The 72,089-nt window shown below is 38.0% G+C and overlaps 2 protein-coding genes across 2 annotated transcripts; one reads left to right on the forward strand and one right to left on the reverse strand.

Moving 5' to 3' along the window:
• Positions 1-4,192: 4,192 nt before the first annotated feature.
• On the forward strand, positions 4,193-34,782 carry LOC130908942 (phospholipid phosphatase-related protein type 5-like). The gene is made up of 6 exons (XM_057824903.1): positions 4,193-4,683; positions 11,601-11,733; positions 21,177-21,427; positions 24,975-25,151; positions 25,361-25,495; positions 33,881-34,782. Exons 1-6 carry the CDS (start codon positions 4,480-4,482, stop codon positions 33,908-33,910), a joined length of 930 nt encoding a protein of 309 aa, XP_057680886.1. The 5' UTR covers positions 4,193-4,479; the 3' UTR covers positions 33,911-34,782.
• A 2,358-nt stretch (positions 34,783-37,140) lies between these two features.
• snx7 (sorting nexin 7) lies at positions 37,141-46,899 on the reverse strand. The gene is made up of 9 exons (XM_057823788.1): positions 46,683-46,899; positions 42,747-42,932; positions 42,506-42,616; positions 42,231-42,389; positions 41,942-42,140; positions 40,081-40,280; positions 39,885-39,971; positions 37,978-38,136; positions 37,141-37,905 (listed from the first exon to the last, which is right to left on the reverse strand). Exons 1-9 carry the CDS (start codon positions 46,764-46,766, stop codon positions 37,828-37,830), a joined length of 1,263 nt encoding a protein of 420 aa, XP_057679771.1. The 5' UTR covers positions 46,767-46,899; the 3' UTR covers positions 37,141-37,827.
• Between the last annotated feature and the right edge of the window lie 25,190 nt (positions 46,900-72,089).

Here is a 72,089-nt window from a genome sequence, read left to right on the forward strand (position 1 = left end):
TTACACCAAACGTTTTACCTATTGCAGATTCAGTCTTCCCAGCCTGTTGCAGGTCTACAATTTTTTTCTCTGGTGTCCTTCGACAGCTCTTTGGTCTTGGCCATAGTGGAGTTTGGAGTGTGACTGACAGATTGTGGACAGGTGTCTTTTATACCGATAATGAGTTAAAACAGGTGTCATTAATATAGGTAACGAGTGGAGCCTCGTTAGACTTCGTTAGAAGAAGTTAGACTTTGACAGCCAGAAATCTCGCTTGTTTGTGGGTGACCAAATACTTATTTTTCCACTCGAATTTGGAAATAAATTCTTTAAAAATCAAACATTGTGATTTTATTTTTATTTTTCTTCCCCATTCTGTTTCTCATGGTTGAGGTTTACCCATGTTGACAATAACAGGCCGCTCTAAGCTTTTCAAGTCGGAGAACTTGCACAATAGTTGGTTGACTAAATACTTATTTGCCCCACTGTATGTGCTTTTCATTATCACATAATTGAAGTTTGTCCAAAATATTCAATGTGGTCTTGAATCCATGTCTGTTCTTGATTGTTACAGCATATTGAACTTAACATCCGTAACATAACACAGTTACTGTACTTCAGAGTAAGGGGTAGGATTCCCCTGCTTCCTTTGTGCGCATCTCAGCCTAAAATTTCCCCTATGCCTGTCAACAGTTATTATTCAAGAACCACCACTACTTTTATTCAAGATCACTGCGGGAAGTGCTTTCACATCAGCGGGTCATGAGAATAAATATTTCACCTACAGTAGTATCATGTGCCAGATAAGTAAGAAAGAACTACTAAAAAAACATGCAATTTACAAGCCCAGTCCTTTTTAGCTGGCAGGTTTTATTATCGTTCACACTTGATGATTACAGTACATCGATTTATCGGCTTAATACTTGACTGACCAGAAATATTTCTGTCGGTTTGTGCTTAGAGCAAAAAAAATTCTAATCATTTTCCCCTTGGATCTTATTTTGGTGGAAGAAAATGTTGATGTAGTTTGTGTGGATTGAGAAATTATTGATATGCTTTTCAATGTGATGTGAGCCTGTTAGCTTGGGTGATTTTGCATGCCTTGTTGTGTGATGAATTCCTTGTATCTGGGTCATACTGCTGCCTTTGGCATAGTAATGGTCCAAAACACAGTGTAGGCATTTATCTTTCAACCATTGCCTCTACCCTTCACTTTATCCTTTGAGTTATTTTATGGACACTCTTTTTTTTTTTTTTGTAATCTATGATTGATAATAAAAATAAAAAGATCATCAGGTTTATTATGCTAAAATTATTCATGGCACAGGGAGTATTTTGGTCACTCATCTTTTAAAACCTAAAATGGTCAGATCGTGTTCAAGTCAAAGTTTTTCCAATTTTGCATAATGAGTCCTGTTGAATGATACAACTGTTTTGTCATTAATAATCATTTTCATCAATTATATATATGGCAGAAAAAACTCCGGTGACTTGAAGTTCCGCTCTGAGACCCCCAATTTGGCCAACTTTCAAAATTGTCCGATATGCTTGTGTGATGCATCATTGGAAAGCTTAAAATCTCAATTTTCTGGGGGAAGAAAAATTTTGAACAGAATGGCATTTAAAAAAAACAAAACAAATTTAAACAGCGAAACCCAATCTGGAGGTGAGAGCACGCGAGAGCAGAATTAAAGACGGCATTTCTTTAACGAGATATTATCGCATATTTACCTTGTTTCGATCCAAAAACTTCATGTAGCATGTATCACTTAGTGTCAAGACACCGCTGTGAATGGCCACAGCTGGATTTTTGGGGGATTTTATGAGTGAAACATGGTAATATAACAAGGGTCGCGGTTGCAAAAATCGCAGACATCAAGGAGTGGTCGAGATGTTCTTTTTCATATATTTACCCTTTTAAATGTTGTTTTTTTTTTTCTCCATTTTTTCTTTGTTTGGATCGATTATTTATCATCCAGCATATCAGAGAAAATGGAACAGTAACAAAAAAATAAAATAAAAAATACAATTAAGGGATAGTTATGTGGTAGATATCCGTGACCTTTTTTCAGACACAATTTTTTTTATTGTGACGTAATTTGTTTAAAAGGTTAAAATATGCGAGTGAAAATTTTTTCAAAGTCTTTTTTTAAAAACTAAATATTAGACATCAGTTAATGATTCTAAGCTAAAAATGACGGACATTTCGAAAAATAAATATAATGACTTACCGTCTTTTTATGGCTGGGTTGAAACAAAAGCGGTTGCGCGAAGTCTGTAAACGGGAGTTTTCAGGGTAAAACGGACATTAAAAATAGTTTGGGGGGCTTAATGCGCCATGAATCTGCTACAGAACCATATAGACGTATTGTTCTATCAAACACAACAGTTATTTTGGCTTAAAATACAGCAGTTTCTTTTAAAGAGGAGTGTAAGAGCAAAAACTGCTTTTTCAGTCTTGTCTGTGTTTATATATATATACTATATATATATATTTATATTATATTAGGGCTGTCAAAATTATCGCGTTAACGGGCGGTAATTATTATTTTTTAATTAATCACATTAAAATATTTAACGCATTTAATGCATGCGCGGAATGATCCACCCACGCATTGCGGAGCACGGACTACAATAGCGCCACATTATTTATATAGAGAGCTAAGAGGCAGGGAAACGCGCGAGAGGAGTGGTCACAGGCGTTAATTGGAGCTGCGCTATTTAAGGTATAAGTTTCGACATCCCTTCCACAACAATCATTACTATTGTGACAAGCGACGTGGGGAAGAGCTTTGTCTTAACACAATGAATTATACACAACGCAGAGAAGATATAGCATTTACTGCCACCACTGACAGTCATGGTTGCATGGTCAACTTCCCATCATGCATTTGGGCAGTTAAGAACAGTTTAGTCGCAACAGTATCATTTGGTGAAAGCACAACAAAAATAATATTCCTATCTCTCCAAAAAAAAAAAAAAAAAAGTTTACAAAAAGAAAAGCGCTCTATGCAAGGAGAACTGGCATTCCCAATTAAAATAGCTATGCAAAATAATACTCAGTTTGGTCAAACTCTATTTAAACATTTCGTTAGCTTAACAAATACACTAGAGGCTAGGCAATATTTAGTCACAATATATAAACTATCAAAATTACTATAACTTGTAATCCTTAAAAGATACATTTGAGTACAAGTCTGTCTATCCGTGGATACCTTTCACAGAAAGAATGTTCATAATATTAATACCGTATTGTGGATTTATTGTTATAATAAACAAATACAGAACTTATGTGCAGTATGTTGAATGTATACATCAGTCTTATCTTACCATTCCAACAATAATTTACGGAAAAATATGGCATATTCTCGAGATGGTTTGAATTGTGATTACTATTAATTAATTTTTAAGCTGTGATTAACTCGATTAAAAATTTTAATCGTTTGACAGCCCTAATATAGTCCACATATTTCTTCAAATGTCACAGATGTTCATAAGCAAATGTGATTGAATGGCCATGTGTTCTTTTTTGTCAGTTGTGGTTTCACAAGGGAACTCTCCAGTCGATGCATTTTCCTATAGTGTCTTTCTGCTGGTTGCATGACAAGAACTCCAGTTCTCTGGGTGCTTTCTTTTGGTCTTTCGTGTCCTCTGGGATGGATCATCATGAATAATCATCTTGGAATAATTTTGGTAGGCAGGCCACTCCTGGGAAGGTTTACTAGTCTTCAACCTTCAGAAATGGCTTTAACCTTTCACAAACTGCTATAGACTTCAATCACTATGTTTCACATATTGTTGACTTTGGAAAGCTTTTTTAACAGCTCCTCTGTTTCTGACATACTGTATACAATTTCAGGTAGTTCTTTATTTTAGCTTTCCATAAGCACTGGCTAATCACAGTTTAATAACTATTTAACAATGGTGGCTACTTTATCACATAGAATCAGATGGGTTAAAATTTCTGTAACCTTAGCGATTGTATGATGCTGAAAAAAAAAAAAAAAAAATGTTGCATTCATGCCCGCTCAAGGGAATAAATCCTTGTTCTGGAACTGGAAAATAGATGATCTGTCTTTCATTGATAACCCATACCTCAGACCCCACTATATGCTCTCTCTCTCTTTCCGTATCTCTCCCACTCTCCAGCTCACATGTAAAGCAGGTGGGCGGTGGCCATTATGGGGAAGCATCCTCCTTTGGACATGCATTACACACTTTCAAAATGCTTAACACGCTCATACACACCCATTCGCGCTCCCTCCCTTCGTCTACAAGCCAGTATCCCCCTCTCTTTTTCTTCCACCCCCACACGCGTTCGCTGGTTGTAGAGAGGCAGAGCAAATTAGGGTTGGGGAGCCATCACCACAAGAGGGGCTCGTCACGTGAAGCTGAGCCGCCATGTACCGATGCCACAATGGAGGAGGGGGATGCTGGATAGAAGAGAGAGGCAAATAGAATTATTTTCAAATTAAATGTCTGAAATTGCACATTTGCATCATGTTGTATTTTCAGTTGGTGATCATGGCTGGGACTGTAATGCTAGCCTATTATTTTGAGTACACTGATACCTTCAGTGTGCATGTGCAGGGATTTTTTTGTTACGATACTACCTATACTAAACCCTACCTTGGACCGGAGGACCACAGCGCCATCCCACCTATCCTGTTGTATGCTGTAGTAGCGGTTTTGCCCACACTGCTGGTAAGTCTGTGCTTCATTAGTAAAATAAGGTTAGCTGAATAAATTGCCTCAACTCAGATGAAATATCCTGGATGTCTGTTTTAAAATAATTCTATAAAATGCCATAAATAGAAAGAGCAATTCCCATGAATTTTACTGAAGGATTGATGATGAGCAAGGTGATTGAGGCATTAGTGTGTTTCTGGTGATGTCATTAGTTTTGTATCAAAGCCCGACTAATGTTTTCAGCTTTTGAGCTTCAGTTCAGATTGACATTAATAGCATGAATTTCCAGGGATACCATTATGATAGCTCTAAATTTTTAAAGTACACTTGAATTATGGAAAACAAAATTGGTGGTAAAACATGATTTAAAAAAAAAAAAAAAAAAAATCAAATGAATGAAACCTTTAGGGCAGTGGTCTCAAACCGGTCCTCAAAGGGCCGCAGGGGGTACTGGATTTCATTCCAACCAAACGAGACAAATACCTTTTCACCAATCTGGTTTCTTACAAGTGTAATCAGTTGATTGCAATCAGGTGCTGCTTATGTTAGTAGAAACCTCATTGGTTGAACTGTTTGTGCTGGATCTGTTGGAACAAAAACCAGGACCCACTGCGGCCCTTTGTGGAGTCGGTTTGAGACCGCTGCTTTAGGGTCAAACACACATTAAGTAAAATCGACTACTCATGTATAATCTACAATGATTATCATATTGGACTCTTACTGATATGACTTTGTCCTTTTAGTGTAACTTTAGATGAAAAATCTTTTCACCTTTTTGACCTTTTGGTTTTTATTTTGGACTAATCAGATATTTTTTTTAACATGATTTGGTGTTTTTTTTGCATCCGTGCTTTGATAACGCTGTAATAATCAGTTAAATGGAAAAGGCAAATCTAAAAATATTAGTGTCTGATTTTCCATTCACTGGCATTTTTGTAACTGGACAAAAATTGTGCTGTCACTATTACAAGAATTCCCCCTTCAAGTCGACCATCTTTTTAAATTTCTTCAGTCCACTTATTTTCAACCTTTTTCTGATAACACTCGTAAAAAAATGATTACAGTACATTGATGCAAACACTTGTTCTTATGTAATTTTTTGGGTAATGAATTCAAACCAGATCCATTCTGAAAGCATAGTTTTTTTTTTGTGCAACTCAAGGTTAAAGATTGTTTGTGCAATGAAATATTATTGCCAAGTGTTAGTTTTAAGAAAGTGGGTATATAGCTGGAACTTGCCACATTTTAGACAAGTAAAGAAACAGCAGACCAACAATAGGGAAAATGTAGCATGCGCTGTACCGCACTGCGTGCCAAAGTGCTCCAAAATGTGAAAATCAGTCCGCTATGACAAGCGAATGTTGATGATTCAGAAAAGTGGATATAACTACACAAAAGACGCACATTTACTCTGGTATTGGATGAAAACATATAAATAATATGTATAAAATACTACTAGTAAAATTCCAAAAATGTCAATTGCATGAAAACTAAAGCATACAGAAAAGAACTAATACCAGATTTGAAATCAGTGACCAAAGATTTATAGATTTGGTTGAAATAAAAATAAAATAAAATAAAAAGAATGCCAGAGTAATTGCATTCACACGAAATGCGCTCGGAGCATTTTCCAGGAGACTTCTTTTAAAGTGAACCAAAAGTGGCAGGTGTGAATACACCCTAACAGCCAAGTTTTATGCATCTGACACAATGTTTTGACACATACATTGAACCCTTGTCTCTGAAAGTTCAAAAGCTATCTGCCGCACTATTTGCTTTTTCACTTGAAAATGAAAAAATGAAGCAGAAGACAACAGAAATACTCCTTTCTTACAAAAACCTTCTCCAGTGATGACCAGCAGCACATACCGTGATTTTCGGACTTTGAGCCATTACTTTTCCCCCTCATTTGAATCCTGCGGCATATAGTACAGTGCGGCTTATTTGTTGATTTACTTGGGTGAATAGGTAATACTTTATTTGAGAGTGTCATAATTATGACACTATCATGGGCATTAAGGAATGCTTATGACAGATGTCATTAAGTGTCATCTGACAAATTACGTCACCAACTCTATTTATGTCCAGCTCGGATCTTTTACATCCATTCAAAAGTGAGATCATTTGCTGGATGACACAAAATGACATCTGTCATAAGCATTCATTAAAGTGCGTACCACAGGAGAAAAAAAGTCTTAAATAGGATTATTATGTGATTTAGAATCATATTTTGAGACGATTCAACTATATACAACAATTTAGCAAAGCGCAGTTGATGAGAAATTAGTGTTTTAATCTGCCGGTTAGCCAAGCCTACCATTATAGGGCTCTAGCGTCCCCAACAGGTGAATGACGTCCGCGGAGTCTGATTTACTGATTTACTATGCAGCCCATTGAGGGGGAATTGTTCACAATGAGGAAAACATGACGAAGAGAGCAGCAAAATGTCATTGTTTCAGTCTCTCTACTCCAATATTTTTACAGGATATTCTTTTTATCCAAGTATTTTTCCCCAATAGCTAAATAAATGGCTTGAGAAGGACCAGTCAGCCCGTTGAGGGGGAATTATTCAGAACGAGCAAAACGTGACGAAGAGAGCCGCAAAATGTCATTGTTTCAGTCTCTCTACTCCAATATTTTTACAGGATATTCTTTTTATCCAAGTATTTTTCCCCAATAGCTAAATAAATGGCATGATCATGACAAATAACAGTCTTGTGCTAAATTGAATATGAAATAATAAAAATGCATTTATTCAAGACGACATGGCAAAAATACTCCATAATGGTAAAAACTGTCGACTTCACCTTTACGGTCACACCTCCCGAACGATATTTTATGCCACTTAAATCGGGCTTATGTCATTTCCCTTCCACGGCTTTGGAGAATGTAAACAAACCAAGAGGCGTGACAGCTAGCCGACATGCTAACCCGAACCGAGTGATGTTTCAAAGTCTTCGAAGCGGAAAAGCACACATAACTAGCCCAGATCATTTCACATGACGACTGGGTTGTCGATTGTCTTTGCCGATCGGCAAACCGCCCGGCGGAGAGCAATTTACAGCTCGTTCCCTTACTACGGACAGCAGAGCTCGCCGGGGAAGCAGCTGGACAATGTTGCTAATGTGTATGAGGAGAGCTTTTTACATGCCCATTCATAATCAAACGCAAGTGGTCCTTTATTTACAGAAAGTTTGTAGTATTTACTTTGTAATCGCTGTATTCGCGGCTATTTTTAACACAAAGTTGCAATTTCTGATCTGGTGTAAAATTTGACAGAACACCGGGACCACCAAGAGGGCAAAAGCCGAGTATAGTGCTCGCCCGGCGGGGGGATGTGCGACAAGCCGCCGGTCGTCGGCGGAGTTGACAAGGAACATGTCAGCCACAAAATACAAGCCACCTCCGTATTAAAATGATCCCAGTATTTGACATAATACAAAACACGATGTTTACTCACTTCTCGTAAGTCCCATGGTCCCACAGTAGTAGGGCTTGTTTTGGCCAATAGCCACCGGTGAATGGGAACCTTTTGAAACCCCAAAAAGGAGCACACGCCTCTCCCTCCTACAGCAAGATTTTTCTGCAGCCGTTTGGCTGGCGTGATGTGAAAAATAAACGTATTAATCCGCAAAATCAGCTGAATCCTTAGTCCTTCTCATGCAACAGTACAGCTGTATAGTGAAGAGGACTCCTTCCTCCGTACATGTCACAGCGCCCTCTTTCTCAGCCTGAGACTGTTGCCGGAAGTCACTCATTTTCATGGTGCGGGATTAAACAAACTAAATAAATATAGCGATCGCTTCCACACACATCCAAGCAGTCCATTTAATTCAGGAGCATAAATTATGTAAGAAATGTATTATGAAATAAACATGCTTTTTCGTGTCACAGGCACTTTAATGCTCATGGCAGAGTCATTTCATAATTATGATGGTGTTCTGACAGTTTTATGACGCTACTGTCATATAAAGCTTTACCGAATCCCGTAACCACCAATTAATGAAACAACTGGAACAGTAACTGTAAAAATAATTAGTACAGAACATGCAATTTGAGTGTTATTTACAGTGGGGAGAACAAGTATTTGATACACTGCCAATGGGTTTTCTCATTGACAGTGTATCAAATACTTGTTCTCCCCACTGTACATATGTAGCGCTGCAATGCATGCTAGGAGGCATGTTGAATGACTTGACAGCAGGTGGCTGCAGAGATTGACTGTCTTCCCCAAGGGCGCAGTGTTCGTCAAATGAAGCTTCTTAAGCAATGTTTCATTGTGGTTCATTTGGTCTTATGACAGTATTATGATGCCGCTGTCAAATAAAGTGTTACCGGTGTATCTTTTGGCGTAAATACCCCATAATACAGTGAGGACAGCTGTGGCTTATAGTCAGAGCAGCTTATCCCTGAACAAATGCAGTTTTTGTGACAAATTTGGTGGGTGGCGGCTTACAGTGAGGTGCGCCTTATAGTCCAAAAATTACAGCACTCTCCCATTTGAGACATACTGAAGTTACAGCTGATGCTGGAGAATCTGTGATGAGCTGACTCACATATCGTCGCTTTGATGTCACCAATTCCTGCATAAATCGTAATTCTTCATGCCTAAAAACCTATAAATCCTTTTATTTCATAAAGTATTTCTCATCATTTCAGTCCTTTGTAATGAAGTAAGCCAGCCAAAAATCACAACACGACCAACAATCACAAATTAATAATGCTACATTAAATTTTTGAATGCTCTTTCATTAGTTCCGCCAATTACAAGAATGTGAAAGCATTGTAGCTTGAAGACAAGCTTAGTGATGATTAAACTCTGTATACGAAGGTAACGGAACCTGGTACAGGCATTGTCAGACGGAGCGTAGAGACCATAAATATACAGCACATAAACTCAGTACATTTCCAAGGCCTTTATTGTATTTGTTTATACCGTGAAAAGAGCTTTTCATGACGTTTGATTAGCTCAACCCGCTGACAACATAGATGTCGCATATTAAACCAAATGTGTAGCTCAGCAAAAACATGTAGCAGAGCGTCTTGAGAGCAGTTTATCCACACAGTTCATAAGCAGCCCAAATGTGCACACTCCTTCACGTCAGCACCCACTTTGCCTCTAAGCATCTCTCTTTCCAGTTTGCAAACATCCCTGTGCTGATGTTTTAAGGAGAACTTTGATGACTGATGATAAATGTATGTAATTTAAACACTTGACCTTCATCTCATTTGCCGTTTCCCTCGCCCTTCACTCACAACAGCTGCTCAAAAACACCCTGTGGCAAACGCATACATGAGCTAGAAACTATAAAAATCGTGATTGCAAGATTCTCAGCCTTAGGCTGAATTATTCTATTTGTGTGTGATTTCTTCTCTTCATTTTAAGAATATTTGAAAGAGAAATTAAAAAATACATAAACCTTTTAGGGTGACTCGAAACACAAATTTTAGTCATTTTTTCAATGCAGGTCAACGGTGGTCACACGTGTTCTGACAAGATACAGTGCCCTCCATAATTATTGGCACCCCTGAAAAAGATTTTTTTTTTAGCTTCTAATAATTTTTTTTAATTCAAATAATATGGGACCTTAATGGAAAAAAAAGAGAAAAATCCAACCTTCAATACAAAGTGCATTCATTCAGTGGGGAAAAAAATCCCACATAAAGAAAAAAATATTTGACATCAAATAATGTGTGTCACAATTATTAGCACCCCTGGTGTTAATACTTTGTACAATTCCTTTTTGCCAACAAAACAAGGTCTGGGGATTGAGATGGCCATGGGAGGAGCTTGATTTTGTGTCTGGTGAACCATTTCTGTATAGATTTGGCCATATGTTTAGGGTCATTGTCTTGCTGAAAGACCCAGTGATGACTCATCTTCAGCTTTCGGGCAGAGGGCAACAGATTTTGATTTAAAATGTCCTGGTATTTCAAAGCATTCATGATGCTATGCACCCTAACAAGGTTCCCAGAGCCTTTGGAAGCGAAACAGCCCAACAGCATCACTGACCCACCCCCATATTTCACAGTGGGTATGAAGTGCTTTTCAGCATGCGCATCTTTAGTGGCACGCCAGACCCACTTAGAGTGTTTGTTGCAAAAAAGCTCAATCTTGGTCTCATCTGACCAAAGCACACGGTCCCAGTTGAAGCCTGGGTATACCGTGTGTATTTGTGTATTTTTATGTGAGACCAAGATTGAGCTTCACAGTGGATAATATAAGTCATTTGAACTTATTTTTGCTAATGTGTGTTATATCTTTATTATTAAAAATGTCGATGTTTACATTATCTTCCATTTTATTGCACAGCCTATGATCGTAAATAGTTGAAATTGAGGTTTTGCATTTAGAACTGAGGAAAAATAATAATTAAGAGTTTTACAGGGAATTTTGCATATCAATAGAAAAATAAATACAGTTTTGAGTGAAAATCAATTTCTCATTTATGCCTTGTTTCAGTGTAATGCAGCAGTGTAATGTATGCATAAAAACTTTTGTGTTCTATTTGTATAAGTGCGCCAAAAGCAGTTTTTGCATTTTGGTTGTAGGAGTTTTGACACCCTGCCCCTCCAGAGGAAAAAAAAAAAAAAAAAAACAGGCTCGTGCCAACCTTTAAGTCAGGGGGTTCCGGCAAAAAATTCTAGCTATGTTCACCCCTCTATAACACGGTGAGAAAGATTTTACTCCAGAAAAATGCGACAATAATACCGTGTTGTGGGTTCCAAATTGACCTAACATCGATGTTACCTGCTTTTGTCTGAAGATTGCTGGAAAACCTAACTTCGACTTACAGCACAGTGTTTTGACCCTGGCGTAAATTAGACTGTTTTGAAATTTTGGTAGTCCTGTTCAATGCAAATAACCCACCTTTCACCCTTTAGAAGTGTCTCAATGTAAATTCCATCTTTTGTCTGACTTTCATGACCAGATCACAATAACAGAGACGGTGCTATTCTTGGTCCAGTATACATCAAAAGAGTTTGATAATTCAGAGAAGACGGTGGCCACGGGAGACTGCTGTTATCTGAACCCACTGGTGCGCAGGACCTTTCGTTTCCTTGGTATGTGACATGCTTTACATTTCTAGACAACAACTAAAGCCTTGTTCAGACTGGCAGACAAAATCTAGTTTTAACCCATCCAGATTGAAATTGTTCAGACTACAAAAGAGCAATCCAATCACAAAGCACAGAAGTCTGTTTGCAAGACAGATTGAAACCACATACGAGAGGTAGTTTAATACCTAGTGATGGAACGTAAAGAAGTAAAAGTACTTCTTTACTGTACTATCTGTACTTTTCACTCCACTACATTTGATATTGTTGCCTGCATTACACGTTACTTCTGTTGTTGATTTTTTCTCATTGTGATTGGATAGTTTCGTTTTCATTCCTCTGGCGCAATCAATAATCCCTGTGCAACCACCATAACTGAGAACTGGAGCCAGCAACACGCGTACAAGCAAGATTAGGCAGGTGAACAAGATATTGACCAATAAAAACCGTCAGCTTGAGCTTGTTAAGCTTCTTTTCACAGTGCAGACAGTTTTATTACTTGTTATTTTCCCATTCTGGACAGTTTTAAACATAAGTGAGCTGTCAATGAATTTTCTGGTTCATTCCAGAGTGGGCATAGCTCCCTCCTAGTTACCTAAAAATGTCATTGCATGTAATTGACTTTCCTATATATGAATTCAAAATTAAGACTTAGACTGGTAAAATGTGTCCATAAAAGCTGTAAAGCACTAAAATAACAAAAATGAATGAAATGTTAAAAAAAAAAAAAAAAAAAAAAAATTATAATGGGTTAAAATTCAAACTGATTATGTGACTAGCACCTTAGAGACGGTCATTTACTTTGCTTAGCCAAAACCACCTGAGGACAGAAGAAACAAGATGGTTGTACGTACATTTTTTCAAACATAAGCTTTCAAAAGTGACAGCAACTACTGAGTGAGAACCAAGGATTGAAGTTGTGGACCATGAAATGCCAGAGAGGACCGCCAAAATGGTGAACACAACGGTTAGTTTCAGTTTGTCCCACTAAAGACGCTAATTGTACAATAGAGTCACAACCGGGCCTATTACAGTGCCTTGCAAAAGTATTCGACCCCCTTGAACCTTGCAACCTTTCGCCACATTTCAGGCTTCAAACATAAAAATATAAAATTTTGATTTTTTGTCAAGAATCAACAACAAGTGGGACACAATCGTGAAGTGGAACAAAATTTATTGGATAATTTAAACTTTTTTAACAAATAAAAAACTGAAAAGTGGGGCGTGCAATATTATTCGGCCCCCTTGCGTTAATACTTTGTAGCGCCACCTTTTGCTCCAATTACAGCTGCAAGTCGCTTGGGGTATGTTTCTATCAGTTTTGCACATCGAGAGACTGACATTCTTGCCCATTCTTCCTTGCAAAACAGCTCGAGCTCAGTGAGGTTGGATGGAGAGTGTTTGTGAACAGCAGTCTTCAGCTCTTTCCACAGATTCTCGACTGGATTCAGGTCTGGACTTTGACTTGGCCATTCTAACACCTGGATACGTTTATTTTTGAACCATTCCATTGTAGATTTGGCTTTATGTTTTGGATCATTGTCCTGTTGGAAGATAAATCTCCGTCCCAGTCTCAGGTATTGTGCAGATACCAACAGGTTTTCTTCCAGAATGTTCCTGTATTTGGCTGCATCCATCTTCCCGTCAATTTTAACCATCTTCCCTGTCCCTGCTGAAGAAAAGCAGGCCCAAACCATGATGCTGCCACCACCATGTTTGACAGTGGGGATGGTGTGTTCAGGGTGATGAGCTGTGTTGCTTTTACGCCAAACATATCGTTTTGCATTGTGGCCAAAAAGTTCAATTTTGGTTTCATCTGACCAGAGCACCTTCTTCCACATGTTTGGTGTGTCTCCCAGGTGGCTTGTGGCAAACTTTAAACGAGACTTTTTATGGATATCTTTGTGAAATGGCTTTCTTCTTGCCACTCTTCCATAAAGGCCAGATTTGTGCAGTGTACGACTCATTGTTGTCTTATGGACAAACTCTCCCACCTCAGCTGTAGATCTCTGCAGTTCATCCAGAGTGATCATGGGCCTTTTGGCTGCATCTCTGATCAGTTTTCTCCTTGTTTGAGAAGAAAGTTTGGAAGGACGGCCGGGTCTTTGTAGATTTGCAGTGGTCTGATGCTCCTTCCATTTCAATATGATGGCTTGCACAGTGCTCCTTGAGATGTTTAAAGCTTGGGAAATCTTTTTGTATCCAAATCCGGCATTAAACTTCTCCACAACAGTATCTCAGACCTGCCTGGTGTGTTCCTTGGTTTTCATAATGCTCTCTGCACTTTAAACAGAACCCTGAGACTATCACAGAGCAGGTGCATTTATACGGAGACTTGATTACACACAGGTGGATTCTATTTATCATCATCGGTCATTTAGGACAACATTGGATAATTCAGAGATCCTCACTGAACTTCTGGAGTGAATTTGCTGCACTGAAAGTAAAGGGGCCGAATAATATTGCACGCCCCACTTTTCAGTTTTTTATTTGTTAAAAAAGTTTAAATTATCCAATAAATGTTGTTCCACTTCACGATTGTGTCCCACTTGTTGTTGATTCTTGACAAAAAAATTAAATTTCATATCTTTATGTTTGAAGCCTGAAATGTGGCGAAAGGTTGGAAAATTCAAGGGGGCCGAATACTTTTGCTAGGCACTGTATATTCAATGGATGACATTCTTGGCCTAAGCTGCCTAATCTAAAATTCCCCTAAAAATGATGGGAAACAAAAAGAAAATGCTAATTTTGAATGTATGATTATAAATATTCCTGGCTGGAATATTCAGTCAAAAAGGATGTCATCTCCTGTTTTGCCTGTCACCATTTTCAAACTCACCACAGTGACGATTCGTTTCGCAAGGGTGCTAGTGACTGGAAAAACTTAGCATTATATTATATTATATATATATCCGAGGAACGCAAAAATCGGCGTCTACTTCTCCACAGAAAACCGTGTGCGCTCACACACGCACGCACACCCACACACATATAGCTGAGATACCTGTATTTATGAGAATGGGCTAAGCTACTAACCAAGCGTATGTCTTGTAAATTAATTTTATTGCTCACACCCCATTTCGGGGTCATCATGTTTTGCCCCCCTGCCACAAAAGTCAAACTCCGCCTACACTTGTATTTCTACTTAATTTTTTCACCCGTATCTGTACTTTTAAGCTTAAAAAAAAACGAGTACTGCAACCACCATTGTTCATATCAGATTTAGACAAGATGCTTCTCAGTCTGAACAGCCCAAATGGTATTTACCATATGACGCTTTCATTGCCACAGGAACTTGTCAGGTGTGTCAATAATGTGGCCCGGTCTGAACAGGCCCATATCTGATTTGGACACTTGCTAAAAGTAGTGTGAACAGTCAACCCTTTAAAATGCCTGTGACAGGATAAAAAAAGTCTTAAATAGCATTATTATGTGATTAAAATCATATTTTGAGACGATTTGACTATATACAACAATTTGGCAAAGCGCAGATGGCGAGAACTTCTTTTGAACTGCCATTTTGCCACGCCTGTCTTTATAGCGCTCTAGCGTCCCCAGCTGGATGATGTCGGCAGGGTCACTATTTCAGCTGATTTAGAATTCAGCCCATTGAGGGGGAAGATTCAGAACGAGGAAAATTGTGAAAAAGAGCAGCAAAATGTCATTGTTTCAGTCTCTCTACTCCAATATTTTTACAAGATATTCTTTTTATCAAAGTATTTTTCCCCAATTTCTAAATAAGTGGCATGGTCATGACGAATAACAGTCTTGTGCTAAATGGAATATGATATATCAAAAAATGCATTTATTCAGTACAACAGGGCAAAATTACTGCATTAAGGTCAAAACTGTCGACTTCTTGCACCTCGTTTTCAAGTCTTTTTCTGGCATTTCGAAAACGAAAAATCACTCAAAACTACCCCAACTCATGTCACACACGCCGGTGAGGTTGATTGTCTTCACCGATCAGCCAGCCCACGGCGACGAGCAAGTTGCTGCACCCCGGCGGGCAGGCACAGGCAGTGCTCGTCGCTGGGGAGAGAAGAGGAAATGCCGAAAATGAAAAATCACACAATACCCCAACTCATGTCCCACATGGCGGCAGTTGATCTTCTTCGCCGATCGGCCAGCCCACATCGGCGAGCAAGTTACGGCTCGTTGTTCTGCTGCCCTGATGGGCAGGCAGCGCTCGTCGCTGGGGAGAGATGGGGAAACACCGAAAATGTAAACAAAACAGGAATAGTATTATCACCCACCTCTTTATTAAAACGTTTGCCATGATCCCAATATTTGACATCATATAAAACACGAAGCTTACTCACTTCCTTGTCCGTCCAATAGTTCCTCAGTTGTCGGACTAGTTTTGACCATTGCAGTGAATAAGGATCTTTTGGAAATCCAAAAAGCCTCACACTACTCTCCCTGGTGTAACAACAAAAACCTGCAGCACATTGGGCTGGCGTGAAGCAAAAATAAACCGATTAATTCGCAATCAGATGAATCTGCAGTCGTTCTGCATGCTATATGGTAATGGCTGCCTTGTGAACATAATCTCTACCGCTGACGTCACATCTGCCTTCTTCCTCAACCCGAGACTGGAGCCGGAAGTCGCTCATTCTCATGGCGCAGGATTAAAAAAATTGAATAAATACTGTATATCGACTGCTTCCACACACATCCAAGTCCATTTCATTCAGGAATATAAAATACCACGTGTAATATGAAATAAACATGCTTTTTTGTGTCACAGGCACTTCAATATCAGATTTGAGGAGGATCCGACGAGAATCAGATATGCCTAGTCTGAAAGCAGCCTAATTGTCTAAAGTGAAATTATATGACTGACTAAAAATGTATTTTTACAGACTTTAGTTGAATTTGCAACATCCAGCTGTTCAATGTTTATGTCTTTCGTCCACAACTTGTGTTTATAGAATTTCCACTCTTTGTGGAAATTTCAAAATCATTACTTGTGTAACCTATTCATGTTTATTTAAAACTAGTGTAGACATATTTAAAAATCATTGCAAATGTAAAAAGGATTCAAATGAATACTTAATATGTCACACTTAAGTGTGCATATGTGATCACATTAGGGTGCCCTCCTACGGTTTTTTCCTTTTCTTAGTGCAGGAATTTGCATTAACTGCATATTTGATGGTGACTCTCAGCACAGTGTGTTTTATAATTAATCTAAAAAACTTTTGTTATGCCGGAAATTTCCTTTGATCCTCTGCCACTGTTTGAACATTGTGTACAGGTAGACAGATAAAAATTGCAGTCACACAGCGGGGAAAAAAAAACAAAAAGTTAAGAAAAACAGCCTCTCTAAACAACTATATAGTCTGCTATTTTTATGATTCAAAACCACATAGAATACGTTCTTTCATAAATAAATACTGGATCTCCAGTATTTGGAAAGGAAACACAGTGCTCCTGCAGCTTTATTCAATCAGACGAGCTGAATTATGTTTATGCCCTAATAAGCAATTTCCTAGGTGAAGGATGGCCAGCTAGAAAGCAGCAGTCATCCGTAAAACACAAAGCGCCCACATCACCACATTCGTAGCGGGGGGGAAGAGTAGGACAGAATTAGAACGATGAGCCTCTGCAGCAAGTGAGTCACACGAGGGTTGACAAAATCCATTTAATGCTTGTTAAAATGGACCTGTCAACATCTGGAGCCTCACATTGCTGCTCTGACAAATAATAAAGAGAATGTGCACACGTTGACATCTGAAACAATATGCGGAGGATGAAGGGCCTGTCTTGACAATAAAATGATAGAATGAATTATGTTCTACCCCTGAAGGCAGATCACTTTTATGGTTTCAATTCGAGGGACTTTCAAATTAAATCATTTCACTGTCAGTACATACAAAATACACAGTTGGCCTGTTTTGTAACAAAACAAACAATAATACTCACTTATTAATTCTAAACAGGTCAAATAAATTGAAATTCTTATTATCCAAATATATATTACATTAGAGATGTACCGAAAGTAAAATTATTGGCTGAAAAACCGAAAGCTGAAAAATACACATGCATATACCTTAATTTTCGGAACATAAGCCACTACTTTTTTCCTTTATTTTGTAAATTGCGGCTCAGAGTCCATTGTGGGTTATTTGTTGATTTATTTGGGTAAATGCAGTGTATCAAAAGTGTAAGTACACCCCTCGCATTTCTGCAGATATTTAAGTATATCATTTCTCAGGACAACACTGACAAAATGACATCTCAACACAATGAAAAGTAGTCTGTGTGCAGCTTACAGTTGGGCAAATAAGTATTTAGTCAACCACCAATTATGCAAGTTCTCCTACTTGAAAAGATTAGAGAGGCCTGTAATTGTCAACATGGGTAAACCTCAACCATGAGAGACAGAATGTGGAAAAAATAAACAGAAAATCACATTGTTTAATTTTTAAAGATTTCCAAATTAGAATTGAAAATAAATATTTGTTCACCTACAAACAAGCAAGATTTCTGGCTGTCAAAGAGGTCTAACTTCTAACGAGGTCGAACGAGATCTAACGAGGGTCCACTCGTTACCTGTATTAATGGCACCTGTTTTAACTCATTATCAGTAAAAAAGACACCTGTCCACAAACTCAGTCAGTCACACTCCAAACTCCACTATGGCCAAGACCAAAGAGCTGTCGAAGGACACCAGAGGCAAAATTGTAGACCTGCACTAGGCTGGGAAGACTGAATCTGCAATAGGTAAAACGCTTGGTGTAAAGAAATCAACTGTGGGGGCAATTACTAGAAAATAGAAGACATACAAAACCACTGATAATCTCCCTCGATCTGGGGCTCCATGCAAGATCTCACCCCGTGGCTTCAAAATGATAACAAGAACGGTGAGCAAAAATCCCAGAACCACACGGGGGGGACATAGTGAATGACCTACAGAGAGCTGGGACCACAGTAACAAAGACTACTATCAGTAACACAATGCCCCGCCAAGGACTCAAATCCTGCACTGCCAGACGTGTCCCCCTGCTGAAGCCAGTACACGTCCAGGCCCGTCTGCGGTTCACTAGAGAGCATTTTGGATGATCCAGAAGAGGACTGGGAGAATGTGTTATGGCCAGATGAAACCAAAACAGAACTTTTCGGTAGAAACACTGGTTCTCGTGTTTGGAGGAGAAAGAATACTGAATTGCATCCAAAGAACACAATACCCACTGTGAAGCATGGGGGTGGAAACATCATGCTTTGGGGCTGTTTTTCTGCAAAGCAACCAAGACGACTGATCTGTGTAAAGGAAAGAATGAATGGGGCCATGTATCGAGAGATTTTGAGTGAAAATCTCCTTCCATCAGCAAGGGCATTGAAGATGAGACATGGCCGGGTCTTTCAGCATGACAATGATCCCAAACACACAGCCAGGGCAACAAAGGAGTGGCTTCGTAAGAAGCATTTCAAGGTCCTGGAGTGGCCTAGCCAGTCTCCAGATCTCAACCCCATAGAAAATCTGTGGGGGGAGTTGAAAGTTTGTGTTGCCCAACGACAGTCCCCAAAACATCACCGCTCTAGAGGAGATTTGCATGGAGGAATGGGCCAAAATACCAGCAACAGTGTGTGAAAAGCTTGGGAAGAGTTACAGAAAACGTCTGGCCTCTGTTATTGCCAACAAAGGGTACATAACAAAGTATTGATGAACTTTTGGTATTGACCAAATACTTATTTTCCACCATGATTTGCAAATAAATTCTTTAAAAATCAAAGAATGTGATTTTCAGTTTTTTTTTTCCACATTCTGTCTATCATGGTTGAGGTTTACCCATGTTGACAATTACAGGCCTCTCTATTATTTTCAAGTGGGAGAACTTGCACAATTAGTGGTTGACTACTCATTTGCCCCACTGTATATAAATTAGGGATGTACCGAAAGTAAAATTATTGGCCGAAAAACCGAAAGCTGAAAAATTCATGCATATATCTTAATTTTAGGACCATAAGCCACTACATTTTCTTTTATTTTGTAAATTGCGGCTCAGAGTCCATTGCGGGTTATTTGTTGATTTATTTGGGTAAATGCAGTGTATCACAAAAGTGAGTACAGCCCCTCGCATTTCTGCAGATATTTAAGTATATCTTTTCATGGAACAACCCTGACAAAATGACACTTTGACACAATGAAAAGTAGTCTGTGTGCAGCTTATGTAATAGAGTTAATTTATTTTTCCCTCAAAATAACTCAAAATATAGCCATTACTATCCAACCCCCTGGCAACAAAAGTGAGTACACCCCCTGAGAAACTACTTACATCCCTAAATGTCCAAATTGAGTACTGCTTGTCATTTTCCCTCCAAAATGTCATGTGACTCGTTACAGGAGTGCTGTCAGCATTGCTGCAGAGATTGAAGAGGTGGGGGGTCAGCTTGTTAGTGCTCAGACCATACGCCGCACTCTATATCAAATTGGTGCGAATGGCTGTCACCCCGGCAGGAAGACGCTTCAGAAGACTGTACACAAGAAAGCCTGTCCGTCTCATCAGACCATAGGACATGGTTCCAGTAATCCATGTGCTTTGTTGACATGTCATCAGCAAATTGTTAGCGGGCTTTCTTATGAAAAAAATGACAAGCAGTACTCAATTTGGACATTTAGGGATGCAAGTAGTTTCTAAGGGGTGTACTCACTTTTGTTGCCAGGGGTTTAGATATTAATGGCTTTATTTTGAGTTATTTTGAGCAAATTTGACACATTCCTAGAAAGCGACACCAATAATGTATCTCAGAAGTTCCACGGTTGCAGAGCTTTCAATAGTGTAGGAAAATCGACAAAATACCAAAACCGGTATATTGTGATTGTTCCCAAACAGTATGTCGGATTTGAACGAAAATGGACAGATTCGTTGTTGGGGTCACTGACAGTCACCATGGAAATTTTCAAACCGGAGTGCCCCCAAATACAGCAACAAGTTGACAATTGATACACCATTGACAGGACTAAGGCCGCATGTAACCAATAAACTCTGCTTTCGATTTTTCTTTCTGAAGAAAACTGTTGCACACAATGACACCGAATCTAAACTGGTAAAACAGAAAATGGGGTTAAAAAATACTGAAATTAAGTTGGGGGGGTTAACAAATTGAATTTGAAAAAAAACAAATGTATTTCAGGCCTTAGAAGTCTTCATTTTGGCCTTCAATCTGGCAGTGAGAATTTTTAAAAACATTTTTCAGGGGAGCAAAATTAAACAACTTGCGGCCCAAGGTGGTAAGTGTGGAACCACTGAGTTGGTGGCCAAAACTCATTGGGAAGCCCGGATTTTGAAGTTGCTTATGTGTCGATTTAACAAACCTTGGCCCCAATAAGCAGTATGCTCGGCAACGCGGGGCTATATTGCTTGTCCAGCATAATTATTTGCAGATGATAGCTTTCTTTCTATGCATGTTTATGCCTTTAAAACTAATATTTTCATTACCAGGAGTTTACACCTTTGGCCTCTTCACTGTCGACATCTTTGTCAACGCGGGCCAGGTAGTGACGGGAAACCTGGCACCCTATTTTATGACCATCTGCAAACCAAACTACACGGCACTGGGGTGCCATAAGTCCCTTCGCTATATCAACCACCAGGAAGCCTGCACGGGAAACCAGAACGAAATCCTGCACGCCCGCAAAACCTTCCCATCCAAGGAGGCTGCTCTCAGCATATATGCTGCACTCTACCTGGCTGTGAGTTTCTTGATTCTGCTTGCCAATTTGCTGCTTTTCTCGTAGAGCCAACCAACATTTGCGGTTTACTTTAGTTGAAAACACTCACACAAGCTCAGTTTCATAAGTATATCCTCAGGGCATGCTAGGAAAAGCACTTCTCACAAATGACACACTATCAAATCGCAGATTTGCGTGAAAAGTTGTTAGAAAAATGGCAAGATCTATAAACAAAGTCACGAAATTGGCATTTTAAGCAATCAACTTGGTGTTTCCCCAACTTACCAAGACTTAAAAGCAAGCCAGAATTGCTCCACTTTTGGCTCACCTCCAATTCCGTGACAAAGTGTGACACTGGTTTGCAACACTAAAGTCTGACAAAGAAAACCAGGATGAGACTGATTAAAGGTGACAGTCGTGTGCAACACAAAAGCCTGAAAAAGTAGAAAAAGTGTCATTGCACAGTATTATAGCAGAATGGCGTCACTTCGAATTACCGGCTTACGTTGTTTTCTGCCTTTTGAGAGAGTGTGGATTCAGTAAATGTAAACACAGTCACGGATATCAGATCAGGGGCACATGAAAGTAGACGACGATGTCACGAAAGCAACAAACCAGAGTTAGAATAGCGTGTATAACTCTGCTAGAGTGAGAAGCTGTATGTAATTGGCGCCTACCTAAAAGGGGTTTGTAGGCGCTAAAATGCCACAAGCAATATTATGCATTTGTAGTATTAAATCGCGTAATATTTGATATTTTTAAGTCTCAGTACTGGTTGAAACATTTATTTCCTGCCACTTTTTCATTTACCTTTGTAGTTTTTTTCAAAAAAGTTGCCTGTTTCTCTGTGTTCACAAAGGTGGACAAAATAGTCCATCGACTTGTTTTGAAGCGAGGGTTTTTTCGTTTGGGGATGACATTTAAGCTTGCTGGGCACCATGGCGCTGTTGGATAGCTGCTCGTGTTGCATTCAAGAACTGCTCTGATCTCTAGCCATCAGCCACCTTCCTGTCTTCGACAATGTGTTAGAATAAAACACAGGGGGAGGATTGACAGTCGTCACGTATGGATAAAATAGAACACTTTCGTGTATATCGACACTTGACGAGTCTAATCCAATGACGTACAGTAGATGTGCTGGGGTCCACATTGTTGCGGACAGTAAGGTGGCTAGAAATCCGTGCAGTTCTTGAACGCGACACGAGCAATACCTCCCTCATTTGCACACAACCGAAACCGTCTACCTACCGGTAGTCCTTCCTTCCTTCCTTCTTTATGCAACTAATTCCGACAACGTATAAAAAAAAACTTTAAAAAAAATAATTGGATAATTTCTCGCAACACACCCGACAATCTCTCATGGCACACCGGTTGAAAAACACTGCACTGAAACATGATCTAGAAATCGCTTTTGATAGCAAATTAATGTATACAAAAGGATCCCTCGTTTTTCGCGGCCATGCCCCTCACACACATAAAAAAAAAATTGTGGGTTCAATGTATTTATTCAGATTTACCATTGGAGAGACATACTTTGGGGGAAAAAGTGAAAAAACATAATAATTATTTATTTTTTTATGTGTACTTTATCATACCTGTCAACCCAGTGGTCGTTGGCAATCTTACAAATAGTGGCATATGCCCTTACAAATTGGTGAATAATCTTACAACGTTTCATATAGCGTGCAATATGAAACAAAAATAAAACTCAATTTCTAAAATAATAGGAATTTATTGGTAATATTGTCACATATAACCTGGTGCAATCAAAGAACAATATCTTCAGCTACATCATGATTACTAAAATTTAACAGTGACTTTTGTTATAATTGTATGTAGCACTTTTGATTGCTGCACTTCAGCTCGCATTCAGTTTGACTTGAAGGTAGTTCGTTAATGTGTCCAATCATAAATTGAAAAGGCAAATTGAATTAATTAACTGCAATCTTTGAGTCAGGGAACATTTCTTTTGCCAATTCTGAGAAGTGATCAGCAATAGTTACAGGCAAATTGTGTTCGGCAACAAATTGGCAGAATAAAATCTCCGCTGTTGTCACAGCATAGCCTTTCATTCTGCAGACTGTTGTTAATCTTACTTTAAAAAAGTAATTAATTACAGTTACAAATTGCTTCTCCCAAAAAGTAATTGAGTTAGTAACTCAGTTTACCTGAATGTAAACAAAACAACATAGCACCCTTTGCTATGTTTGGAAGTCATTAAATGTTGTGAATCAACAGTTGTTTTCCAAGTTGCTAAAATTGCTCCCGTTTTTGCATTAGTTCCCTTCCGTCTACTTTTGACATGTGAAAGTTTTAAAACTGTTTCATCATTTAGAGATAAATTTAAGTCAAGATTTTGCCGATTTAGGAGTATTTTAGATAAAAAGTTACTTAGGTTCCATAGGAAGGTTTACTACATCAGAGCCTTTCTAAGAGGTCCACTGCTTTAAGATGGCAGCTGCTTACCAACGCCACCGAGTCTGTCATTTTGCATCTAGTTCTATATGCAGGTGATCTCTAGCGTAGCATCAAGTGGGCATAGATTGTAGGCTGTCGGCTACAGTCAGGAAATATTGAAGCCACCTAGCCTAGCATCACGTTTGCAACAGCGTCACAACACTCTTCCCTCCTTCCCACTCCCGCTCTTCTCTCTCCGTGTCTCTGACTTTTCTCGCGTCATTCAACCTACGTAGTAATTAATTTTAACAGATTTTGAACATACGGCGTACACATTTAAAAATGAGTGCTCTCTTGTACAAATTACAACTTGACAGGTATGCTGTACATATTTTAATAAATGTTTTTTAAGCACTTTAAAATGTATTTATGGTGTTTTAAACATGTTACTGTCCCACTGAATTATTTTTAAACAAGAATAAAGTAGAAAAATGCTCGTCTTGAAGTGAGTTCACTCAAATTTGCTCAAGCTGCTCACTTACACACAATGAGTTGCCAAGCATCTGTTTAACAAGTTAAAAGGATGACTGATGCATGCGGCGCTTTGAAGTTTCGGCTTCCATGCATCCCTGGCAAAGATCAAACCTAACGTCTGTCAATCATTGTTAACTATAATGGTAAATGGTGTTATACTTATATAGCGCTAATAAGCAACTCCAGTGCACTACCTGACCAAGAAAAGCGGCAGGAGCGAGAGTGAGAGACTACGTGATCGGATCAGTACGGCTCTATTAAATACTGCATTTTTTTTTTTTTTTTTTAATTGAAAAATAATCTGCGATGGACTGAGGGCGCCACGTTTAAAGCGCGAAGTAGCGAGGGATCACGGTACACAATTTGCCAAGAGCGACACTTAATCACTTGAACGTCAACGTGTCAAACACTGATATTTTCTTTATTATTAGCTAGGATGCATAAGAACAAAAATGTCTTTGGTATTCAACATTTGGATTCTAATTGAAGAAATTACTTGTCATTGACGAGTTAAGACAGGCAAAACGAGTCTCTACTTTAAGCTATATGGAACATGATTGGATCGAAGGAACATAAAGAGTACGCCATGTTCCCAACTGGATTTTGACATATGGATATGTTTCTCTGTTTCTTTCAGATGTATGTGACATGCACAGTCCAGGTCAAAGGCACTCGCCTGGCTAAGCCAGTGCTGTCCCTCGCCCTTGTGTTTCTGGCCTTCCTCACAGGACTGAATCGCATTGCGGAATACCGCAACCACTGGTCGGATGTCATTGCTGGCTTCATGATTGGCACTGCCATCGCCACATTCTTGGTGAGTTGATTAAAAACTAAAGTTGAATGAATAAGACCATTTTTCGGAGAATGAGTTCTTATTAAAAAAAAAAAAAAATCATGATACGGTTTGTCCTGCCTACGATATTATCAACTTTAAAACTACAGTTCTTTACAAAAGGATTTCATTGATAATATGTTGTAGACTTCAGCCATACAATCAGGACTCATACTTTATTCTCTGCTTAGGTCGTTTGCGTGGTCCATTATTTCAAAGGGAAGTTGCTGCTGAATGACGACACGCCAACAGAAGTGCAGGCGAATACAACAATTCTGGGGATGGGTCATGTAGAGAGTCCTCTGGAGAAGTACATTGCCTCACAGGTCAGTACACACATTTCAAGCCACTTGTATTTGTTGACAATAGTCATTAAATTGTATATTGTAAACCAATCCAATGCATTGCCTTTTCCAAACGAATCAACTTGGTTGTTCATATTGAATTGTAGGTATTTACAGTACTCTATTTGAAGAAGCAGCACGGATTTCCAGACCAAACTGTTAAAACATGAATGAATAAATTCTAAAGCATTACATTTATATAGCAGTTACTGTGCAGTATTATGGACTGATGAGAAATAATGATGATAATCAGTGGCGGATGCTGATCTTTCAATGAGGGGAAGCTCAAACTATGTCCGCCTGTGAATGCTTTGTGATAGTGAAAGGGCTCAGTGACACCTGCTGCTTGGTAGGGAAAAAAAATAGCGTGCTAGAAGTCAATTCTCCAAACAGAAGCAGCTACAATACAAAAAAAAACAAAACCCCAAAAAACCACCAGATATGGAAGCTTAATTTTTTGCTTGTCGTATTTCACAAAGCAAGTTTTGCTAGGATGATTATAAAAGTCTTCGGTTCAAATCAGAGCAACGGAATGAAAATTGAAAGATGCCTCCTGTGGATGTTAATATGCCAAGATTCGCTCATTTCGCTGTCAATCAAAAAGGGGATTCGGCCTCAGACAGATCATCCAATCATCATGCGGAAAAGCAAGCGTCCAGGCGAGCCGAGCCAGCCTTCAGCTAATGACTCGTTTCGTTTCACTGTAGTGCAGTGGTTCCTAACCTGGGTTCGATCGAACCCCCGGTGGTTCAGTAAGTGAGTCTAAGGGGTTCTGCAAAGGTTAAGGTTTCCCCCACAATTTATAGGCTTTATCCCATTTCTTTCATCTGCTAGCCCTCAATTTATGAAAGGAGAAACTGATTTGCTCTGTGGAAGTTTGACTCACGTTTGGTGTGAAGAAGTATAACAGACCTACAGGCACCATGGACAGCACCATGAATATAGTATGACACCTGGATGTGACAATAAATTGAGAATGTAGACATAATAATAAATAAGGAATGCAAATATATTTGTAGTAAACTTGAAATCATTTGACACAGTACACCACTCATCACTGTGGAGTATCCTACAAGCCCTTGACGCACCTCCGAAAATGACCACCCTCTTCAGGCTGCTCTACAGCAACGCACGGAGTGCGGAGTTGTGTCCGCGTCAACGGCCGTGGCTCAGACTGGTTTCCCATCTCCAGTGGTGTCCGCCAAGGCTGCGTAGCTACTTCAGACCTGTTTAATTGTGTAATCGACCACCTGATGTGCAGGGTCTGTGAGAGAGTACCCGGAGTGTTCCTCGGCAACTACCAACTGGCCGACCTGGAGTACGCTGATGACACCATCTTGCTCAGCACTTCTTACAACCAGCTGAGGGACACTCTGAGTATATACAGCGAAGAGGCAGAAATGCTTGATCTCCTCGTGAGCTGGACCAAATTCATGCATGTCGGTGAGGGACCTGATCCACCCCCCCATTCTGCTTGGTGATGACACTGTAGAGCCTGTGAAGAGCTTCGTTTATCTGGGGTCCACGGTGACCGATAACGGTGATCTTAGATCAGAGCTTCTCCGCCCCCCAGTCTCTCTGGTAGCCACACTGGCGGCACCAAGCCATCTCACGGAAGACAAAGCTCTGAATTTACAACACTGCCATACTCTATTCTCCTCTACGGCTCCGAAACATGGCCCTTAAACAAGACACTGGCCGCAAGAATAGATGGCTTTGACAGCAGGGCTCTCAGAACCATCGAGAACATCAGGTGGTCCCAGAAAATCTCCAAAGAAACCCTGCGAGCCCGGACAAATCAGCCCAGAGATTACCGTCTGGCTGCACAGCACCGCATCTGCTGGCTTGGCCATGTTCTCAGTCTTCCTCCTGACCACCCGACAAGAGCCATCCTGAAGTTTGACCCAAAGGCTGCTGGCTGGAGACAACCACGAGGATAGCCCCGCTCCCGATGGCTTGACACCATCGCGGACGACCTCCAACAACACGGAGTTACCTTGAAGGATGAAAATCCATACCTGTCAAGTTGCACGGTTTCGGTGTAATTTGTACAAGTGAGCACTGATTTTTAAATGTGTATGCCGTACGTTCAAAATCTGTGCGTTTTTCGTGCATTACGTTTCTTTTCTCCGTTCGGATTTTGTCATCGTTTCGGCAATGAGACAATGTGCGTTACTACATTGGTTGAATGACATGAGAAAAGTCAGAGACAAGGAGAAAGAGCGGGAGTGGGAAAGGGGGAGTTGTGATGCCGTTGCAAACGCAATGCTAGGCGGCTCCCATGATACCTGACTGTAGCCGACAGCCTACAAACTACGCCCACATGATGCTACGCTAGGTATCGCGTGTATATGAACTAAATGCGAAATGATACCCTAGCCGGCGTTGGTAAAGAGCCGCCATCTTAAAGCAGTAGACTTCTTATAAAGGCTCTGTTGTAGTGAACCTACCTAGCGAACCTTTTATCTAAAATACTCCTAAATCGGCTAATCTTGACTTGAATCTATCTTTAAATGATGAAACAGTTTTAAAACTTTCACATGTTGAAAGTAGACAGAAGGCAACTAATGCAAAAACGGGAGCAATTTAATCAACTTTAACGGTTGATTCACAACATTAAATGACTTCCATATATAGCAAAGGTTACTATGTTTTTTTTGTTTTGTTTTTATTAAAAAAAAAAAAAAAAAAAAACATCGAAGGTAACACCAGTTACTTTGCCAAGTAACTAATTACTCTTACATTCAGGTAACTGAGTTACTCAATTACTTTTTGGGAGAAGTAATTTGTAACTGTAATCAATTACTTTAAGTAAGATTAACAACACTGGTCATAAAGATGCAGTCCGCAGAACGAAACTTGACGAAAGCGGAGATTTTATTCTGTCAATTTGTTGCTGAACACAATTTGCCTTCAACTGTTGCTGATCACTTCTCAGAATTACCAAAAGAAATATCACTGACTCAAAGATTGCATCGGTAAGTTAATATTATCAATTGACCTTTTTAATATATAATTGGGTACACTAACAAACTACCTTCAAGACAAACTGAATTTCGAGTTGAAGTGCGATGAAGTGCAGCTATCAAAAGACATGATAGAAATTGCCAAAAGTGCTACATATAATTATAACAAAAGTCTGTTAAAATTGTAGTAATCATGGTGCAGCTGAGGATATTGTTCTTTGATTGCACCAGGTATATGAGACAATATTACCAATAAATTCATATTATTTTAAAAATTGAGTTTTATTTTTGTTTCATATTGCACGCTATATAAAACATTGTAAGATTAGTCACCAATTTGTAAGGGCATACGCCACTATTTGTAAGATTGCCAATGGCCTCGGGTTGACAGGTATGCAAATCTGCTGGCACAAGACAGTGCCAGTACTAGAGGGGCGTAGCTCACCTGGTCAGCTCTACGCAATGGAACGGGAAACGAGCCCCAACGCAAAAGCTGTGATGATGATGAAACTTGAAATCTGAAGAAATTTGAACACTTTGATATGCTAAACTATTAAGCTAATAGTTTTAATATGGAAAAAAAGCTTTATTATTAAATTCCAAAGTGTTCGGTGAATGCACATGTGAAATTCATGGAGTTCAGTACCACTGCTGTGGTGAAACAATGTACTCTCAACTCTGGAAACGCAGCTCAGTCTGCACTGTTTAAAGCAGGGGTGGGCAAACCGGTCCTCGAGGGCCGCAGTGGGTCCTGGTCTTTGTTCCAACTGACCCAGCACAGATAGTTTAACCAGTGCGGTTTCAGCAGAAATGAGAAGCACCTGACTGCAATCGACTGATTGCACTTGTAAAACAGCAGATTGGTGAAAAAAAAGTGTCCTCTTAATGGGTTGCAACAAAAACCCGCACCCACTGCGGCCCTTTGTGGAATAGTTTGCCCACCCCTGGTTTAAAGGAATGTGACGCTGTGCGAATGAATTAAAACCGAGCCGCATCGTAACCAGTGATAAAAAGCTAATTCTGAACAAAAGTTGAATGCGTTGTAGCGCAATTTTAGTCAATGACATGTACACACATGAGTATACATTTTATCACTTATTTTTTTGACATTTTGTACATTTGTCTTAGAGCAAATCGCTACCGATAACACTCAAGTTATCGAAAGTTTTGGACTTGTGTAGCTTCTGAATAACATTCTCTGATGTGACAAATGAGGGCAACGGCAAACTTAAGTCTACAGTAATATTTTGTCTGCCAAAAGATACAAATTGTTTGGGAGATCATCCAAGAATCCAAATGCTTTCAGTCTACAAAAAGTATAAATAAATGGAACTGGCATTTGCCTCACTACTGTATTTCAGTTCTTTTGGGAGGTGAAAATATTATGTTTTTGCTGATCACGACTAAACAAAACACCCAGAAGCTACGGAAATGCTGAGACTGAAATAATACAGTCCAGTACCATCCATCCCTTTTCTTTTTCATGATCTCCCTAAAAAGATGCCAATTCAGGGAACGTATGGTAGACTGAGAAAAACACATTCATTTCAGAGTCCATCTGTGAAAGAAATCATTTGTGTGAAGATGAGCAAAAAAAAAAATAAATAAAAAAATGGCCTCGCATTAACTCGGCAATGGTGAGCTCGGTGGAAAATAACCAGCCTAAAAATAGCTCAGCAAGGAAGCCTTGGAGGGAAACTGGGCACACTAAACAAAATGACAGGATGAAAGAAACATTCCCCTGTTCTTATTAAGATTCATAAAACAAGCTGGATAATATTTATACATTATCATATTTGTGTTATGTAATCACAATCTGAATCAGCTACCAGATGATTCTACTCCCATAAAATACATTCATCCAAATCATATTAAAAGTCCTCTAAAAAGAATTAATCACAGAGAAAAATCTGAGCCAAGATTCATACCAGGAACCACGCTACAATGCAATTATTAATATTAATTTGTTAATAAATACAGTAGGGGTTGCAAACTCTGGATAACTCACGATATGATTTGGGATACAGGGCTCACGATAACGACGAATCAATATGGCGATACAACATTTATTGATACATTATTCAGGAAATCATTCCACGATATAACTAATAAACTTAAATACATTCTCTTTTCATCCTTCTGCTGTGAATAGGAAAGAATATCACTAGTAGATGTCCAGTCCGCTTTGGATGGCTGGGAATGAACTCACTGCCATCCCTCCTACTTCAAACGATTTGGACGTCTATCGCAAGGGCGTAGATTTACATAGGGACGTAAGAGACATGAGACTACCAACTTTCCAGGATGCTCAAATTGTCCGCACCAACTTTTAAGTATCCTTATTTCCATTATATAGGTAATTTAAATTGTCTTTCCATATGTTGTATGGATAGAATTGACCCAACCATCATTATGTTAATTACTTTCATTATGTACAGGCTGACATTTACCCCTTTTCACTTGCTGAATGTGCCAGTCCACTTTTTTTCCTCAAACACACGTTTGATTGGCTGATGACATGACCCCCCCCCCCCACACACACACATATGCACTCACAGCCCAGACAGAAATACAACATGTCGACAACATGCCGCCCCCTTTGAAGACAAGGGAGATTAGAACATTTTTTTCGGAAAGCAGCAGCAACAACCACAGTAAATAATGTAAAAAGACGTCAATGTTGTGGAGGTGGGGAACACATCACTAATTTTCCTACCTAAAGTCCTGCATAAGAGTTGGCGTAACATTAAACTGTATGAATTTGCTAACCTGCAGAACTACAGTAGGACGCTGCTTCGACACAAATGTCCTTCTGTTTGTTTTCTATTGTTAACGTTAATTGAACTATGAGAAATGTAGTGAACTCAAGTTTTCCCCGTATTTCCCAATTTTCAATTTTATTTATGTGTTCTTAAAGCAGCCCAAAGGAGTTTTTTTTTGTCGAGTTTGGTTTTGTTTGTGAACAGAAGCAGTAGTGTTTTACCTGAAGGAAGGTTCTTTTTATCTATTTTTGGTATTCCCTACCTAAGATGTTTTTTCAGTTGTATTTAGACAGACAATGTTAAGACAATTGTTTAATTTTTTGCATTCCTGGATAGTTAAGAGTGTTTGCTAATATAATTTAAATTCTGTTCAAATTTTGCAATTTAAATTTGCTAAACAAAAAATATCCATTTACTTATTTTGGAAGTTTCAACATGTTTCTTTAGTAGTTTTTTTGAAAACAAAGGTTTGAATCGAACAATTGATCATCTGAACTAATACATATGAAAGTTAGTATAAGTGAATACAGATTTATCTTGCATTGATCATTTAGCCTATCAATTAATTAAGTTCATATTTGTGAGAAATGTATCCCTGACCCCCGTTCACCCAATCTGTTTGGTCTTATCAATGTCCCCATCAAAAAGTGTACATGCAGGTTATGCCGTTATATCGTCCCTACTCATGTTGAGACCAAACCTACGCCCTTGGTCTATAGCTGTCAGTGGCAGCCAATGCCAGGCAGTGAGTTTTAATTTTGGGGCATTTGCGGGTCACTTCCTGTTGATTTGAGGTTACTGAACAAGAAGGGACTCGAGAATGACCCCAAATTAATAGGAAGTGACTCAAAATCAACAGGAATTAACCTGTAGATGTCCTAAAATGATCAGGAAGTGACCTGTAAATGCCCACAAAACTAGGAAGTTTGACTGTGAACCTTCTGGTTTCAGTGCCGTTCACGGCACTTCCCGTCCATTCTAGTCGAAATAAATCTGATGTCTAGTTGTCTAGTGCTGCCGATGGCAGCCAGTGAGTTAACGTAGACCAGGGATGTCCAAACTGGTCTTCAAGGGCCGCTGTGGGTCCTGGTTTTTGTTCCTACCAATCGAGCACAGACGGTTTAACAAGAAGTTTCTGCAAAAGCAAACAACATCTGAATGCAATCAACTGATTACACTTGTAAGACACCAGATTGATAAACAGGTGGTGTGTTGTTGGAATGAAATCCAGCACTCACTGCGGCCTGAAGGAAATAGTATCTTTTCTCGTACTTACTGTTTGACTGTTTGTATTACTGTAACACACCCAATATAACATAATCATTTATATCATATTATAGTTTAAGAAAAACAAGCAGAATATACTGGATAGATCTGATACTATGAACAGTTGGACTTTGAGTGCTTACAACTTGCAGCGCCAAGACAACGGGCAGATAAGCACAGAAAGATACAGGACGCCTTCTGACCACGGAAGCCAAATGCACACATGATGCAGCTGACTGAACAAGATTGACGCTGACAACAAGGCGACAGGCAAGACATCTACAAGCCCACGTCTGCACTACCAAATTACGCAATCAGCTCTTCCGGACAGTCCAGAACAAATGGTGGGACATATTGTCTTCCCATAAGGAACATCTGATACGGAGGAACCCGGGACCGAGAAAGTGAACAATCAGCACTCACGTGGCGCTGAGGATAGCAAAATCTTTAACTCTCGTTGCCCTGACAACAGTAATGCCGGAATCCTCCTGTCCAATCCAAGAACAGACAATAATCCTAAACAACGCCCAAACTCACACTTCTTCTGGACCACAGCCTGTTTCACCAAAGCCTTTAAAAGACTGAATGTTTAACCAATCGTTGTCGTTTTTCTCGGGAATCTTTTGTTGACTTGTGATATGGTGACCCTGGATCCTCGCTTGGGTTTCTCTGTGCTCTATGACGGCAATCGACTAGGAATAAATTGTCAACTCGTGTTCCGGAGCCTTTTTCCAGCTTTTAAAATGGAGTTGGTACAAAGGGTTAAGCCTAAGGAGTTTGGCCTTTTGGCCGGGTTGTTGGGGTCTTGCAGGCACGGGTCGTTTGCGCTGCGCCAGGGCGGGTCCGGCAGTTCAGCTAGCGTGATTCCAGCAATCTGGCTAAAAGGTCAGATTTCTTCATGATGTAGCTTGTTTAGTTAGCACATTTGGATAACATTGTTAACAGTCCAACTGAATGCAAAACAGTGCTTATTCACCGCCACAAAAGCTTCGAAACCTTTTTCCAACTTTTAAAATGGAGTCGGTACAAAGGGTAAAGCCTAAGATGAACGCGCGGAGTTTGGTCTTTTGGCCGGGTTGTCGGGATTCTGCTGACCCGGCCGGCGTGATTCCAGCAATCTGGCTGAAAGGTCAGATTCCTTCAGGCTCTATGTGGAATAGTTTGGACACCCCAGACGTAGACACTATTCTCATGGAAGGTTTTGTTTTTTGTTTGTTCCTTTATCGTTTTTAAACAGTGACACTTTTTAAAAATAATATATCGATTCTTGGCGGGAGCATATCGCATATACGATATAATCACCTTTTCGATATATTGTCAGACCCCTAATATACAGTACACAAAATAACATCTTTTTTCTTCCTCTTCTATAGAATCACATCACTTTTGCTGAGGTCACATGACAAGGGGCCAGCGGTGTTGCAGACACACGGGACATCCCCACTTGTCACCGTCCAAACAAGTTAGCCCAAGTGCAGCTCTAACCCCAATTTCCTCTGTGTCTGTGTTCTGTAATATATCATTTCTTAAATCAGGTGGTTACTATGTACAGCTTTTATCAAATGAAAAAAATTAACATTCTTCTAATCTATGCACTAAATATCAGTCACTATCAGACCCTCACATCCAGAGTGCAGGTGGCACAGTCAAAAAAGGAGTATAATGAATTCCCATTTCATCGTTATGAATGAATTATGCACATTTATCTTCCTTCCATGGTAAAATTGCTACTATCATTCTGTGAATGGGATAACTGCTCCTTTTACCAAACACTAATGGGGTTCGGAATGAAAACATATTGTGTAGAGGTTTCATGCTTCAGAGAATTTCTTTTTTTGTGTTTATTCATTCATCTTTTTGAGGATTTTTTTTTTTTTTTTTAATGTCGGAGAGGCAAATAAACAGAATGGCCTGGCATTTCAGAGAGAAAAAAGAAAGGGCATGTAATTAGTGATTCAAATAACATGCTAGGGAAAATCTGTGTGCTATATATAATTTCATTCCTGGTAGGAATTTTTCTTTACTCGTTGCTGTATATTTCTGGTCAATGAATTGCATCAGACAGTGAATATCATCAGAATAGAGTAGAATAGAAATTTGATACTCTACGAAGCTAAAGTTTACTGTACAACCGAGGTCAAACCTCTTTCCTATTGTCACTGTTTACTCAGGTTAATGTAATCAAATAGTTTAATTGTACAATAGTGCAGGGGTAGACAATAATGGAAATTAGCTTGATGTTCACTGGCCCAGGTCTACACGTCAGTTATTGATCCAAGAACAATTTGCTTGAATAAAATGAATAACATTTTTTTTGCGGTAGATTTAATGAAAAGTGCAGCACAACGATTTCGCTTTCCCTCAACTCCTCCAGTGATCTTCCCTTTCTTGAGTGGTCTTTTTCCCCTCCGGTGCTTGGCCGGTTTCAGAAACATGTCGTCTTGTAGTATAATGTTAGGTGGGTACTGAGATACTGACAATCAGCAGCAGTAATCAGGTTGCACGCGAACGAGGTGTGTTTACGCCCCATGGAGAGCAACGGCTGGCTGCATAGACTGTAAGTAGGGCTGCAGCTATTGATTATTTTAGTAGTCGATTAATCATGAACTAGTTAGTTCGAATAATAGAGTAATTGTATAAGAAATGTAGAAAATTTAAATACCTGAGCTGAGCCTCAAACGGTATAATACATATAGATAGGCAATTGTCCTTATGTTGTACTTAGATGCTCAACTTAAATAGAAAAATCTTAAATGCTATAAAATGCTAACTTTTGTTTTTTTACAATGCTCTTAAATTGTTCAAACACATATATTCCAACAAAAAACGGCTAACTATACCAATAAACTAAATTACGAATGCATTAAAAAAAACATTACCTCAAACAAAAACTTGGTTTATATTGGTCTTAACAAGGAGCAGGTGGATTCAGCCATGTGAAATGAGTTACATTATATTCACTGTCGCCCCTAGAGGGCAGTGCAGCCACCCAAATCAATAAAACTAAATGCAAACACTTTCAAAACAAACCATTACAACGCCACTTTAATTAAACGAATACTCGAAGCACCAAAATTGAATTCAAATCTTTCGAGTTGAGCAATTGATCGTTGCAGCACTAACTGTAAGGTTGTCTTTGATCAGGATAGCGTAACATTATCCAAAAACTGAAACATTGGGAATTAATGTGAAATAACATTTTATTAATCGGTGCATTATTTTTAGTAGCCAGTGGTTGGAGCATTCTGGTGGCCCTGACAGTTTTCAAAGTACGTCCGGCCAACCGGGCCATTTTTATTGTCAACCCCTGTAATGTGTAAAATTTCATACAAGAGCAAAAAATACAAGACAAAAAATATCTGATGGCATTTGGAGCCGAGCACATTTTTTTAACAGCATAGCCAAGGGAAATTGCAAAAGATAATCAATGTGCACACCATGAGGTGGTACTTCATACAATCATATTAGAAAAACCTTTTCTTTTGAGTTTAGTTTTAGGATTTGTGTGAAAATTGCAGTTTATAATGCATCAAAGATAATATTTACGCTATTTTTCTTCATCTAAGAAATTACTGGAGCGGGGTGATTAGATGAAATCTCAGGAACTTGATACCAAAAATATCGCTATATAATAAACAATGCACGCAAACTAAAAATGTATTTACAATGATCTTAAAATGTGAATAAAAAAAATATTTTGTCCATTTTGGCAGAACATGCAGTTTCTATGGTAGATTAGACAATAACAGTGATTAAATGTGTTATTTTTTTTTCAGTAAAAATAGCGATACATGGGCGCAAGCAGGGAGTTGATATGCTGTTTGAGGACATAATGGATAAAACAAAAAATTATAAAATATAAAGTTTTAATTGAATTTTAATATGTTAATTTCAACGCACAATAACCGAGTGAGATTTTCCATTGTAGTATTAACAGGTCAACGTTACCTTTCATATCAAACCACATTATACTTCCAATCACAGCTTTTACAACATTACTAAAGCACGTAAAACAATATATGTAAGAACCTGAAAATACTATAATTTAGTGTGAGGCATTTACTTTTCTGTTTGTGAATTTAAAAGGCCATAGCTGCCTAAAAACAGACTTTTGGGGAATAGAGAACATTTGAACAAATATGTTGTGCAAGTTTTTGCAGTATTGAAATGAAAATTGAAGTGTACCCGATTAACATTTCAGACCATCAAACACACTTTGTAACATTTGCGCAATTACTGTGTACTTTTTTTTAATGACCATGGACTGTTTTAGTGTTCCCCTCATTATATCCTTTATTCTTTAGATGTCATTTTCATGTTAGTTTACTGAAATGTTTTTTGGGTGTTATTCATTGTTCATTCTATAGTATCCATTATGATATTGCATACAGAAATGGTTTGTCATCTCAGATTGTGTGGTTGTATTCTTAGTATTTTTTCAGCAACCAGTGAGTTGTTCAAAAAGGATCCTTTTGCATTTATGTTCCTCTTGTAACCCACCTTATCCCATGTTCTTACACACTTTAAAATATGGGATTGTAAAACATTTTAATTAAACCAAATGTTTCAAGTAATCAAGTGTTGTTTGCAACTCAATTATTCATGCTTAAGAAAAGAAGTCAAACATATTTATTAATCATTTAATAATCATTTTTCAGCAATTCAAGTCATGCGTGTCAGATGGTACAAAGTATTTGAACAATGGAAAAAGTGCTGCTTAGTGTCATTACAAGTCAAATGATCTTAACTACGAAACTCAGAGTTTAAACTTTAACACGGTTTGTCAGTTCTTTCCTCATAACAATGAAAAATAGATATTGTAAACAATGTAGGCCAGGGAAGGTTGACATGACATTGTGTTAGCTTTATTCTGCTGAAACCCCTTTCGGTAAGTAGCTGAGCAAATCTGGCATTGGGGACTTGCATTAGGAAAGTAGTTTTTTTAATATATTTTTTTTATTTTTACAATGAGACTTCAATAGTGTCGCTAAGCAAAATAAAAATTCCAGTATAACCAATTACAATATAGAACAAATATAGCAAAAAATGCATTTTGGTCATGCAAAACGATGTTACTGTATTTCAATCTAATTTGTTTTTGTGATGAAAATCCATTTTAAGCGCCATCAGAGATATTTGATTTTTTTTTTTTTTTTTTTTTTTTTTTTTTAAATTTAAATAATGGTTTACATATTCAGCAGTTGTTTGATACATATGACACACACATTACATAAACAATGTTTTTGTGTGTTATTTTTTAAAGGGGCCATTCACGACAAAAAAACAAAACAAAACAAAAAAAAACAATCAGCTTCACATTTTATGAGGTTTCTTCATCTTGATGTTCAATGGGATCCCTTTTTTGAGACAAGAGGAATGATTCCCACACCGCAAGGCACTGCAAGAGCAAATGCGGAGAATTAAATAAGATTTTTCTTTTTCTAACGGCTAAATTGAAATTGAAGCTCACCTTTTCATAGCATTCTATATTCTTCTCAGCAGTTGAGATAAAGGCTGACTTGAGGTCATCTCTTGTACCGTTTTGCCAGTTGATCCAATCTCCCTTCAGCGCATTGTTCGCAAATTCCATTTTATCTGCCAGCGCATCTACTTCTCTCTCCAGCTGACTCTTAAAAACATACAAGCACAGACGCAGAAACAAATATATGAGAGTTCTACTTGATTGTGTAATCATATACAGTACTGTTATTAAATTTGTTGTACATTTCGGCTCAGTTATTAATTTTCTTTCAGTATATCTACTCTCATTAGCTGTTCTGTGCAACTGCGTTTCCACTACATAATATATGGCGGAAAACACTCAGGTGACGTGAAGTTCCGCTCTGAGACCCCCAATTTGGCCAAATTTCAAAATTGGCCAATATGCATGTGTGACACATTATTGGAAAGCTTAAGATCTCAATTTTCTAGGGGAAAAGAAATTTTGAACAGGAGGGCTTTTTTTTTTTTTTTTTTTTTAATTTAAAGAGCAAAACCCTATCTGGAGGTGAGAGCACGCGAGAGCAGAATTACAGACGCCATGACTTTAACGAGATATTATCGCGTACTTACCTTGTTTCGATCCAAAAACTCCATGTAGCATATATCACTGAGTGTCAAGACCCAGCTGGATTTTATGGGTGAAACATGGTAATATAACAAGGGTCGCGATGCAGAAATCGCAGACATCAAGGAGTGGTTGAGATTTTGTTTTTCATATATTTACCCTTTTAAACCTTTTCTTTCAATTTTTCTTTGTTTGGATAAAATATTTATCATCTAACATATTGGAGAAAATGCGACAGTAACAAAAAAAAAATGCAATTAAGCGATAGTTATGAGGTAGAAATACGTGACTTTTTTTACAGACGCCATTTTTTTCATTGTGACATACCGGTAATTTGTTTAAAATATGTGAGAATAATTTTTATACGTTTTTTTTTTTTTTTTTTTTTTAAACGAAATATGAGACATCAATTAATGACTAAGCTAAAAACGACAGACATTTTGAATAATAAATATAATGAATTACCTTCGTTTTATGGCTGGGTTGAAACTAAAGCGGTTGCGCGACCTCTGTAAACGGGTTTTTTTTAGGGTAAAAAAGACAAATTAAAAATAGTTTGGGGGCTTAATGCGCCAAGAATCGGCTATCGCAACATTTAGACATATTGTTCTATCAAACAAAACAGTTGTTTTGACTTAAAATACAGCAGTTTCTTTTAAACAGGAGTGCAAGAGCAGAAACTGCTTTTTCAGTCTTGTCTGTGTTTTCCGCCATATACTATTTATCTTACCAAAATATGTATATTTTTTTTTTCATTGAGGTTATTGTGTGTAACGCCAAACTTGCCCATTTCCATTGCTATGAATATTTTCTGAATTACTATATCTCCTATCGAGGAACTTGGACCAAGCTTTGATAGTAAACCCAATATGCTTACTGCTTCAAGCGAGGCAATTTACAGTAAACAATGTTAGCGTGAGCATGCCTTCCTCAGGCAATCGTGTGGTTCTAAATGAGAGTAAGATTACCCTCTCCTGGCTACAATTGGTCATGACATGCAACTTTAGTTTAAAATAAAGTGACAACTCCAGACCTACAAACTATGGGCTAAATATTTGCTAGAGAAATTATTTAATTTTTTTTTTTACAAACCCGTGGGAATTACCTTCATGTCTGCATAAAATGGCCATAAAATGTAACTGGATCATCTTAAACCAACAGGTAAACAGACTGCTCAAACTAGTAACAGACTTACGTTTACAGTACAGTGGTTTTGACGACAAACAAATACATCCCTTGGCACACATGGGAAAAAGGAAATAATTGTTGCGTGAATGTAATCGTAATAATGTATACAAAACAGCACTTACAACTTCTTGGTCTGGTCTTTTGGATGTAAGAGCCTCATTTTTGGTCTCAAACTCAGCTTGGATATTGTCTCTCCGTTTCAGCACAGTCTTAAACCAACAAGAATGATAAGAATATTATGTTCAAATTGGGTGTTTAATAGTACTTCATTGCTCAGTTAGGCATGAGCTACAGTATGATTTGACTGTACCAACCTACCTTTAGTACCTCAGTACAGAGCACATACTCATGAAGAGCAGGGACCAAAACCTCAGAGAGATGGTCAATCTGCTTTTCAGTTTCTTTGGTGCACTGCTCCACACAGTTGGCCACGTGTTTTAGTGGGTCATGCAGTTCTTCTTCTACCTCTGCCCATTGGCTATAGAGGGGTCCATACTGTTTTAGCTCATCCATATATTCTGTTGAAAAACATGTTGAATACATAATAAACAATACATTGATATGTCAAGAATATTTGAGTGTGACTATATTAACTTTCTGCATTCCGTCTCGATAGTGGCGCATGTGGTTTGCTCTTCAAATATGCATCAACTGCTTATATTTTCCAACTGGACATAGCTGTGAATGATGAGTGTAAATTAGAGGTCACCCAATATGGTATTTTCAAATGCCGATACAGATATCTATTAAAAAAAAAAAAAAAAAAAAAATTCTGACAATTGCAGATATCCAAAGACCATTTTTTAATCCGATATTTTTTTAAAAACACCTAGATTATGAAAGGCAATTTAAAAAATTGCATCAACATTTTCAAATTTACAGTGATGACCTGAGACTTCAAGGATTAATTTGGTCTAGTGCTACCAAACCAAGGAACCCAGCTCTTTTTTATGCTTATGCACTCAGCAAGAACAGTACATTATTCAATTAAACTCACCAGGACGTCATGACAAGATGTAACCAAGTGAGAGTGAGAGTTGCAGAGGTTGCTCGCCATGGTAAAGCCAATGCTAACGTGAATGCTACGAGTTAGAGTGTAAGGATCACTCAGTAAACACCTTAAAAGACTAAAAATACAATATTTACAAAACAGGCAAGCGTGAAGCTTCCTGCAGCAACCTGCTGTCAAGCTGCTCCAGGGTCCTTTCTGAGTCCTACCGTCAGTCAGCTGCGGCCAGCTGCCCACACAGATGCCTGATCAAAATCCTTTTTTAATCAGGTTTTTTTGTTTATCAGTCGATGACCAATGTTGGAAAAAAGTCTATATAGCTGCCCGATATGTCAGCCAGCCGATATCGGTCGCGCTCAAGTATAAATGGCTATTTTCTTTGCTGTTGACTAATAACATTTTGATTTTACAAGAAAAATAAACTCAGTTGAGTCATCAACAATTAATGTTGTGTAAAAGTATGGCTGTCAACTGTGTCTTATGCCCCATTATAAAAAAAAAAAAAAAAATTCTTAAAATGAATATAAATAGGCATATACATGAAGATATAAAGTAGAGAAATGTCCACTCATTTTCTGTTTTGCAAATTGTTTCACCATGAGCCTCTACTGGGCTTGTATTGAGTGATGTAATTATTTCAGACATTGACTGAAGCAGCAAAATGAATGAAGTCTAGAAAAAACAATTTATCATCAATTTAAACGAGCAGGTCACCAAATTTGTTGAGTGACACTTCATCATGCCCCATGTTAATGACACTGTCAAAACAAAGTGTCTAAAATAAATTAAAAAAAAATGTTCAGACGTCTTTAAAACAGTGACTCCCAAAGTGTGGTGCGCAGGCTCCCTCTAGTGGTACACAAAGCACTGAATTGTTTTAAACGTTCCAACGCCAAGGTACAATGACGTATTTTTCCCCTCCACTACATTTAACTGTTCATCTGATATTGAGAATTCGATCAACGCAAATGTTTTCTGTCTATAACCAAATTCAAATGAATATACCGCAGTGTTCCTACACATTTTATTGAATTGAGCATGCATCATCATAGACCACGACAAGCCATATTTATCCAGTTGGCTCCCTCTCTTCACTAATTGTAAATTGAATACCAGTTGTTTGTCACGATTTAACTGTAATTCATCTGCTTCTTAGATATCCCAAATTACCTCGCTGTTCCTTGATGATCCTCTGTGAAACTTTGTCAATGGATGAGATTTTTCCGCCAAAGTTATCAACATATTCCTGCATATGTGTGAACTCTTCTGGACGGCTCTTGATGCCCCACACAGAGTTGGCTACTGCTCGTACAGTGTCACCCATTCGACTCAGGAAGCCTGGACCCTGCTTCTTTTGAGATGAGAAATCCTGTAAAAGGACCAATGTTTTTAAACTTACTTGCACTTAATCTCAGGCATACACAAAACACACATGTGTATATTTTGATATGTCCAATACCTGAGCAGTTAGGAAAATTTTAAAGTGCTGGTTAAAGGACAGGATGGGATGGCTGGCGATCTTGTTGAGGAAGCGATGTAATGCTTTCTTCCTGGTCTCAATGAAATCATTACTGAAGCGCTCCACCATGCCTTTCATCACAAACTTCTCTGGGAGGGGCTGAGTGAAGAACAAACTTTTTAAATTTCACACATAAGAAGCAAATTGTAGGCTCCCAATAAAAAATTGATGCCATGCTTCCCAATAACAAAGTTTTTTTTTTTTTTTAAACATACATGAACAACGATGGTCGGATGGGTTTCTTCCAGTCTGCTTCGTAGCCAGACAAAGTCCTGATAGCGTCGGAGCACTTCATATTCACATGAGTCAAACTCACTCCTTGTAGTCTAACAAGTGAAATAAAAAAAAAATATATATTTATATATATATATAAATACTTGAATAATGCAGCTGCTAATGCAAAGCCCCCTTGAAATTCATGTAAAATCAGGTTAACACACGTGTTGCCTCCCTTACCTTGGTCACAACTCTGTACATGATGAATGTCTCAATAGCAGTTACATGACTTTCTGGACTGTCAACAGTAACAAACAAGTCTTTTATGCCTCCAGTCTGCTGTTCATCATCTTCATCAAGTTGGTAATGGTTGACCATGGAGCTAGGCGAGTTGGGCATTCGGTCCCCATCTGACAGTAATGATTTCTGAAGCAAAGATACAAGTACATGTAAAGTGACTGGAATAACACAACATGTATTAAACATTTTGCAGATGTTTCAGTAGTTTCAGTCAAGGGCGTAGGCTTGCATAGGGACGGTAGGGACATAACACTACTAACTTTTCAGGATGCTCGAATTGTCCCCACCAACTTTTATGCAACCCTATTTGCATTGTATAATGACTTCAGTTATATAGGTGATTTAGGTTTTCTTCCCATATGTTGTAATGATAGAATTAAATAAATCTCTGAATCGGACCCTACCATTAAGAAACAAATTATTTTCTTTATATTCAAACTTTCATTTACCCCTTTTCACTTTGCTGCATGAACCGGTCGATCCCTCCACTCCAAACGCACATTTGATTGGCTGATGACTTGACCCCCCCTGCCCACTCCACACCCACACGCACATGCTGCCTCCTTCGCTCCCTTTGAAGAGGAGGGATATTAGAAGTTTTTTTTTTGGGGCCAGCAGAAGCCACTGTAAGTAATATAAAAAAGATGTCAATGTTGTGGAGGTGGGGAAAACATCACTAATTTTCCTACCGAAAATGCAACCAGCATCAGTGTGACCATAACATTAAACTGTGTGAACTTGCTAACCTGCAAAACTCAAGTAGGAAGCTGTTTAGAGAGAAGTGTCCTCCTGTATGAGTTTTCTACTGTTATTATTAATTAAACTGTCAGAAATGTACTGAATTCTGCTGGAAACTATAGAACCAGAAAAACGTAAGCAAGAACGTGCTTCGAGAGGTCCCAGTCTGTGTTTCACAGGAATGTGTTGACACCGCTTTTCTTCTTGTAAATGGTCTGGTTTAGAAGGAAAGAAGGCTAGAGCATGTTGTGACTTTACACTTTTGAAACCAAACCCATATTAGTGCATTTATTTATTGATTAAAATGTATTTATTCATGTTCTACTTTCTTTAAAATTATTTTTATCTGCAGCCTGTGCATTTTTTCAGATAATCATACATTTATTATGATCGAGGTAAAACAAGTTTAATCCCGTATTAGATTTTTTTTCAATAATTGCTCAACCCACTGATGCACTTTAGAAATGAAAATAATGGCAAAGATTTCATTCTTACTTTATTTACGTGGTCTTAAAGCAGCCCAAAGGAGCTTTCATTTTTTGTTGAGTTTGGCGTTGCTTGTGGACAGAAGCAGTAGCGTTTTACCTGAAGGAAGGCTCCATTTATATTATTTATTTACACAGACAATGTTGAGTGATCTTAAGACTAGGCATGTGCCGATATAAGACTGACGGTATGATAACCTCAAGCATAAATATTATGGTTTCACGGTATTGCAATTACAGCTCTAAAATGGGTTACTTTGAGGTATCTGTGTTTAAAAAAAAACAACAACAACATTGTTTTCCATTGAACAGGATTTTTATTTTTTATATGTTAAGTTAAAATATTCAAAATAAAATAAAAATAAATGCAGTCCTTTAGGTGAGCGTAAACCCAGAGCCACAGCTTGACATTACATTCAGAACAAAAATAATTATTTTGCATAAAAACACGTGTGTATGACTCGTGCTATGTTTACATTATACACACACACTCTCTTTCTCAACACAGTTGCCAGCGAGAGAACAAACAAAAAACACATGTTTTACCATCGCTAGACACACTTAACATGCCGGAGTTCATGATGGTGTTTACAAACCTTTAATTTTATATAAATACGAAATCATATTAGAGGTACTGCCTCCTCGGCTGCCACCCTCCGAAAACATGTTTTATATATCGGTTGGCACTCCTCCTCTAAACCTCGGCCGTCTATAAATTTTCTGTAGCCGAAGTATACCAGAGATTTCATTTTCTTCGATTGGGGGGAAAAAAAACCTCAGGAGTTTCACCTCCTCCAGGTATCGTGTAGCACAGCTGACTCACTGACACTGAGCAACAACCAGTGGGGTAGGGTTGAGCCTTGAAGCTGCAAGCGAAGGATTTCTCCCTGCATTTATGGTACATGAAAAAGCTAATACCTTAGGGACGGTATGACGGAAAATTTTTGCGGCTTGAAACAGTGATGTTTTCATACCACGGTACACCTTGAAACCGGTTATCGGCACGTGCTTACTTAAGACAACTATACAGGAATGCAAAAATAATAAACATTTAAGATATCTTTGACAAGTTTGCATTTATTGCGTATGTTAATAAAATTTATGTTCAAATATTGCAACCTAAATTTGCTAATAAAACCAAGACATTTATTCTGGGTTAGGGTTTTTCCAAAATGTTTCTTTAGTAGTTTTTGAAAACAAAGGTTTAAATTGAACGGTGCCAATACACATGAAATATAAGTTAATACAGATTTATTTTGCATTGATCAATAATTGATCATTATCAATTAATAAGGTTCATATCTATGAGAAGCCCTGACTCCCGTTCACCCAATCTGTTTGGTCTTATCAAAGTAACACAAGGTAACTTCAATTTTAGTCGATCTTAGTGATGCCGCTGGATAAAATCGGTAGTGTTTTGCCTTTTCCCATGAGGAGCAGCACACAGTGTTGTAAAATCTTGATCTCCCGGTTGCCTGCAGATATATTGAACAATATTTCCGTTTCCAGAGGCTGTGTGAAGAATGAATAGTAATGAGGTAATGTCTCCAGTGGTGGCAAAACAATATCATAGGACGGTGAGCAACCGTGTGGCAAACCCCTTCCCCACCTAACTTGTCATCGCAGACGAGTTCGGTTGGTGGTGGTGGTGGTGGTGGTGGGGGGGGGGTGTTAACGCTAGTTACTGAATGCTGCTCCAATGTTTATTCTTGAGTGTCCTTTTATCCCAGTGGCCTTCTTAATTTATCCTCAGACAAAACATTTTGTCCGTTTGGTTTCTCTGCCATCTTCGCATGTTTTGCACGAAAGCGTTCGCATCAACTTCCGTCTTTATAATTACTGGGGAAAGGGGGAAGTGACACATGCTGTAAAGCAGTCTGCATATTTGTAGTTTTTTTGTGTGGCAGGATTCCTGTTTCAAAGTTAGTGCCGGTAAAAGTGATACAGACACCCTCAAGATATAAAAATGTGTATTCAACTCTTTGTCAGTCGACAGATCATCACAAAGGTTATGAAAACATTTTTTAAAGGTTGAAAAGTTACCTAGTGTTGCTTGAGGGTTTAGTGTTGTTTTTTTGGTCCCCACCAAAAAATAAAAATAAAATAAAGTGTACTTGCACTTTATGCCGTTATATCGTCCCTACCAATGTTGAGACCCCTTGGTTTCAGTTAAGCCATATGTACTACTGTGTGACACAATTCCTGCAAGTTTTGTATTGTGATAAACAATACATTTTGCAGGTGTGTTTGTACTAGTTTCGGTTGAGTGATATGCAGTATTTTGTGATCAGATTCCTGCAATTTTTATGCTCGTCCATTGCAGCCTACTTAAAAATCGTCAAGCTTCAACAGGAACAAAACATTTAAAAGGAACAAAAAAAAAAAAAAAAAAAAAAAAAAACGCGGTCGGGTAAGTTCCTATCTAGACACGAGCAGGAAAATGTAATCTAAATTTAAGTACAAAGGTGAGGCCGTCTTCCGATTCAAACTTTCCCCTTCTAAACGCAAACGATCGGTGCCAAAAGTTAAGAACGACACAGAAGTCTTCTATAAATTCGTCACGCGACAGTGTCTTCACAACAGACATATGATCCACGTCACACCTTACAAATGGAACTTTTGAAAAAGTGGGATTCAGGAAGTTTCACTTTACCTTACTAAACACCTCTAAATCTTCGTCTTCTTCCAGATCCGACATGTCTTTTGACAAAACCGCGGAATCCGCTTGACTACTCATCTCACAATTTTCACCATGAATGAGTGAGAGCCAAAAGATAAACTTCCTCAACTTCTACGAAGCAACAACAAAAACGCTCAAGGACGGGAAACCAGCCTTCAGATCCGATATTCCTCACTGTTTTTTGAAATAAGAGCACATTTTTCCAAAATAAAAGCAAAATCCTGGGAACCGGATGTCAAAGCCGTTCTCATTGTAGTTTTACAAAATATTTCATCAGCTCTCTGCCTCCCTCTAGCGACATTTGGTGTTTATTTCATCTCAATAGATTGTACAGAACAATAAAGATCTTTGCGTCTCAACTTCCTCTTGAAGGAAGACTTTTTACCTCCAGATGACCTATCTAATTCCAACTACCAAGAACACACCAAAAGATTTCAATGTTGCACAAGCTCAGGACTATCGAAAAACCAAGTTTAATAGATGAATCAATTGCACTTTGAGATTTTTTTTTCAAATGTAAAGTGCGTTATGAATAAAATGTATTATTATTATTATTATGTATTAAATTAAAGTACTGTTTTATTGTCCTGTTAATTTACATTGCAGCTTCCTATAGGAAATAATTATACAAGAGTAAATCACATGCATGTTAACGGTTAAAAATAAGTTAATAGTTTCTTTTGTAGTGCAGTGACTGTAATAAGTCATAACTTTTTACTAGTCCATTAGGAGCGAGGTTATTTAGATCAGGGATGTCATTTATTATTATTATTTTTTTAAAATAATTATTGTATTTATATTTATATTGGATTTCAATATTATTCATTACTCATTTACCATTATATTCGTTGCAAACTGTCTGTGAAGCCCTTTGGGATCTTGATATGATTAGGGGCTATATAAATAAACTTAGGCAATAATTGAAATAGATTTTTTTCACTCCAGATTTTCACATTTTGTACATACAGGGTGACCCCAAAAAAAGTTTACACTGCCATAATACAACTTAAATGCCATGTTTATTCATCTTAGAATTCGAATTGAATCACAAATTATACATTATTGTAAAGAACATGTACAGTACACTCTATTTTTCAATGTGTCCTCCCTTAAGTGTCACAACAGCCTCCAGGCGCCTGCGGAACTCTTGACAGGTCTTCTTTATGTAGGATGCTGTCATCTTTTCCCAAGATCTAACAATGGACCTCTCCAAGGCTGCCACAGAAGTTTGTGGCTTCTTACAGGCACTGTCCTCCACAGTTGCCCATATGCTATAATCCAGGGGATTGAGATCTGGGGTGGCCACATATCACCTTGTCAATCAACTTTTTGGTCCGCACAGATCGTCACTTCCAGACCCAGGTTTTCGTGAGGCTGTTCCAGTATCTTTCAGCTTCTTTTTAACTTTGTAGACTGCACATCTGGATATTCTTAGATTTGCTGCAATCCCAGTAGGTGTCAGACCGGCACGCAGCAATTCAGGTACAGCTAAAGTTTTCTTCATTTTCAGCAGAAGCACAGGAATTGTAGAGACGAGAGATTACCAGCTGCATTGAGTGACCTTAATGTATCACTTAACCATGACAACCTATTTAGATATGTTTCAATGGCTTTTAAACAAGCAGTCAACTGAGTGTAAACTTTTTTTTGGGTCACCCTGTAAAATCAATGTTGAATTATAGTGTTGATCCTACATTAACCAAAAGAGATGTTTTAACAATCATCCAACCAATATCCGATCATAAATTAATGTTGTTCCATCAAATTTATCATCAGGTATTGACATTGCAATGTTGGTTAAATGTTCATTATTGTGAAAACAATTATCAACCATGCTATTTAAAGACTGATTTCAAATAAATGTCTCAACCTGAACAAACAAACAAAAAAATAGTACATTTTTGAGCCAAAATTCCAAATGAACACATTCCTCTACTGATGTAAACCAACTTGAACTCATGGAATCTGCTGCCTAATATAGGCACAGCCAGTGATCAGACCACCCCGTTCAGGTGTGCAACTCCACACAGGTGGAACGCATTCTTTAAATGGGCAGCTCTCTCACTCTATTAATATATATAATAACACAAAAATCAAATGTGGCCTTCAGTAACCACAACACATTATTCTGAACTATTATATAGTATATATATAATATATTTACTGTACAGTATATGTATAATATGGTGGAAAACACTCAGGTGACTCCGCTCTGAGACCCCCAATTTGGCCAAATTTCAAAATTGTCCGATATGCATGTGTGATACATCATTGGAAAGCCTAAAATCTCAATTTTCTGGGGGAAGTAAAATTTTGAACAGGAGGGCATTAAAAAAAAAAAAAAAATTTTTTTTGAACAGTGAAACCTTATCTGGAGGTGAGAGAGCGCGAGACTTTAACAAGATATTATGGCGTACTTACTTGTTTCGATCCAAAAACTCCATGTAGTATGTATCACTGAGTGTCAAGACACAGCTATGAATGGCCACAGCTGAATTTTTGGGGGATTTTATGGGTGAAACATGGTAATATAACAAGGGTCACGATGCAGAAATCGCAGACATCAAGGAGTGGTCGAGAATTATTTATCATATTGGAAAAAATGCGACAGTAACAAAAAAAAAAAAAAATACAATTAAGCGACAGTTATGAGGAAGGTATTCGTGACTTTTTGACGGACATAACTTTTTTCATTGTGACGTAATTTGTTTAAAAGTTTAAAATATGCGAGTGAATATTTTTTTGAAGTCGTTTTTTTTTTTTAAATAAAAAATTAGACATCAATTAATGATTCTAAGCTAAAAATGACAGACAGTAGTAATTACTTTTGTTTTATGGCTGGGTTGAAACAAAAGCGTTTGCGCGACGTCTGTAAACAGGGGTTTCTTTGGTAAAACGGACAAATTAAAAATAGTTCGGGGGCTTAATGTGCCATGAATCTGCTATTGCAGCATATAGACATATACGGTAGTTCTATCAAACACAACAGATTTGTCTTAAAATACTGCAGTTTCTTTTAAAGAGGAGTGCAAGATTAGAAACTGCTTTTTCAGTCTTGTCTGTGTTTTCCGCGGAAAACACAGACAAAACAGTATATAAACAATATATATATGATATATGGCAGAAAGCACAGACAAAGCTGAAAAAGCAATTTCTGCTCTTGCATGGCTCTTTAAAATAAACTGCTGTATTTTATGTCGAAAGAACTGTTGTGTTGATGGGTGCGCGGGTTGCCTGGGGGACCACCCTGGATTCTGGGGGGGAGACGAGGGCTCCTTTGCTGGGCTGAGAGAGGAGGGATGGGCTGCACTGGCCCCCCCGTCTCCCCGGTCCTGCCCTCCCCGGGCTGGCTGGGTGGGGGCCGTGGCGTTGTGTTGGCGCCCGCGTGGCGTCTCCGCTCGTCTGCGTGGCTGTTGCGTGCCCGGTGGGGCTCGTGTGCGGCTGGATGTGATTGGGCGCGCTCGGGAGGGGGGTCCCAGTGCCGGGATTGGCGGCAGAGCTGATTTGTGTACACTCTACCCCTTTCAATTAATTAGCTTATAGACTCCCCTACCCCCTTCCCCCTCTTTTTCCCTGGTCAACAGGCCCCCCACATGGTGTCAACCGGAAATACATTAGGTGACGATAGCACCAACACATTAGTCGTTAGTGTAGTTAGGCGTTCAATGTATTTCTTGTTGTTGTTTGTGTTTCTATTCTTTCTTCTCTGGTGTTTTTCTTCTGTTCCCCCATAACACCTTCCTGTTTGCTGCATTGTCATAATAAACGAGGTATGTTGAATGATCACAATGGGAGTATGTCAGACTCTCAATGTTAAACAACAAAACTGTTCGGACTATCCGGGCACTTTGACTTCCATTCTCCGTGTCAAACAGCTGAACAGGACAGGTTTAAAAAAAAGAACTGTAGTGTTTGATAGAAAAATATGTCTATATGCTGCCATAGCAGTTTAATGGTGCATTACGCCCCCGAACGATTTTTAATTTGTCCGTTTTATCCTGGAGACCCCCGTTTACAGACACCGCGCAACCGCTTTGTTTTAACCCAGCCATAAAAAGAAGGCAAGTAATTTTATTTACTATTCGAAATGTCTACCATTTTTAGCTTAAAATCATCAATTGATGTCTAATATGTAGTTTTATAAACAACCACTTTAAAATATGCGAGTGAATAGTTATATAAACTTTTAAACAAAGTATGTCACAATGAAAAAAGTTAGTCTCTGTAAATAGGTCACGGATATCTACCACATAAATATCGATTACTTGTATTTTTTTTTTTTTGTCACTGTTGCATTTTCCCCGATATTTTAGATGATAAATAATCGATCCAAAGACCAAAAAAAAAAAAAAAGTCTCGACCACTCCTTGATGTCTGAGATTTCTGCAATGTGACTCTTCTTATATTACCGTGTTTCAACCATAAAATCTCCAAAAGGTCCGACTGTGGCCTTTACAGCTGTGTCTTGACACTCGGTGAGACATGCTACATGAAGTTTTTGGATTGAAACAAGGTAAGTACATGATAAAATCTTGTTAAAATCATGGTGTCTTTAATTATACTCTCTCATGCTCTCACCTTGAGTTAGGGTTTACGAGTTAAAAAAAATGTATATATTAAAATGCCCTCCTGTTCAAAATTGTTCTTCCCCCAGAAAATTGAGATTTTAAGCTTTCTAATGATGTATCACACATGCATGAAGGATAATTTTGACATATGGCCAAATTGGGGGTCTCAGAGCGGAACTTCAAGTCCCCTGAGTGTTTTCTACCATATTATGTATAATATACAGTATATATACATTAAATCAGCACAAGAGAAGAATAGAGATGTTTTTGTGTCGACAGAAAAAAATCAAAACACACAAGTTTATTTTAAATTTACATGCCTGTATATTATTTCCAAAGAGCATACACAAGATATGGTTGTGAGTAATGTTTATTATTTGGTTCAGTTAAACATTTTTGGTTTGGATTTTTAAAAGTACAATATTTAATTCTGTTTTCTTGGATGTGATGACATACTGTTTGTCAAATTCACCGTCTCACATAAAATCACTTGCGTGTATTTATTTGAAAAGATAAACGTGGCCCCTTCAAGTACCTGGAAATTGCACCCAAGGATGAACCAGACATCTGTAAGTCTAAAACTCTCATCCCGATAGATTGACCAATTTCTTTTGACTTTCCCACAAAATTAGGCAAAGGCCACATTCACAACACAGAGAATTATGGCCGATTCAGATTGTTTGCTCATTGAGAATTTTTTTTTTGTACGTAGCAATATTACAAAAACATGTGACTTGAATTGTGAACAAAATGCATCCACGAAGTTACACGGATGTGACATGGGTGACACACCGTCACGTGTCGCAATGTTTACAGGAGGTATAGTAACTACGGTCTCTGCGTTCACACTTTGAGCATTTTATGCTACCAGGACGACATTTATTCAAACCGATAACTTCATGTGGCGTATCAAGAAGGAAAAGGCATGTTTTTGCACCATTCCTCGCACCATCTTTGCACCATCTGTTTTTTAAATTAAACAGTGGTGGGATATTTCACTTGTTGACAGTATTGGTAATAATGACGTTTCTAACAACAGTTTTTTCAGTAGCGAGTCATCTAATTATCCCCCCCCCCCATCTTTGCAATGCCGTTACTGTTACTGAGAATGCGAAAGGGGCGCATTCGTACAATTGAACGAAGAGCGAGTTGTTTGATTTTTGTCACATATCAGCTGTCTGGAGAGAGCAAGGCGGGGGAGGGGGGGTAGTGATGCCATTGCAAACTTTATGATGATTGGCCATGCTCACGCTGCCTCACTGCACATTCTGGGAAACACAACAAGACAGCAATAATGACAACGGCCCAGGGAATTTCAAAAGTCGCATTCTCAAACTGGAAGTACCGGCACTACTTTTTGCTAATTGAAATTAAGGGCAAGAATGAGTCTTTTTTCCCAACTTTACAATTTTGGGTATTGTTTTTTTTTTGTACTTTAATTATTTTCAATTTTAAATATTATTACTTTATGGAATATTTAAGGATACTGTTCTGCTTATTGTGCAGTATGCCTAACATACAGTTTCAGAGATTTCCACTGGTTAATGGTCTGAAGTTTACGTTTGTGTTTTCGTAACATACTGTAGTATATTTGATCCAAATAAATACCAAATGTTCTAGAATACTACGTATATATAGGGTTTTTATTCTTCAATCAGTTAATGTAAAGATCTTTGGTGTGAAATACTGTATGTTATAGGATTTATAATGTAATAACGTGTAGAACATGAAAGGTAACATTTCTCTTACATTGATGTAACTAAGTTGCTAACTCAATTACTTTTTGGGAAAAGTAATTTGTAACTGTAACTTAGTATTTTTAAAAGTAAGATCACCAACACTGCTCGTTGATAATGTATGAGTCGCGTTCATGCGGATATGCGTTAATACTGCAGCAGTGTCAGATAGACATCCAATTCATATCCTCATATCATTGAGCCCAGGTCAGATTTGAAAAATATCGGAATTCGACTGTTCACACGGCATGAAAAAAATCTGATCTGTCACATATCGGCAACTGCAGTGTGAACCCAGCCAAAGCAGCAACATATCTCAGGTCTTTTTTCAAAGGCGTGTCTCTATTTTGCTCAAATGGTGTCAATAAATTATCAGATGCTTCCCAAGTAATGATGTCACCTAGGCCTAGTAATGTTTACAGTAGCTTATGAAAAATTCGATTTTTTAGTAAGTCATGGAAAAAGTGTAATTCCTTACTCGAGTAAGCACAGTGCAATGCGTTTTAAGTAACACATTCATTGTTTATGTGCGACATTAGCACACGAGGAGGGCACTCCAAAAATTCATATGTATGTTTTTTTTTTTTAGATAGCTCAGAATGTAATCACAAAGTATCGTCTTCTTTCTCCGGTTATGCAGACAGTCAGCTACTGGGTCACTTGGAGTTCACCACTGCGAAGGCAATTTATAACTTTAACTTTTATTTTTTTCAGCAACAGGCATATACTGTAGTATTTGACACTTTGCCAACTGTACTATGAGCTGTAGCTATGTATGCCATATTAAAATGATGGCTCCCAAGCATGCAGCTATTGAAAAGTGGAGAGGGAAATTTTGGTAATTCAAAGAAGAATGTACTGGAAGAAATAAAATGCATTCATTCCACCTCCGACGTGCACAGGACCCTGCTGAACTTTCCAGGACACTTCAGTTGTGATGCAAATTTCCATTTGAAAATGACAATAGAATTTGAAAGACACATCAGAAGTAAGAATAACAAAAATAAACACACTGAAATTTCCATATCGAGTGGCAAGCAAGATTCTAGTAACACGACAACAACAAAAAGCAATAAAATTCTCACCTGATGTGTCGTGGATTTTAAATAAGCACAAGAGGCAATATTTCCATACAGAAATCATCTAAAGTGAAGGACAGTTTTTGAGGCGAACAAAAAGAGGAAATGATGGTTAAAATGCAAAAATCCCCTCTCAGTTTTGTTCAACTATTTCAAGTCCGAATGAAGAATAACATTGCATTTGAGTTGGCAATTTTTTCTTGTGTATATGTTATGCAAATATAAGCATCCATGCATACATGCATCTGACGATGAGTTTGAATGTGCATTATAGGGTCGGCTCGATGTGTGCGTGTATCGCTCTCCAACCTTTCAGATTAGAGTCTCCTGTAATGGTTTTACAAAGGTCAGGGTTTTCACTAGTTGGGATGTAGCAGCAGCGTGTGTTTAAAGGTCACCACACCACACCATCGCATTATCTCCCTGTCATTTCATAACAGTTTGTCTGTGTTTTTCAAAGGTTCGGCTCCTTCGAGGCTCAGTGTGACTGCATTTCCTACGCTGTGAAAGCAAAGAGGTGGTGCAAGGACAGGAGAGGCAGCAGTCTTTTAACACACGTAGTACAGCAAAATTATATTAGCGATGATTGCAAGCCCTCAACTGGGTGACTTGTTTTTGTCTTTAAGTGAGCAAATCAAATCAACTCTTCATAGGCCAATTTCAAAACCGGGCACATGCACACATATTTCTCCAGTTTTGACTGAAAGCTTTGCTTCTTTTAGTCTAATGTTCTTTATTTTATGTTTGTGGTATATTGTAGCCTTATTAGTGGTATTTAGCAGCTGGATCCAACACACATAATAGTTGTTGAGATCACTCCGCCTGTGAGTGCTTCGTGACGGTGGGCGGTGGGGAAAGTAACTATTGTGCCAGAAGTCAAGTTTCCAAACACAGGCAAATGCAATTAAAAAAAAAAAAAAAAGCACCAGAAATAGAAGCTTGATTTTTCATGAGTCGTGAAACATGAATGAATGAATGAATCTAAGGCATTAAATATACAGCAATGACTGTACAGTATTATGGACTGATGAAAAATAATGATGGTAATGAGTGGCGGATCATGTGTCCGCCTGTGAGTGTTTTGTGATGGTGAAGGGGCTCAGTGGCACCCGCTGCTCAGTAGGGAAAGAAAATGGAGTGCTAGAAGTCAATTCTCCAAACACAATTTGAAATAGAAGCTAAATTTTTTGCTTTTCATATTCAACAAAGCAAGTGTCTCTGGTTCAACTCAGAACAACGGAATGAAAATTGCAAAATGCCTTCTGCGGTTGTTAATACGACAAGCTCACTGACTCTCTCATTTCGCTGTCAAACCAAAAGGGATTCGGCCTTTAAACAGATCATCCAATCATTATGCAGAGAAGCAGAGCCTCCGGGCCAGCGGAGCCATTCCCACTGCCCATATACCCCCATAGATTCACGACGTCCGATGGTCTTTTACCAATGACTCGTTTCGTTTCGCTGTCGAGAAACAATGCACTCTTGAATCTAGAGAAGCAATGCTTCCACACTTTTTAAAGGACTGTGAAGCTGCGCAAATGAATGAAAACCAAGCTGCATCTTAACCAGCGATAAGAAGCTAATTCTGAACAAAAGTTTGATGCTTTGTAGCGCATATTTAGTCAATGACACGTACACACAACAGTATACATTTGATCACTTTTTTTTTTTTTTTTGGACATTTTGGGGGAAGCTCAGCTTCCCTTAGAGCAGGGTTGTCCAAACTTTTTGCAAAGGGGGCTAGATTTGGTTGGTAAAAATGTGGCGGGCCGACGTTGGCTGACGTCCTTTACGTAGAACAATATATTTAAGCAAATTTTAGCAAGCCATTCTGTGTGTCACATTTGCTTTATTATTATTTTTAATAATTTCAACAATCTCGCAACTAGCCTTTGTGTTCTCTTTCGACTCTCGGGCTCTTGCGAAATACTGCTGCTGTGAAATTAAACTAGCTCAAGTTGCTTCAATTTCTTGCTACGGATCTTCCCTGTAATCTTGTCGTACATGTCAGCGTGTCTTGATTGGTAATATCGCCTCACATTGAACTCTTTAAAAACAGCAACTGTCTCTTTGCAAATGAGGCAGAGAGTTGTTTCGTATTTTCGTGAAGAAATAGTCCAATTTCCACCTATCCTTGAAGCATCGGCCGTCGCAGTCAACTTTCTTTTTTTTTTTTTGGTGATTGTCGCCATTTTAAAAAATTGGGAGTAAAGGGTCACACGGGGTAATGTTGCCTAGAGTGCTGCTGCCTTTTAGTGGGTAAATGAGCAGCATTTAGTGTGTTAGAGACTTCATATGCTGGAAGCTGTAATGCTGACCAATTTATTAAGTCTGTGTGTGGGCCAGACTTTCGCGATTTTATGACAGAGGCTGGGGGCTGGATGAAATTTGACCAAGGGCCGCGTTTGGCCCCCGGGCCGGACTTTGGACATGTCTGCCTAAGAGCAATTGCCTCTGGTTGATATACACACATCTGGATCTGGATTTGATCCCCACAATTTAAAAGCGACTGTCTCCAATCAAATTTTGCATTCAGATTACGGACCCCTGCGAGTGACACACATTACTCCATAGAGTACACAACTCCAGCCCAAAGCAATATTCTTCAATATCCTGCTGTTGGTGATTTGGATTATTACAAATTGGAAATTGATTAATGCTCAGACTCAAAGTTGGAAGTAAACAGACACATAATGACAACACCTGGGAAATGTTTTAATTTGTAAAATAAGAGAATGTTGGAAGACGGCGACAGGTTGAACAGGTACAGCAACGACTAAAAAGTGTGTGCCTATTACCATACCTACTTTTTACCTGTTCGAGCGTTAATGAGCAGTATACGCAATGTGCCTGACATCATTTTCGTCACACAATGGCTGTGCTCATAAAGGGTGTGATTTTATTGAGTTTAAACATTATTTTCTCCATTATCAGAGGTCTAAGAAATGCGCATTTTGCATCCTTTAATACTTTGTGCAACCGTCTTTCAGATAAATGCAATTTATCGCTCGGGCCAGGGTGGATGACGACTAACCCACCTGAGCGGATTGCAGCAGATGTGGGCCTCCATGACTCCCTCAGCTATCCTTCCCTACACAAACTTGACAATCACCCTAATCAATGAACTCACACTAATCGACAACATTGCTTAAGTGCCATGGCAATTAATAACTTTTGGGAAGACAATTCATGTGAAAAAGAAAACAAAAGAAAAAATAAAAGCTCATATAATGTGATGTATGCAACTCTACCATGCTTGATTGTGCTTCCTTGGCTGTAGGGGGACGGGTATTGATAAGCATATGCTTCTCCCATCTGCCCTTGTCTTTCTTCGGTTCTTTCTTTCTTCGGGCTAATCATATCACATTTTGCAATTGTCAATGATATGATATGTGAATGACGATGACAATAAACATTTCATCCATCCATTCATTCATTTAAAACCTAAAGCTTGTACCTTGTACTAAACCTTGTACGCCCTGAAATTAATCGAGCTGCTTGACTGGATGTTAAGTTACTAAACCCAGATTGTTGACTGTATTATTGTACAGTTTTGATGTATGTTCCATGCCTGAATGTGCGTCTTCAGTTGTATGGGGGACGGGAAACTGTTAAGCATATGCTTCATCCCGTCCGCCTTTGTCTTCTTCTTCGGTTCCTTCGGGCAAATCATATCACATTTTGTAATTGTCAATGATGATCAATGATACCGATGATGATGACAATAAAATTCCATTCCATTCCATTGATACCACAGTGCTGGCCAAAGGTACTGGCACCCCTGCAATTCTGTCAGATAATTCTCAATTTCTCCCAGAAAATGATTGCAATTACAAATGCATTGGTAGTGATATCTTCATTTATTTTGCTTGCCATGAAAAAACACAAAAGAGAATGAATTAAAAAAAAAAATCATTATCATTTTACACAAAACTCCAAAAATGGGCCCGACAAAAATATTGGCACCCTCAGCCTAATACTTGGTAGCACAACCTTTAGACAAAATAACTGAACAACTGCTTCTGGTATCCCTCAATGAGTTTCTTACAATGCTCTGCTGGAATTTTAGACCATTCTTCTTTGGCCAACTGCTCCAGGTCTCCGAGATTTGAAGGGTGCCTTCTCCAAACTGCCATTTTCAGATCTCTCCACAGGTGTTCTATGGGATTCAGGTCTGGTCTCATTGCTGGCCACTTTAGAAGTCTCCAGTGCTTTCTCTCAAACCCTTTTCTGGTGCTTTTTGAAGTGTGTTTTGGGTCACTGTCCTGTTGGAAGACCCATGACCTCCGAGGGAGACCTAGCTTTCTCACACTAAGCCCGACATTATGCTGCAAAATTTGTTGGTAGTTTTCAAACTTCATAATGCCAAGCACACTGTCAAGCAGTCCAGTGCCAGAGTTAGCAAAGCAACCTTCAAACTTCAATTTGAGCATTAGCTGACCGAATACTTCTGGCCAGCACTGCAGTATAAATTGCACTCATCTGAAAGACGGTTGCACAAAGTATTAACGAATGCAAAACGCGCATTTCTTAGACCTCTGATAGTGGAGAAAATAATGGTTAAATTCAATTTATATATATATATATATAAACAAACAATGGATGTGTGTTAAGTTCAGCCTCTAAATAAATGGTTCATTAACATTTAAGTATAAAGAGAAATAATGATTTGTAATAGTGATTTGTATAAAAATTAAAAATAAACCTTTGATGGTGCAGAATGGTGATAGTAATGAATTCTATTTTCACTTCACACACAAAGACATACACACACACACAAAGATTCTTATTTAGGCAGCGCTGTGGATTAGCATTGCCCTTTGTGGAGCTGACATTCACCAATTGGACTTAATTAGTAGTGCTGAGCCTATCGCTGACCTTTTGTTATGCAAGCTGTCAATGAAAACCTTTCTGTTGACTTAAATGGAGGATGCTATTTGTTTAGGTAATCAGAGCTACCTCATTCATGTTGGTATATCCATATTACTGTATTTCCTCAAATAGTGGCCATCTCTCAATTAGAAGCCATCTCCCAGTTGAGGGTTAGTAGAGTATACACCTGTATTGTAGTACCAAGCTCTACCGGAACATGCTTTGGACCACTGAGATCTTCTAAAAGACAGCATGATCAAATGAAGCTGAAGATGTCCCCAAATAAACTCCAGATAATGTTCTCCACCGTGAGTAGATTGAATATACAAGTATATAAATATAAAATGTTTTCACATGTTTTTTTTAATGTAGCGCTAAGGCTGAACATTTAACTTTTAATGGTCTCACGCAGGATCTGGATGATGACTCACACTGACTCAATTTGCTAGATAACGATGGTCACGCCAAATTGTCGACATTTTGTGAAAAAAGTGGTGATTTTTTTTCTTTTTTGCATTGTCTTATTTTGGAGTACATGTCCTAGGGTGTTATAGGAATTCTCAATCCATGCATAAAATTCAGAAACACACATTTTTTTGTGTATAAACAAGAGTTGTCCAATAGCTGGAACTGTTATAAAAGTGATTGGTAAAATCCAAAATTGATTTTGAGATCCACCTAACTAATGCAACTGTGTGCTCAAATGATCACAAAAAGATATATTATTTCGTTTTCTTTCTTTATTATTGTGAAATGGATCTGAACAATGGTCTGCTGAAAAACAAAAAAGCCTACTGGTAATTCTAAGCATTGATTTGCAACTGTGATGCTGTGCCATTCTAAATTTAATTTGAATTAACATAAAACATGACTTGTTTTTTAAAATTGTTAATTATATGAGCAGCAATACGTTCTGATTATTTTTTCAGGCAGCTGTTTATCCATTAAAGGCTTGCACCAAACACAGCGAGCACAGCACAATGAAAAAAAATAACTGGTGGATTTACAAGTAACTCCACCAGTTATTTTTTTCAGTGCACACATATCGATCAAATAAGGAGTACTTTTTATCGTTCAGCTGGACTAAATAAATCAATGATGGTTTATTGACTATTTTTTGGACACCTAACAATCATGGAGAAGAGGCGAAATAGTTGAAATCTGTAAGTGTAGATGTATTGTATGCACGTGTAAATTAATATGTGTGTATTTGTGGGGCCTCCTGTTGTTAGACCCACAAAAGCAGTAGCTCTAATAACCCAGCCTCCAAGCATCCTACAAACATATTGGACGCTGCCATCAGGGGGCAGTGCAAAACCATGAACAAGTGCGTTTCTTGAGCCCGATTCCTTTGTTTAAAAAATATCAGGTAGATTTTTTTTTCTATCTAAGACAAAAAAAAAACAAAAAAAAAAAAAAGGAAACGAAAGTAGAGAGAGGGAGAGAAAACATGTCCTTTCCAAGGTTTATGAATCTTCTAGATGGCAGAAATATTTAATAGAAACCCAGTTTTTAGAAAGCACACTGCTTTTAATTTTTCATTGATATTGCAGCAGTTAATCAAAAAGGACTCAGCCAATTACGTAACCCGAGTATTGATTAGAATTTTACATCACAAACTGGATTCATTGCGTTTATTGTATTTCTTTTGTTTTAAGCTCATTGTTTAACTTTGGATTTTTGCCTTCAAATGCTGATGTGAACATGACAAAAAGAACACGGAAGCTTGTTTGATGTGGGTGCACATTCAGATTGTGCACTAAAAAATAAAATATATACATAAATAGATAAACATCTAACGTTTATTCACTGTTCTCCTGAATGTATAGTTTGTGTGTGATCTTAACGCTCACATGGAATCTTTGTTCGGATAAAGAATATCTTCAACTAACCCCATTTGGTACTTCTTTATCTTTTATTTAAATTCTTAATTAGTTTTTCTCCCTTGAGAATTCTTCACACTGTCAGAAATTCCTTTATTTATTGGTTGGATGCTATATGTGAGTGTTTAATTCAGTCTTTTCATACACTGTCAACAGGTTATTTTTTAAATTCCCATCAATAGCTGAATCAATGTACAAATACTGGCAACTGTGATCAAGAGGATATGCAAATAATTTTGACTTATTGATTCAACTTTAATGACATGGGGGGGGGGGGGGTAGAAAATGTGACAATCTGTTTCCCCCCTACCTTTAATTGCGACTACATTTGTTTGCAACACCCCCCACCCTTGGGCCCTTTGTGTGTTTTCATCAATTCACTTGGGAATAACTCCATTTTCCTCTTCATCCTCTCATAATCATGGCCGTCATTATCCTTTTCTTTTTTTTTCATTTTTGCCTTGATTTTTTTTTTTTTTTTTTAACTGTCAGTGATGTTGGTTAAGGACACAACACACAATACAGCAATTAATTCACCATTACTGGGCGCAAGGGCGTGTAAGAGGGTGTGACTGTGTCGGAGTGAGGAAGAATAGAATATAAATGTACATTTATTGTGTGTGTGTGAGTGAGAGAGAGCGAGCAAGAGAGGGAAAGAGAGAGAGTCTATTGAACAACTGTTGGTACTGCAATCTCTCCTCATTCACCCTCTCTCTCTCTCTTTATAGATCTCCTGTCTGCTTTTTCTTTCTCTCATACGTCCCTGCATCGCGTCTTATCTGTCTTTCTCCTCCTCTTTTGCATCCACCCTCCCGCCCCTTGTCCATCTCTACCTCCGTATCTCTTTCTCTCCGCTCCATCACTCTCTTATGCCTCATCACACCGCATGCTCTCCATTTCTCTCTCTCTTTCTCCCTCTCAACACGTCTGCCCTCCGCTTTCTCATTGGCCCCGCTGGCTCGTCAGTTCATTTGCGAGAAACAACAAGCTTCCTTTCCTTGAATGGACCTGAGAAGGGAAGAAGTGCAGCGGGAGGAGGCAGAAGAGGACAGCTTTTGTTTGCCATCTCTGCTCGGCAGCATCAGTACCAATTCGTCCAGCGCCGCATCCTCTGTTTCCTACTGGGATCAACCTCCTCCTTCTTTTCAGGGAGCTCTTCCTACAACTGGGAGGGGGAGGGAGATCACCACCTCCCAGTTTACCACGGACCCTCAGGAAGGCATCAGGCTGAAAGAGCGCAGGAAGGGGAGGGAATTTTAGAGGTGCGCCAGGAGAGGCAACACCCTGGGTTACAGAAAAAGCAAGAAAAAGCGGGTAAGAGGCCAACAACTGACTTGACCTATGTTTCTCTTTATGTGGAGAGCCTTGAAATAAAATAGAAATGTTTTCCGCATTTCATCCAACTTTGGGATAATTTGTACTTTAAAAATTAGGTGTACATAATTTTTGGGAATGTTAGCTGCATAATCCTTATAAAACTTGGAACCCTTGTAAAAAAATGTGTAAAGAGTGGCTCATACATTAAAACGTGAGGAAAATGTGAAAACCAATAAATCACACGCACCCACAGAAACAGCTGGATGAGAGACATGCCACTCCCATTGAACTTCTTTATGTGTTTTATGACACCATTTTTGACAACCTGTCGTACTTCCCTTGTCAATTTATTCTTTTGTGGTAGTAAAAAAAGGCAAGAAGAAGGATTATTCCTAGTCTTTGATTTTACTGTAGCTGTTAGCTGTCATGGTAATCGGATGAGTCTTTGGTTGCTTCCACTGAATAATCAATACTACTTGGTTTTGACGACCTCTCATTTTGAATCCAGGCTTATGTGCTTGTTCGATAGGGAGAAGCGAGTGAAAGGATTTCTCGCCTCTCTACGCTGGCGCCCTTAGGTTTTATTTTTTTTCTGCAGATGGTCTGGGTTGGGCCACACTAGCTGAGTATGTGTTTGTATGGCTGCGGGTGGTAAATCTTATCTCTGCAGTCTGTGGGTGGGTGGGGGTCTCTCACTGTTTTTGGCTCTGGATATACATGTGCAATGTGTAATAATAGGTATTTGTGTGTGTCTTCTACGGTGTTACGGTAAGAAAAAAAATTACAGTTGAGAAGTGGAGACAAAGAGAGGAAGAGGAACGCATATTAGCTCATTAAGTTTTAGCGTCATACTTAAAAAAAATACTATATATTTTCCATTTTCAGCTGTTGATCACATTGTATGGTCCAGCTTTTACGGCACCATAGAGCTTTAATGACAACTAATTTGCTATTTATTCATTTTCAAAAAGAAAAGTGGAGTTATAATAGTATTAAAGATGATATTTGGAACATGCTTTTTAAAAAAATTTTTTTTAGCTCATTCCATAATGAAACACCTTAGCATTAATTAGTCATAGATCGTTGGTGTTACTCATCATAATCGCTTTGTTTTATCTGAGCGTATCAAAATGATGTTTTTAAATAAACATTTCAGAAATTAAAACAAAATCAAAGAAAGCGGCATGTGCTAAACAACATTGAAACTGACAATGAACAGCACGGATTATATATTAATTTAGTCAAATTAATTTGTTTGCTGCATGTGCTGCAGCCTCCCCTTTGTATAGTATGATCCATGTGTTAATTCTGGTGTTGCGGGGCCTTGGAGGGTGGGGGTTTGCTGTTGGTAATGGAGCGTACGGGCCCACCATCACACCAAAGCAGCTCCTGGAATGACCTCCCTAACCTCACGTCTCCCCCCTACATGTGAAACCCCCCAACATCCAACCCCCCATTACCAATACCTTCCCTACCCCGACCCTCAGCCCCAGTTCTCATTATGACAGGGCCAAGCAACAGTGGCAACAACAGTAGCAGTGAAACCCAAAGGTCACCAACGGAAGCAGATCTGCCTGTGGTTCAGGTAAGTGCCTTGCTGTGGGAATTTAGCATCTTTATCTTCACATTGTTGTCCATTACACTCTCACCTTCAGTTTACTTTCCAGAAGTAAGAGATTCAGGAAATCCAACCTCTTGTGCACCATTTTTATAATTATTTATTTATTTTTGTTCTGTTCCTGCCCAACACGCACACTGCTAGTTCATGGGTCATTCCAGAATTGGAGAACAATTTAGACATCAAACATTTAAAAAATAAAAGGTTACATTTTAAAAAATTATGGATCATGTTATCAGGTCAAAAATTTGATAAACCAACATGTACTTAGGTTTGCTCAACCAAGAACCCTAACATGTTTTTTAAAATTCTTTTTCATTAAAAAAAAAAAAAAAAAAAGATTACATATGCGTTGTGTTATCCATGTCCAATTCTGTTTAAGACACAGAGACACTCAACAAAAATTGAAAAATGCACAAAAAATATTTCCCATTGGGTAAAGATGGTCACATTTGATCGGGAAAAAAAAAAAAATTTTTAGGCCTACTAGAGGCCTACTCTACTTGCAGTAACAGAGATGCAATTAAGAGCTGAACAAAAATGAAAATATTAGCGATTTTACTCAGGTGAAGAGTAAATTTGAAGTGTCTGTACAGTGCTATTAAAGAATACAACTCCAATTACAGTAACAGGTTTGCAAGTAACAAGGCCCCAAATCAACTGTAATGAGTTTTGCTAATGGGTACATGCTACCTGTATTAGCTGCTATGCTAACTAATCAAGAAGAGTGGCTTAAAAAAATATGGTCATTAGGTTGCATTTGTTAAAGCGGTACTCTCAGTCATGGCCTAAACATTGCAAAGCATATAATAAATAGAAGCAAACTTTAACCTAAGAGCAATTAGCTTGATTATGTTATATCTGATGAGTCACAGCTCGCCTTTTTCGCGCTCTCTTCCTTGAGATTGATAAAAACGTTTTTTTGAATAGGGTCAAGCTTATGTTTTGAAACACAACTTCAGAGCATATTTGCAATATGTGTGGGTGTAAATAATGCTCAACAGATAACTAATAAGAATAACGTCAAAGAAATCCTTCTAAAAAGATTATTTAAAGCTTTATCTGTAATATTTTGTATGTTAGTTATCATGGGAGAGTGACAATATAAATGGGCGGTTTTAGGAGGTGCCCAAAGCTATTTGGGGTTAAAACAATATTTAGTAATCACCTTTTACTACAGTTTGAGGTAAATTTAGCCCGTACTCAACAAGTGCTGTATTCCGTGGCTGGGTGATTTAAAATTTCATGAGTGGAATAGAGAAAATGTCTTCCAATTCTGAAATGACCCTCATATTGAAAATGCCACCATTGTCAATTTTCTCCTTTGCAGAGGAGCCATTGATGGAACTTTGCCTCACACTGCAGTGAGGCGTCTTCAATCAATGCAACTACCAGCTTTCTCAATCTGTTTTTGTGTCTGTTTGCCACTGGAGCATGAAGAAGGGCTGCTGATGCCAGCAGTGATGGCCATGGTGGTGGGGATGATGATGCAATGGCAGTGGAACTGCTCACATGGTTTCTGGTTAGCCTCCTGTGTATTTTGAAAGACTCTCTTCGGTGACGGGTATTCTTGGGTGGATAATACGGATCACGTTGTTATTGCTTAAGAATACGCGTAGTCGAGGAGAGTCCTCTCTTCGCCCAACACCTGACACCCACCCACTTCACCTCACCACACCTCACCCCAACACCCTTCCCGTCCAGGGGAGGACTCGTAGTTTGGGTGGCTCTTCTCTGAACTTGAAATCATTGCATTTTTTCCCCCTCGTTCCCTGCTTTCATGCATGTCTCTTTGTGGTGATGGCCAGAACTGTGTGTGTTTTCTTTTTTGTTTGTCTGCCCTGCTTCTTTGAAGTTGTTTGCTGAAAGAGAGTTCGACTGAACAACAGGGTCAAAATGTACCACCGAAGCAAAAGCATCATTCATTTTTACAATAATAAGTCATTCTCACAAGCCTATTAATTTAATTTTATTTTTTAAGCGATAGATTACTGAACTTACTTGAATGTAATTATTACTAGGCCTTAGCCTGTTAGCTCGCAGTTTAATGCTATACCTAATTGAGTGCTACATAGTTATCAGTCTCTGTACCAGTTTTTAACAACAAACTACGAACATGTGTAATGTTTTTTTTTTTTTTTTTTTTTTTTTTTTTTTTTTTTAAGATAGATTAGTTAACTTACTCAAATGTAATTATTACTAGGCCTTGGCCTGTTAGCTTGCGGGTTAGCTGCTGGCCAACTCGCAACTACGCCAGGAAACCACTAATGCCAACAAAGGTGCTAAGCTTTTTATCATTCCTAAGTGCATCACTGGGTGCTGTAGTAGACTGAACCAAAAAATTGGGAAAGCTGAAATGAAGAAACCAGTCTAATGCTATACCTAATTGATTGCTACATAGTTATCAGTCTCTGTACTAGTTTTCAACAACAAACTATGAACCTATTTATTTTTTATTTTAAAGATGGATTAGCTAACTTACTTAAATGTAATTATTACTAGGCTTTAGCCTGTTAGCTTGCGGGCTAGCTGCTGGCTAGCTCGCAACTACACTGGAAACCACTAATACTAACAAAGGTGCTAAGCTTTTTAATCATTCCCAAGTGCATCAGTGGGTGCTGTTGTAGACTGAACCAAAAAATTAGGAAAGCTGAAATGAAGAAAACAGTCTAATGCTATACCTAATTGATTTCTACATAGTTATCAGTCTCTGTACTAGTTTTCAACAACAAACTATGAACATATATGATGTTTATTTATTTATTTATTTATTATTTTTAAAGATAGATTAGTTAACTTACTTAAATGTAATTATTACTAGGTCTTAGCCTATTAGCTTGTGGGCTAGCTTCTGTCAAACTACGCCAAGAAACCACTAATGCCAACAAAGGTGCTAAGCTTTTTATCATTCCCAAGTGCAACATTGGGTGCTGTTGGGTGCTGTTGTAGACTGTACAAAAAAAATTAGGAAAGGTGAAATGAAGAAAACAGTTTAATGCTATACCTAATCGAGTGCTACATAGTTATCAGTCTCTGCACTGGTTTCAACAACAAACTACAAACATATGTAATGTTTTTTATTTTATTTATTTATTTTTTTTAAAAAAAGATACATTAGTTAACTTACTTAAATGTAATTATTACTAGGCCTTAGCCTGTTATCATGCGTGTTAGCTTCTGGCTATCTCGAAACTACGCTAGGAAACCACTAATGCCAACAAAGGTGCTAAGCTTTTTATCATTCCCAAGTGCATCACTGAGTGCTGTTATAGACTTAACCAAAAAATTAGGAAAGCTGAAATATAATAGAAAACAGTTCATGCGATACCTAATTGACTGCCTCATAGTTATCAGTCTCTGCACTGGTTTTCAACAACAAACTACAAACATATGCAATGTTTTTTGTTTTGGTTTTGTTGTGTTAAACATACCTCAGTACATTTTAAAGGGTTTTGAAATGTGTGCGTTGATTCTTTTAAATAGCAGTGATTAAATTAATTGTTTGCTAACTCATCATAGAAAAAAAAAAAAAATAATAATAAAAATAAAAATTGACACAAACGGCAAAGGTTACAGTGCTCAGGCCCCATGACTTTTTTCCTCCACAAAATGCAGAAAAAGAAGTATTTGAAAAAAAAATAAGGAATATGAACATTTACGTGACAATATTTTTAAAGACTCAATTACCCATTGATGAGCGTATGAATGTTTATGTACCATAGGGCCAAATGAGATCATCTCTTGCTCCCTAATGATCCCAAGTCATATAAAGAAAAATGATGAGTGAATATTTCTATTATTATTGTGTCTATTTTTATTTCTAAAGTAAAATTTAAATGTATCCAATGGGCATGCATTATTTTATGCTTAGCAGATTAATAGTATGCATTTATACATCAGAGCCTCAGCCTATTCAATTCCATGCACGTTTATTATTGTAGAGGCATGCTAAGCTGCAGTTTAGCTTCCCCATTCTCCTCCCGTTTATTCCCCTTTTTATGCAAATGGTTGCTCAAACGCCATTTATCTCAGTGAGGTTTATGACACTTGCATTATGGTTGTTTCTGCTGAGCCACGCAAAGGAACACATTCACATGCACACACTTGCTCGCCGAGAAAACAAAATCTACCATGACTGTTCGACAGCTCAATTTATGCATTGCAGAGCGAGGCATTAAACAATTACTCCTTGCTCAAATGGTCCAGAACCAGCAGTGGGACAGTTTGCGACCCAACAACCCACCGTGAATATGGATCCCCCCCCTTTATTTCTGATAGCACATTCTGAAACTTAACACCCATGTAAAATCCATTAAAACAGATAATAGGATCAACTTGAGTCGGACACTCATGTCCTCATACATGTCACATCTCATGATGATACGCTGGCGATTTCCCCATCATGCTGGGTGAGAAGAAATAATTTTTGCACGCCTCTTAAATCTGATTTTCCATTCTGAAGCAATCTTATTGTTATATGAAACCCACTCGAGATGAGTTAAAACGATTAATTTCTAACCTGGATTTTTATGCTACATAAATGATCATTTACGATCATGATTGGAATAGTTCAAATGTTTTGAGATCTTTTACCAACATTCGTTTGCATATATTTCTATTTAATTGCAACTAATTTTTAGAAAACAGTGGCTTGCTGTAATATTAGGAGAATGCCACAAAAATTGAAACGCCACTCCCTCATACAACAAAAATATTTTGAACAGTTTAAAGGATTAAATTTGAAAATTCAAAATTAAATAATAAATGTGTGCGATTAGTCTACGTTTATATCTTGTCTGTTGCTAGGCCTCTTCTGGCAAATATTCACTGCATCATTCCGGTGCGTTTCTCCTTCTATGATTCAAATTTGAAATTGTATGCCTTTCCAGAACAGGAGGAGAAATTAAGGCAACCACATTTTTCCTTAAATAACCATTTATTTGATATTCTTTGGATATGTTTTCAAGAGAAACAGATAGTAACACCACACAATTCTAAATCTCTCAGTTCAATTATTAACAGTAACCTTTTATTACAATATTCTATTTGTTATTAACTGTATTTTGCTTTTTAGTGCAATCACATCGCATACACTCAGGTATCGGATTCGTATTTGATAAAAAAAATTTGCCTAGCAAATTGAAATAAATAATGATTGTTATTTGACCTCAGATTTAATTCTAAAACTAATTCTAATGGAGGATGTGGAATCTTATTGTAACCCTTTTTATGATTGGATGAGTAATATGTCATCCTCAACTAGCCTCATGATTAGCTTCTGCTGAGTCATATAGTTCAGTTTTTTTCTGACGAAATGCAACTTCAGAGCGTATTACTTATCGAAATATGCCTGATTAAAAGAAAAAAAAGCTTGTACAATTACATATCAAACAAAATAAGGCTACTACAATTTTAGATTAATTAAATAATTTTTAGGAATCACTTTTAATACAGCTAAAGATATACAATATTTTGTCTCAAGAGTGACAAAATTTTCATAAAAAAGAGAATGTGTCTCTGTTTTGTACAGAAATCATGTAAAATTTCTTTAGAGGGGGGCAAAAAATATCCTCCAAATCTAGAAAGACTCTTTATTATTTCTAAATTTGGTCTGTAATTGTCGTCATATTTAGTTCCCCCAACTCAATACATATATAGACTAGCTACCACTTCAAAATGTAGTGCTCGTCTTTATGAATGAGTGTATTGCTGCTAATAAAACCATGACCCTTGCTGGATGGCTCATCAGTAGTATTTTAGTTTGTATTTCTGTGTGCCTAGTTCCAATTAAGTGTTTGTCTCTGTTTGTTTATTGTATAAAATGTCAAATGAATCGTCCAAGATGATCAATTCAACATTGTTTGCTCTTATTGATTATATTAACACTACATTACTGATGTAAACAGTCAAGAACTGCTGTAAATCATGTGGTTGTGCCTGGAATTTTCCTTTTCTGTAGTTAAAAGGATGTCACCGCTGTTGCTGCTTCTCATAGCTCAGATAATTCCTATTGTAGATAAATAGGAATAAGCATTTCCATCATTTCATATTTCCCCATTCATATTGTAACTTGTTTTTTTTTTTCTCCCAACTTAAAAACAATAAATTTCAAAAAATAGATTTTGTTATAGATAAAAATGAATTTAAGTTTTTTTTCTTGTGTCCTCTCAGATCAGATAAGTATTTTTTTTTTTTTAAATTTACTTTGTGTAGTTTGAATGGCAATGTTGTACAAATGTGTGTAGAAAAACAGTTCATGAATGCAACTGACTCAGAAATTATTATTCATCATTATTATTATTAATCATTCTTAGAAAATAAAATTATTTTTCATGAGGTATTTCTCAGAGTATTTAGCAATGTTTACTTCTCCCTCGAAAAATCCTTGAGTTCTTAAAAATTAATATCGGTGAAAAGTAGTAGCTGCTGTGAATAGTAATGCAATTAGATTTTTACAGAGATTTGCATCAGTATGTTGCAATTGAATAAATATCACTTTAGAATGTCCCCTTCCCTTAGAAAATAACATGAATTCAAATAAACATTAAGATTATTCATCCATTATAGCATTTCACAGTGGGGGGAAAAAAAATCAAATGTAGGCTCAGTGGGTCAGAGCTGACTTTATGGCCAACAACTTCTTAGAATGCAGATAATTAGGGGAAATTAGAACTGAATGGAACATGGTCGCCTGCCTGCTTTGGGTTTTTACAATTCTGTAGGCCAGAAATCACAGCTAGCTAACAAGCAAATTAACTTTCTGAGCCACTCCCCTTGATTAACAAATACATCACAGTAGCTTTTGTAATATTCTGTTTATCCCAATGCACAATAATTACATTAAAAAAATAAAATCCTTTTGAATGTTTAGTAAAATATTGTACTATTGAATAAATTATCGCGTACGTCTAGGGTGCCTAAAAAACAATTGAGGAAAGTATCAAAATTTTGTAGCATTTTTTAGCATAGCATTTTTTGATTTTGGAGCTGAATTTGTGAAAAATGGACATATTCATTTTTCCACAATAAAAGCGTGGTTCAAAGTGCTCATACTCTGTAGACTGTCTGACCATGGGTCAATGCTAATTTACTTAAGTGCTTTAAGTGGCAGTAATGTGTGTTTCAAACTATGGTCCACTCAAATAGAAAGGCACTCAGACGACCTCCGCCAAAGCTGAACACTTGGAGTTTGCATATCAAATCATTCTATCGATCAATTGATTTATCTACTTATTTGAACTTTAACAATTGTATTCAAGTTAGGGAACTGTGACAACATTAAAGATGAAAACAGATATTGGTATCCTAAAATCAATAATTTTCCTAGAATTCATAATTTGTATGAATTTTGCCTTTGATGTTTCAGTCTGTATATGAATTTGTTACTCTGCTTTTAAAAATAAATAATTTTTGGGCAGAACTGATCAGACTCCAGCCTCTTTTTCCTGTTGGTCTTTGACATTTTTACATAAACTCAAGGTGTCGGACGCAGAGGACTTCATCTGATCCTAACTGGGGTCCTTGCCGGCCTGATTGCAGCAATGTTTGGTTTCTTATATATAACAAAGCAAAATGTAATAATTTCCCTTTTGAATTTAAAAAAGATTCTTCAAATATCTATGCTTCAGGTTAGTCATTATCTGGGTTCCAAATTTGACAAATTATTGACCAATCTAAATTGTTGAAAATGGCTTGCTCCCTTTTAAGATGACTTTTTAATGGCTTGACGAACATGCTGATGACATCTTGAAAAATGCCAGATCTAACCATTCCGCCAGCTGTCAATGTATTAAATTGAACGTACTAGTGACAATAACTCATCAAGCGCTACAACAGCGGTCAATAGTGCCAGGAGGTACGAGGAGCCAAAGGATTTGTGAAATTGGCATTCGTTTGTAACTCGTATGCTGAGACGATGTTTCACTTGACCCTAAAGCATATGCTTTATTATTAGAAAAACTAAAAAAAAAAAACACTACTCACATAGGGAAACCGAAGAGGGAACTAATGTTTGAATATTATTTTCATGCAACTGAGAATGTGCTAATTGACGCTCCATTAAAATGTCATTTGCTGACAAATTTCAGATAAAGCTGTCTGCACGAACATGCTTTAATATGGTGATGACAGCATATGAAACATAACCTTGACCACAACATGACAATTTGTCATTTATTTTGACAGGGGAAAAAAAAGGAAAAAGAGGCTCCAAATGAGTGACTCAAATAAAGCAATGAGGACAAAGAAAACACTGAGCTATACAATTTCTTTAATTAACTTATGAATCCTTTTAATGTACCATTACCT

This window comes from Corythoichthys intestinalis, chromosome 20, assembly GCF_030265065.1.
Source record: "Corythoichthys intestinalis isolate RoL2023-P3 chromosome 20, ASM3026506v1, whole genome shotgun sequence".
Lineage (NCBI taxonomy): Eukaryota > Metazoa > Chordata > Actinopteri > Syngnathiformes > Syngnathidae > Corythoichthys > Corythoichthys intestinalis.

Coding starts and splice junctions, on each gene's coding strand:
- LOC130908942 (XM_057824903.1), top strand. CDS start 4,480: ATGTTGTATTTTCAGTTGGTGATCATGGCTGGGACTGTAATGCTAGCC. Junction 11,734..21,176: donor CAGGACCTTTCGTTTCCTTG/GTATGTGACATG, acceptor TTTCATTACCAG/GAGTTTACACCTTTGGCCTC. Junction 25,496..33,880: donor AGAAGTACATTGCCTCACAG/GTCAGTACACAC, acceptor CCTCTTCTATAG/AATCACATCACTTTTGCTGA.
- snx7 (XM_057823788.1), bottom strand. CDS start 46,766: ATGAGTAGTCAAGCGGATTCCGCGGTTTTGTCAAAAGACATGTCGGAT. Junction 40,281..41,941: donor GATCATCAAGGAACAGCGAG/GTAATTTGGGAT, acceptor GTTTTTCAACAG/AATATATGGATGAGCTAAAA. Junction 39,972..40,080: donor TCTGTACTGAGGTACTAAAG/GTAGGTTGGTAC, acceptor TGTTGGTTTAAG/ACTGTGCTGAAACGGAGAGA.